Source organism: Vulpes vulpes, chromosome 5 (genome assembly GCF_048418805.1).
Source record: "Vulpes vulpes isolate BD-2025 chromosome 5, VulVul3, whole genome shotgun sequence".
Taxonomy (NCBI): domain Eukaryota; kingdom Metazoa; phylum Chordata; class Mammalia; order Carnivora; family Canidae; genus Vulpes; species Vulpes vulpes.
In genome coordinates, this window is record NC_132784.1 from 133,339,924 (window position 1) to 133,411,406 (window position 71,483).

A 71,483-nucleotide genomic window follows, 5' to 3' on the forward strand; every position below is an offset into this window, starting at 1 on the left:
TGAAATAGAGCCCTGAGTTGGGCTCCCCACTCAGGGGAGAGTCTGCTTGAGATTCTCTCTCTCACTCTCCCTCTGACTCTCCCCCTGTTCACGCTATCTCTCTTTCTCTCTCCCCCCAAAATAAATAAATAAATCTTAAAAAAAAAATAAGAGTGGAACCAGACCATTTTCTCACATTACACCATACACAAAAATAAACTCTAAAGTGGATTAGAGACCTAATATAGAACATAAAACCCTTAGAAGAAAAACCCAAGCGGAGATTTCTTTGATAACAGCTGTTGCAATATTTCTCTAGGTATGTCTCCTTAGATAAGGGAAAGAAAAACAAAAACAGACTATTGGGACTACACCAAAATAAAAAGCTTCTGCACAGTGAAGGAAACAATCAACAAAACAAAAAGGCAACCTGCTGAATGGAAGAAGATATTTGCAAATGACATATCAATAAGGGGTTGGAATCCAAAATATATAAAGAACTTATTTATAAAACACAACTCCAAAAAAACAAATAACCCTATTAAAGCGGGCAGAGGACCTAAACAGCCATTACTCCAAAGGATATATACAAGTGACCAACAGACACGTGAAAAGATTCTAAACATCATTCATCATCAGGGAAATACAAGTCAAAACCGCAATGAGGAATCACCTTATACCTGTCAAAGCAGCTAGAATCAAACAACAAAAAAGTACCAGGTGTTGGTGAGGATGTAGAGAAAGGGGGACCCTCTTGCGCTGTTGGTGGGAATATAAACTGGTGCAGCTACTCTGGAAGACAGTATGGAGGTTCTCCAAAAAGTCAAAAATTATTATTATAATACAGTAGTTCCACTACTGTGTATTTACCCAAAGAAAATGAAAACACTAATTTGAAAAGATATATGCTTGGTAACACACCTGAAGAGTTGACCACCTAGGCCCTCAATGGTGTTGGAGAGTTAACCTGGATACACTTAATTACTTGGTGTCACCTGGCCAAATGTGACAGGAATTTTTTTATGTTTATTGCTGTATTATTTATAATAGCCAAGATAAGGAAGCAAATTGGAGTCCAATAATAGATGAATGGATAAAGAAGACGTGGTACATATATGCAATGGAATATTACTCAGCCATAAAAAAGAATGAGATTTTTCCCTTTTGTAACAACATGGATGGATCTAGAGGTATTAGGCTAAGTGAAATAAGTCAATCATAAAAGGGCAAATACCATATGATTTCAATCATAGGTAGAATTTAAGAAACTGAACAAATGAGCAGAGAAAACAAGAAAGAAACACCAAAACAGACTCTTAAATACAGTAAACAAATTGCTGGTTGCCAGAAGGGAGGTGGGAGGGGGGTGAAATAGGTGGATGGGGATTAAGAGTGATCATGATGAGCACTGAGTAATGCATAGAATTTCATAGAATCTGGGGATCCCTGGGTGGCTCAGCAGTTTAGCGCCTGCCTTTGGCACAGGGCGTGATCCTGGAGCCCCAGGATCGAGTCCCACGTCAGGGTCCTGGCATGGAGCCTGCCTCTCCCTCTGCCTGTGTCTCTGCCTCTCTTTCTCTCTATGTCTATCATAAATAAATAAAATCTTTCTTTAAAAAAAGAATTTCATAGAATCTAATACTATATGTTAACTTTTTTTCAATTTAACAAAAGAAAGACTATTTCAATTCCCTGAACTTTGTAGAATTTAGTTTTTTTTTTCTTCTTACCACCTACAGCTGGATGTACCTCTACTGACTGATGTGACCAGAATTTTGAATCGAAGTGATCCAGTTAGATCACCTGCCACAGATCACGTATGCCCCTTACATATCGGTGGCTGTTGGCAGACAAGCATCTATCGTTTGTCTCTCAGAAGCTAAGAGGGTCTCCATCCTGTACCACAACCTACTACCCTTGTACAGACTCAAGGCCACCCTCACCTTACTTACTCTTCTTTGCCCATTATCCCTGGGTCTTGAGGCCCGGCCCTGCTAGTCTCCTGGAAGCAGATCTAGTAGAAAAAGGGAAGAAGAAGAAAGAGAGAAGACAATGAAAGAAAGAGAAGGGAACCCCCCTCCCCACGATCTGCCTTTCCTGACCCCCTTTCACTCAGGGCTGCCCTCTATAGTGGCCTGGAAGAGACAGGGAAGGGCAAGAGGAAGGCAAAAGAGAGAAGCACCCACGGAGGAGCACCCTCCCTGGGGCCCCAGTCTAGCCTCTCCGTCCACCTGTTCCTCACTTTTACCTGCGGAGCCCGCCCACCCCAGCCCAGGCCCCTCACCTGGAGCACAGACATGCAAGGACCTGCCTTCTGCAGGGGAAGTATTCTCTGCCTCCCAGGTCCGCTCTCCCAGCACAATCTACAGGTGACCTTTTGAAACACTGCTTCGTAAAGAGATACCATTTAAATTCCACCTTAAGTTCTGGTGCACATATATTTGTTCTTCATGCTAAGCAAAACTTTTTTCTATCATATATAAAATATAGCTGTTTTACTCTTTCAGTGTAATTATTTACACCTGAAGACAAGCTCCAACATTTTAACCATATCCCTTATTTTAAAAATCAACTCTTTCCTACCTACATTTTTATAATTACATTCGAATAATTTTCATTAGTGTTACTATTACAAATGTACAAATCACCATATATATGTTTATTACAGTGATCCTCATATATATGAAATTTACATGTAAGAAATGGCATATAATTTATTACATACAATATAGAAGTTATACATATGTAATATTAAACATCTCCAAAAAAGGCAAAAAGACCAGAAAGAAGGTATCAAAATGTTTTTTTTTTTTTTTTTTTGGTATCAAAATGTTAACCAAAGGACTAGAATTATGGGATATTTCAAAATTCTTTCTACTTTCTGTGGTTCCCAACTTTCTTCTCATAACACACTCTACTTTTATAATTGGAAAAATAAAAATACATGTGATTCTATATTTTTACATGGTGATGCCTATTCACTCTGAAATGTGGCTAAAGCAAGTAAAACAAGGGCACTTTCAGAGGCAATATTCCAAACTGGGATTTCCCAAAACAGGAATATCTACTGCAATGCTTTAAAATACGACAGGAATCTAGGAATTGTCAGAGGGGTGGAAACCCATAATTAAGAGTCTGTTGAGAAGTTATCTTCCCGGGGATTATCTGTGGTAGAAACAAACTCCAGCTAATTCTTACAAAAACTAACCCTTATCTAGATATATATATCTCAAGTAATAGGAAGTCACTTCTCTTGGTCAAGTGTTACATTCCTGGTGGACTTCCTAATCTAGAGACACACGTATATTTTCATCATTTATTTCTTTTTAAAATTTTTTTTAAGATTTTATCTATTCATGAGAGACACAGAGAGAGAGGCAGTGACACAGGCAGAGGAAGAAGCAGGTCCCCTGCAGGGAGCCCGACCTGGGACTCCATCCTGGGACCCTGGGATCAGGCCCTGGGCTGAAGGTGGTGCTAAACCGCTGAGCCACCCGGGCTGCCCTCTATATATTTTTTTTATTGAAGTCCGATGTGCCAGCCTACCGTATGCCAGTCAGTGCTCCTCCGGTCCTGGTGAAGTCCTTAACGAGGCGGCTCCACGCCTGGCCCAGCTCCTATGGGTGACCCAGACGGGAGGGAGCCTGAGCGGCCAGGGGACATGGGCCAGGTGTCCGGGTCACTTGCAGGTGAGAGTCTGCAGCTGCTGCGCCCGGTTCCTCGGACCCCTTACTAAAATATTGTGATAAGAAGGCTGCTCGTAGGCCGTCCCGGGATGTAGGCCGGGGGGATTTTCCCAGGTGCAAGACAGGCCTAGAAGAAACAGAAGTAGGAAACCTTTCAGCGGAGCCACAGGGCTGGTTAGAGCAGGGACCTGTCCGACCAAAGGGCCCAAAGGTTCCCATTATGTCTATGGAGAGAGACCACACCACCCCCCAACCGTTGAAACCCTGCAGAGGATCAGATGCACATGAGGGCCCGAGGATGTCAACAATAATCCTGCAGGGGAAAAGTGACCCCGACCCGCTCCCTCACATTTCCTGAGCACTAACCCAGATGGCTAATGCGTGAGCCACTGCACACTGCCTGGCTGCAGGCCCTTTTGACCTTCCTTTTTGTTTAGGTAAAGACGTCTTGAATCATCTCTGTAAGAAGGCGGCTTCTCCGACAGGACCTGCAGGATCTGGAACAGTCTCACAGGCCGAGACAGATGCACGGAATGGAAGAGATAATGGAAGTTCCAGCAAAGAAACCAAATGTTATTTGGGTAGGACAATGGTTCTTTTCTCAACTTAGACTTGTGACAAAACCCAGAGTCTGGGATTTTAGCTTCTTGTCTAATCTCTATTGACTAACAGTGTGCATTTTATGGAATTGTATTGCTTACTTTAAGACCGGACCACAGTATTTCTAAATCCCTAACGGCATCCTGAAATTCCAAGGAAAGAAAACTAATAAAACTTCTGGAAATAGGCAGCACAGGTTCTAGGGGAGGTGGTGGGCTCTGTCTTTGGAAAGGCTCTTGCTTTATCATTTCTTCGGGCCTCTTTATCCTGAAGATCCAAGGGAAACACACAGGTAGCGGTGGTGACCTCTTCCCCAAATCATTTTGTTCACATAATGCAAAGACCTGATCTAGAAAGAGAAAAGGTACATTTCTACAGAAACAAAACAAAGCGAAACATTTATGTGTGTGTGTGAAAAAATTAACCTGTTGCCCCTGAGATGCCTGAAGACAGGTTTTTGGAATGGACATGATTGATGCCCCAAATATATGCATTTTAGTTGGGGGCTGGGAGGAGGAGCACATCCATCCCTAGCTGATGTCTGTCCCGTTCCCCTCATTGGTGACAACTGCGCAGCACATGAGATGAACACATACGGGTGGACGTTAAACCGGGGGGTTGACAAAGACCTTCCAAAGTCTCGTTTTACGTATTTCTGTGAAGCTTCCATTTTTAAGCTTTCATAATCAGAACAAAAAGTTGGCTTTCCTTTGAGGTGCCCTATGCTCTGGGTATTGGAAGTAGGTTATTTTGATAATCTCGTGTCAAAGGACAGATTTGCCCTCGCAAGGGAAGCTAGCGGAGAACAGCGGCCGATAACCACTTATGCTAGGAGAGGCTCGGCCCTGTGTGGGGGTACAGAGAGGGTGCGACGGTGTGCACCACAGCTCTGCTCCCCAGCCCTGCTGGGACCACAGTTCACTCAGCAGGACAGCAGGAGAGCCACCCAGTGGGGACAGAGCCCAGCTAGGGAAGGAGCAAACTGGCTTTGCCAACAGGCGTTTGTTAATTAATTCATTAATGGGGTGGAAGGGGGGGCATTCACAGTCTCCCCAACTCTTGCCTGCTTCAGAGGGTCATGGGCCTGTGAGCCTCTGGTCCCCACTGCACGCCCTGATCCAGCACTGCACCCGCTCTCAGCACGCGCCCCTCTGGTCTGGGGGAAGGTCTACCCCACAGGACCAGTTCCCGGGGAAGGCAGCAAGAAGAGCACACAGGGAAAGGGGCTGGGGTGCTGAGATCGAGAAGGAATTGGGGCGTGGGTGTGGAGAAAGGGTAGAAGAGGAGGAAGAGGGTGCTGCATGCCAAATGAAAGAGTCTATCGTTTGGGGGTTGTGGTAAAACAGGAAGGATCTCGAGGAGATATTCAAAGTGCTTCTGGGGTTGAAACCCTGGACACCCTCAACGTCCCTGCTCATGACTCCTGCCCATTGGCCTGTGCTTCCTACAGGGTGGCGTGCCTCCAAGCCCAGGCCACCGGGCCACTCAGGTTAGAGGCGACGGGTCCAGTAGGGACCCAGGAAGGGCACAGGGCCCTGGCGCACAGAAGGGTGAGCCCAGATCCTGGGAGGGCCGCCTCGCTGCTGCAGATGCCCAAACACTCTGAGCCCTGGAGAAGGCCCAGACCCCGGAGGGGCCTGAGGAAGGGTACAAAGGCCGGGGAGATGATTAACTAGATCTGAGAAGAAATATCCAAGTGGAGAAGCAGTGGGGATGCAGGGTGAGCTCAGAAGATACACCTCATCCACTGCCCTCATTCCCCTGCCTGCTGGATGCACCCCCCAGGATACAAGTGGAGGTGTCCCCCCATGCCCCGCCAGTGAAGGTGGAGGGAAAGGTGGATGATCAACCAATGCCTGGGCTGATGAAGTCACAGACTTGGGGACCCAAACACAGTGTCAATTATCAGCTGCTGGGCGAGGTCACGCCTCTCCTCCACGTTGGGTGGCTTTAGTGCCTCCAGCCCAGCACCTGGGTTTGTCTGCTTCCTCCCAAATTTGGGGTTGAATTTTTTAACTTCCTTTATGGAACGCTTTAGTGAGGCTCATATTTTCAGAACAAATAGATTTCTGTTTGAGTCCTTAAAAAAACGTCATGCCTCTACCCTCTAGTTGACTTTGGACCGCCAGGCCTCTTAACTTTCTTTCCACCTCATTTTAGAACATTGCCACGAGCACCTCCTGCGCTGTCAGGTAGAGGCCACTGCTGGAGCCACCAGAAACAGGAGGCTGCCCTTAATTCTTAAAATAGTAGGCTCGGGCCTTGTACTTAGAAAGCCTGGGCTTCGGGGTCTGCTCACTGTTGGCCCAGTGAGTTGCCTCTCTGAGCATCAGTTTTGTCGTCTATATAAAAATGGATACAGATCACAATTCACAGAATTTTTGTCAGGAGGGAATGAGGCAGAGGAGTGTGTGGTACTGCGCCCGGCACATCCTGTTTTCTTCCCTGTTGCAGTTTTAGTTTGTTTTGCAAACCTAGTCCCCCTGCACCACCACCCCCGCGCCCCATCAGTCAGGCAACAAACTCTACATGAGGATTTTGGAATTCCAGGTAGTTTTAAAATATTGGGGTATGTGTTTAGACTTAGTTATCACACCCCTCATTGTGACCAATATTAAATTGCACGGTAACCGTCACTATCTCCTTTTCAATACTCACGTGTAAAATCAGATGGTCCTACTCAACAACCTGCTCTCAGTTCCTGGTGTGGCCTTAGTTTCACCGATTGTCTGTCCTAGGCCCGTAACAGCGTGACCTGTGACTCTCCACCCTGATGCCGACCTGCCTCGGGACCGTGTATGTAGACCACGGCTTCCTGAGCTGAGCCAGCGGATTTGATACAGGCGACATCTCTTTCTCGGGTTAAAGACGTGCACCAGCAAAAGAGGGAAGGTCTGAAGGTGGTAGAGCTACAGGGACAGTCATGGGAACTCTTCTTGTTGGCCATCAGTACCTCCCCGAGTAGCCACGCCCAGGAAAGTCTTAGGAAAGGGAGCCTGTGGGATGAGAGCATTGGCTTTCACGGCCATATTATTATTTCCGTCAGCATCATTTACAAGTAATTTTCCTTTCCCTTTCGAAAGGTTGGCGGAAATCAGGACTGTGGTACCATGGCCATTACCAGAGATCAAAAGCCAGAGGATGTGCGCCCAGTTTTCAACGTTGTGTAGGTTCCATAAATTATAGGGGAAAAAACGCGTCATTGGAAACTCGGTCCTGCTGTCTTTGAATTATACCCCCACCTGTCATGGGTCAGGTCCTACAAGAGGGGACAGGGTCCGAGAAGGAGATGTTCAACAACCAGGTGGAGGTCACCCAGAGGCAGAGCCGAAATGCCGAGATGGGACCATTTCTCAACAGGTGGGTGCTGGCTTTCCAGAAGCTTGGCCTCCCTCATCTAGGGTAGGATGGGTGCTCAGCCCCAGACAGCAGGACCCAGGAGGATGCCCTGCCCTCTGACCAGCCCCACCTCCTGTCCTCTTCCAAAACTGCCCGTCATGCCTGTGGTCCTCTCTCATACTCTTACCTCTATTACACCCTCCCACCCTTCCTTATGCAAAGGCACTGGAACTTCTAGATTTGTCTGTGGTGATGGGACTAGAGGAATGTGCACATTTGCTTACAAAGCATATTCATGTTTGATATTTCAAAATATTAAAGGACCAGAGTCTCTCTAAAGATGACTAATTTGCAGCGCCCAGGTGGCTCATTCAGTTAAATATCTGATTCTTGCCTTTGGCTTAGGTCATGATCTCAGGGTCCTAGGATCGAGTCCCACATTGGGCTCCATGCTCAGCGCAGAGTTTGCTTAACATTCTCCCTCTCCTTCTGCCCCTGCCACACCCCCACTCTCTCTCAAATAAATAAATAAAATCTTTAAAAAAAATAAAGATGACTAATTTGACTCCACAAGCTGTCACAGGCCTCAGGTTCGTCCTGCTACTCATTTTTCAAAACCTGGCCCAAATGCTGAAGCATCTTTGAAGAATCTTTCAGGCTCAACCATTCGGATTTGGATGGAATCAGTAAAAAGAGCGAGGGAGGTGCAACCTTTATTTCTCTTTACGGGCTTGTATTTTGCTATGTCAATTCTGAAGTTGAAAACTTTCTGTCATTCTATAGTCTTCAGTTTAGGAGTTCATTAATAAGAAGATATGCCAATAGGACTTTGTCTCTTCCCCAATGAAAAGTCTGTTCTCCGTGGGGCTGGCTTGCAACAGCCCCATTGATGGCAAAGCATAGATCACTCCAGCCACCTAAACCAGTGTCTGAATAGATTTGAACCAGGAAAAGCCAGAGTGGTGAGGGAAAGTAACTATGTTGGATTGATTGTTGAGTATTTCTTTTGATTTCTAGATGTAGGAAAAATTATTTCTCTTCCTAGGACACATTCAAATACAAGGGCTGATTTTATGGACAGACAGTGCCTTGACTTCCCACATAAAAGATCTATGAGGTACAAATTTGATAAATTCATTACTTTCCAAACCTGGTGATTTGACTGTTTGGGTCCACAGTTAGAGGCCAAGAACAATCCTTACAAAAGAGAGTGGAGGAGGGCTTACGTTAACAGGGCCATTGTGACACAGGCATGATTTTGAAGTGAAAGCAGATTTTTTTCCTGAAATGCCTTGTCATTGGCCCTTTTCTATTATTTAAAAACAGGATAAACTCAGCAGAATGGAGAAAACAATTTCATATAGAGCCACAGTCATTTGTTGTCCTTATAGCTGTTGTCACCGTGGTTACTCTTCAGTTATCTTAAACTTTGCCACCCAAGACTGCAAGTCCGATGCTTCCAGAAGAAAGAACTACTGCACCTAGCCAAGGCTCAATGGATGATTAGACTGCGGTTGCAGAGCCAGTTGGAAACAAAGCAACCACACAAGGCCCACCTGCCATCTCTACTGAGGAGACCAGTCGAGCTCCAATCCAGGCACCGAGTGCCGGCAGGGCTACTGAGTTGGGTGACAGCTGCCCAGGGTCCAGTGACAACACTGAGGAAACACCACCAATAGACCCGTGTGGGGATTCTTTCTCTGGTAAGCACATTCTGCTCCCTGACTTGACCCAGAGACACTTGGTTGACCTTCCCGTTCAAATTTTGCTTTGGTTTCCATTAGCCTCTTGCTGTTGGTTTTCTCTCTTCACTCACGCACCTTTTACAACCCCCACTCCACTTGGCTCCCATCCCCTCCCCCTTGATAAATGTGGAAACAAGAACAACCCCTCTGGGGTTGCTCTGCCTCCGTTCTCAGAAATTCAAACATGAATAGGATCTGTTAGCATCTCCCATTTGATTTTCTTGCAGCAGGATTTTCTTAAGGATTATAACCTTGTCCTACTGTCACATTTTTTTTTTCTTTTGAACCAGTGTTCTTTATTCTAGGAATTATGCAAGAAGAGTAAGTTCCCTTAGTTCGACACGCATTGTGCAAAATTGAAAGAGAAAGAAGCACAGCCGCGAATGCGCAGGCACCCTCTTAAGCAGGAGGAACTACATTTACTTTCTGGTCCCAACTCACACGTTACCCATTTGTTTTGCTTTTATAGACTGAGATCACAAGAATCTTCAACAGAAGAAAGGCCAAGAGGCCTAGAGTCTCACCAGATGGTGGTATTAATAATGGAGCAAATAGAAGGAATGACAAAGTCAGAGAATGACACGAAGAATATCAACATGGCGAGGTGCCTCCCTCCATCCCAAAGTAGCCTATTTTTAGCCTATTTGCCAAATATTTCCCTTTCCTTTGGATTGTTCAGGGTGAAACAGGGAACATGGAGTCACATATCACATCTAAAAATGCTCTGCTGGTGACACTGTGTGGTTCATTCTTTCTGTCATATGTGCCCTTGAATAATAAATTGATATGAAAATCACAGAATATTTAGTAGGAGCTTATTTGACTTGTATCACCACTTTGATTCAAAAAAGGATTTCAAGAGGTATATAAGATGAGAAGGACAAATGATAACCGAACCGAAGACAAGAACTTTAACTGGAACCAGAAGGGCAGCTCCTCCAAGGACTCTCTCCATGCTTCCTCTGGGTGGCATCGGTGCCCACAGCTGACAAGGGGCTGCATCCTCTTTCCCAGCCCTGCCTACCAGAGGGCTCATGTATGGCGGTGGGCAGAGGTAGAACCCAGAACTGGTCCAACAGGTAGCGAGCAGCACACGTGTAAATGAACAGTCTTAAAACTGGGGAACGCTGTTTGTGTATCTAGGCGTCTGAATCGTCTGCCACCTGCATTGAAAGTGTGCCCCCCCACATACAGTGTATCTTCCCACGAAGGCCCCATCCTCCCCTCCACTCCTCATCCCTGAACCCTCAAATACACAAAGACATCCAGAAAAGATCCCGAGCCAGTGTGCTCTTTAGCATAAAAAATGAAAATGACCCTCATTAAAACTGTTAGGAGCCCGTTTGGAGAGGTGTGTGGCCGCGGAGTGCCAGTCTAAGCCTCACAAGGTCTCCCACTGGCCATGTCTGATTGTCGCCAGAAGCACCACCAGGAGTCAAGGAAAGGGGAGTACAGATGACCCTTGGACATCGTGGGGGTTAGGGGACCCACCGCCTGTAACTAGCACAAAAATTAAGGGCAATTACATATAAAAGGTATAGGAAGTATGATCGTTAAGAACTGATGGCTGCTAGGCCTCAGATTCTGTTTTAAATACTGTGCATACAGTATTTTGGGACACTGGGGTGGCTCAGCGGTTCAGCGTCTACCTTCAGCCCAGGGCGTGATCCCCAGGGTCCTGGGATCGAGTCCCACGTCGGCCTCCCTGCATGGAGCCTGCTTCTCCCTCTGCCTGTGTCTCTGCCTCTCTCTGTGTCTCTCATGAATAAATAAAACCTTTAAAACCAAATAAATAAATACATGTTGTGCATACATTTTATTTTAACTCCTCATAATGATCCTGTAAAATAAATACTATTCTTATTTTACAGATAAAGAAACTAAAGTTTGGTGCAGTTAAGTCCTTTACCAGGGTTCACACAGAGCACAAAGAGGAATCCTCTCAGGGCCTGTGCATTCCCAAGGTCTGACCATTGCGTGGTGCTGCCCCCCAGCGGGAGGAGCTGGGGATTAGCAAACTGGAATTCTGGCTCTCACACAACTGTTTTCACCTCAGAGATGGGTTGGGAAATTGTGATCCCCAAAGTCCTTTTTTTTTCTAGCATTTCTAATTGCACCAGAGATAGGAAAACATGTTCACATAGCAAACTGACTCCTAAGTATCCTGACTTTAGGACCAAAATGATGGCCTGGATTTATTAATTCCATATTAAGGCTAATCAGTGTGTCTTGCATGTTAGTCCTGAGAATGTAATTATTGGGATGCACCTAAAGCTCCGTGAGAACCAGAACCAAGATGATCTCATTCACTTTTGCATTCCTGGCATGGAGGACAGTGTCCTTCAAACCAGAGGGGCCCCTCAAAGAGCAGTGCATCCTTAGAGATTAATGTAGGATCATGAAACCTTAAGCCACTTCTGTGCTCGCATTTTTTTTTTTTTTTTTTTTTTTGGTGGAAAAGAAAAACTGAAAACAATGGAGCTAGAATTGAAGTTAAAAATAATGTATTGAGTTCACTCTCTTTGTGTTGTAAGTGACTGAGTTGGGCCCAATGAGGACATTTTTGTCATTTATATTACTATTGTTAGTAACATTTTAACTATCAGCACCATCTTAACCTTCTAAGGGAGTCCTCCTGGCTGAGAATTCTATTTTCATCAACTGCAAAATATCCCAGGAAAAGAAGCCTCAAAAGCTCTTTGCTTTATCTTCTGAGCCAGAGATTTAAAAACCACAACTCTCTGCCTACCTGGATTGCTCCACACACACACACACACACACACCCCACTCAAAAATGATTTCACCCTTAATTCATAAATTATGGACAACTCTTTTCTTTAGAGAGATTTTTTTGAAGAAAATTTTGTAGAAAAGTTTTATTTTGCTTCTTTATTTCAAGGGAGAAAATTATGCAAAATATATACAAAGTGTGCATGTGCATAGCTGTGTATGTCTGTGTTGTGGGTGTGTGTTGTGTTTGCTCCAGAGTTCACTAGTAGATGCAGTTGTGCCTCAAAAAAAAAGGACAAAAATGCTCATTTTGAAATTAATTTCAGTTTGGATCTATAGTCATTTTGTACAACCCTTCTGTTTACATATCCTTAGTTGGAAGTGCAAAAAGAACTTCTTTCCTAAAATGAAATGTTTTGTTAGTAAAAGTGTTTGTCATGGAGCGTGGGTGGCTCAGTCAGTTGAGTGTCTGCCTCTGCCTCAGGTCCTGATCCCAGTGTCCTGGGATCAAGTCCCTCCTTGCCTTGGGGCTCCCTGCTCAGCGAGGAGTCTGCTTCTTCCTCTCCCTCTGGCCCTCCCCACAGTCATGCTCATGCACACATGCAAGAGCGCTCTTTCTCTCTCTCATTCTCAAATAAATAAATAATTTTTTTAAGTGTTTGTCTCCTGGGTTAATCCTAAAACCCAAGTTGGAATATCTTTTATAGTGGTATCTGTAATTGCTTTCTTCTTAGGATGGATGATCCAAGCAATCAGCCAAAAGTCTGGAAAGAGAAAAGAACAGATCACATCCAAAGAATTCCTTTCAAGATACAATGAGGTATGAAGATAATACTCCTAAAAAGTGCATGGAGCTCAGTAATGGAGAAAAACTGGAAGCATAATTCAGTTAGACCCAGTAGAAATGCTCTCAAAATAGTTTTCAACAGTTTAGCAGAATACAGACTTTAAACATCTATGAGAAGAACTCATTTATATTGGGCTGGTCCTCAAAATTATGTTGAGGTACATGTAAAATGCTATTTTATTAGCATAATATGGAAGCATAAAACAATTTTGTTCATGGAGCAATAATATAATTAAAAAGAGCTAAAAGTTTGATATTTATTTTCTTATTTTGGAAAATATTTTATAGGTTCTGACTTCATATGTAAGTTACATATATATCGAACACATGCACATTAAAATAAAACCGAATACCAGAAAGATGTATAGGGGAGTTTTTAAAAAATAATTTTGGATGGAGAAGGCCTTTCTCAACATGATACAAAATCCAGAAGCTGTAATGACAAAAACCAAAATATTTTTTTACATAAAAATTTAACTTATCTGTGTGACAAAAAACCACAACATTGAAAGACAACAAAAAAAAAAAAAAAAAAAAAAAAAATCAGGAAAAGATACCTGAAATGTATTTAACAGGAAAAGGTTTGAATCCTCATGACAGATTAAAAATGGCCACAAATTCTGAACAGGCTCCCCATCAAGGGCTGGGCCCTGCCTGTTTCCCTTCCCACTGGTGCTGCTTTAACTGCTAGAGTAGGGAAGATGCTCTACTGGTTCTGGGCCTACCTGGGCCTTAAGAGACCACAGGCTTTCACTTCCTTCCTCTTGGAACACACTCTCTCACGATCCCTAAGTTACAACAACAGAAAAAAAACAAATGACAAACTGGGAGATTTAGCAATACATAACATAGCACACCAATTTCCTTCTTACACAAAAAGCACCTACAAATCCATAAAGAAACAGAAAAACATAAGAAGAATACTAAAAAATATAAAGCAATTCAGAATGAGGGAAGTGTAAATGGCAAAAACCTATCAGCAACCTGACTCACAATGAAATACACGTTCTTTTAGATAATAAAATTCTTTTTATCATATTTATTAAAGTTTTCTAAAGTTTGTATGATGCTCAACATTGGTGAGTATGTGGGTTAAAGACACCTTTGCAAGCCATTTCTGCAACTGTAAATTGGTGAAACTTACTGGTGGGCAAGTTGGCAGTAAATTGCAAAATGGATAGGCATGTGTCATTCAATACTTTAATTCCATTGTTAGGAATTTATGTGTTGCGCACGGTTAGAGTGTCCAATTTTCCCAGGACAGCCAGGTTCAACAAGATAGCCATGTTGTCTTAGCATCTTCTTTTATTTTCAAATTTCTTAGTTTAGAAAACAAATTACATGACAATAGCCCTAGTGTTGGATTTTTTTTCACAACTATTTATAACAGCAAAGCACAACAAACTTCCTAAAAGTCTATCAATCGATTGTATAGAAGTTCATAAAAATTATGATATACCTGTTCAATGGGGGGGGGGGGCTATTAAGCAATTAGTGATAGCCATGTAGAGTCATCCTCAGTACATGTTCTCTAAACCATATGGGACAGAAAGGAGAGAAAAAAACAAAAAAAAACAAAAACAAAAACAAAACAAAACAAAACCACACACTTACAACCTACTTGCAGAGCATGACTAGAATGCAGAGAACATATATCCCACTTTAGAAGTGAATGGGGAAATACCTAAGACCAGCAGATTTGGTAGAAATTTCATGGAAAAGCAGAGGTGCAAGGGTCTTGGGGGAAATAGACCCAAGAGAAAAACAAAAAAAGTTTCATTCCCAGAAGCAGAGGGCAGCACCAGAAGTGGGAACCAGGAGAGCCCATCAGACCAGGGGGGTCTGAGGCCTGGGAATAGCAGAATCAGACTTAGAAAGGACTCCTTCCCTGAAGTGGGAGAACTGAGCAGGTGGGGTTAGGGAGAGAGCAAGGCTGTGATGGCTTGGAGAGAGAATCTGCTGATGAAGGAAGGAAGGAAGAAGCTGATGATAATGGCCCTCATAAAATGTGGTAACTTTCAAAAATTATAGGGTTCCAGAACGGACGTACCCACCCACCCGCAGACATCTGTGGCACAATATATTAAAGAAACTGCATCTACCTATATGACACTAGAAGAGATACCCTTTGAGTTGTGAATCCAGAAATAAACAAGCTAACGTTACACCTCAATGGACTAGAAAAAGAAGAACCAACAATGCCTAAAGTTAGTAGAAAGAAGGAAATAACAAAGGTCAGAACAGAAGTACACACTAAAAAGACAACACAGGGCTGCCTGGGTGGCTCAGTGGTTTGGTGCCTGCCTTCGGTTCATGATGTGACCCCGGGGTCCCGGGATCAAGTCCTCCCTACAGGGAGCCTGCTTCTCCCTCTGTCTGTGTCTCTGCCTCTCTCTCTGTGTGTCTCTCTCAAGAATAAGTAAATAAATCTCAAAAAAAAAAAAAAAAAAAAAGACAATGGAAAAGAATCATGAGACTAAGCTGGGTTTTTTTTTTTTTTTTAAAGATAAAGTAGATATGCCTTTAGCTAGAATTGCCACGAAAAAACAGACAGGATTCAAATAAATAAAATTAGAAATGAAAGAGGAGACATTAAAACTGCCACTACGGAATTGCTAGCATAAAGACTACAATAATAATTATAAACCAACAAATGGGACAACCTAAAAAAAAAATGAAGAAAATTTCTAGAAATGTATAACTTACCAAGACTGATTCATGATGAAATAAGGTGCTGAATTAGTAATAAAAAGCCTCCTAACAAAGGAAAGTCCAGAACCAGATGGCTTCACTGGTGACCTCCACCAATATTTAAAGAAGAATTAATACCGATCCTCATACTTTTCCAAAAAATTAAAGAGGAGGGAACACTTCCAAACCCATTTTATGAAGCCAGCATTATCCTGATACGGAAATGAGACAAAAACACTGCAAGGAAAGAAAATTACAAGCCAACCTCTATGATGAACATAGACACAAAAACCTTCAACAAAATACAGCCAACAAATTCAACAAGACCTTAAAGGGATCACACACCGTGATTCAGTGGGATTTATTCCAGGGATGCAAGGATAGTCTAACATCCATAAATCAATCCACGTGATATGCCACACTAACCAAATGAAGACTAAAAATCGTATGATTATCTCAGTAGATGCAGAACAGGCACTTGACAAATTCCAACATTCATTCATGATAAAAACTCTCAGAAAACGGAGTTTGGAGGGGATGCACCTCAACCTAATATAGACCAGTTATGGCAAGCGCCCAGGTAGCATCCTCCTCAAGGGTGAAAAGCTACAGACTTTGCCTCGGAGACCAAGAATCAAACCATGCTGAGACCACCTCACGCCTGCCGGAATGGCCACCATCAAGAAGACAAGAGATAACAAGTGTTGGCAAAGATGTGGAGGAAAAGGAACCCCTGGTGCACGGCTGGTAGGAATGCAAACGGGTGTTATCACTATGGAAAACCATATAGAAGTTCCTCAAAAAATAAAAAATAAAAATAGAACTGCCATATGATCCAACAATCTCACTTCTGGGTATTAATCAGAAAGAAAGAAACTCACCAAAGTATCTGCGCCCCGATGTTCACAGCTAGCAGCACTGTGTAGACGGCCAAGGCCCGGAAACAACCTGCGCGTCCATTTGGGGGAAATGAATCAAGGAAACGTGGCATATTTATATAGAAGGGAATATCGTTTAGTCATAGAAAAGAAGGCAACCTTGTCTGAACTTATTGTCAGAAATATTTCAACTGCACGTAACTGGAAAGCCAAAGTGGCTTAAATAAATGGGGGTTTTCGGACGTGGCAACAAATCCTGAAGGAAGCATGTGCCAGTCAGCACCGGAGTCTACAAGACCCCCTGGGCCTTTCCCTGGTCTCATCAAGTCACTTCCCTCAGAATGACAACACGGTGGCTCTCACCCTTCCTGTGAGCCAGCCTTGCCGTCCCCTCAGGGCCCAGGGAGAAGGCCCGAGGAGGAGACGGCGCTGAGGTCCACTGCTGTCTCAGCAGCAAGGAATTCGGGCACTTCTGGAGACAGGGCCGGCTGGGGCATGAGGGCCTCGGGCCTCTCCTGGACGGGCAGGCCGGGCAAGCGGGAGCCGGGACGGCCCGAGGGCCAGTCCGGGTCTACTGTGACCTCTGTGGAACCTTCCTACATGTCCTCTGCGTCAGCTTCTCCCATTTTCCATCATTCCACTTTTTTTGCTTGAATTCTGGGAAGTCTATTAAGATCTAGATTTCAATTCAGAATCTTTAGTTTTGTCTCTGAAGTAACTTTCTAAAAGTCTAGTTCTCAGCTTTTATTTTAGTGATAGTTTTTCATTTCCGGAAGCCCTGTTTGCCTGCATGCTCTGTTTATCTTATGTTTTCTAATCCTTTTTTTTTTTCTTTTAATGTGGAGACAGGAATGCCTTTTCCCTACTGTGATTTCCGTGACGGGGGGAGTGGGGAGGCTCCCTCGCTTACCAGCACACTCCTGTCCCTTTTCTGCTGTCATTTAGGTGATCATGAAATGTGAGAGGACTGCCTGGCACGGATGGCTCTTCTCTGTCCCCTTTCCTCTCGGGAACAAGCTTCTCTCATGGGCGAGGTGTTCTCTGCAGGGGACAAGCTCTCCTGTCACCTGCCCAGCACGACCTGTGACTGGGTAGACAGCATCTACCTGACTCTGGGGCTCTGCTCTTTCCGTAAAGGTGAACTACATCCTCCAACTTAGCTGTATGGACTGTCTTGCTGCAAGTGGTATTTTAGCCTCCATCTGCCATTCTGGATTCTTTTTTTTTCCAGAACATACATGTGGAATGTATCAAAGACCCCAATACCGAAGAACTCACTGGTTTCTTCTTATGTTTATACCAGGTCTCACTCGAAGCTCATCCAAGCAAGGTTTCATTTTTCCACTGGACTCTGTGAGGCTTGGGAAACTAAAGTGTCCCCAAGTCCAGAACGACGCCATGCATGTTTCCATCAGGCGTCTGAGGGATAGTAACTTGCCTGGGACAATTTTTATACTAATTTCACATCACTGGGTCTTCCCCAGGAAGCTACTGACAGAATTAGGACTCTAAACCCATGCACAGCATGGGCTAGGCTTGATTTTTCTTATGCCACTCAGGGCCATGAGAGTCAAATTTCTTTGCTGTCTCCCTGGGCAATGCTTGCAAGATCTTCTTTCATGAGAGCCGCAGATTTTCAAAGGTTCTGGCTTCACGCAGGGGTCTTGGGATTACTTCGGCTCAAGTGAGCCTTATGTCTCTGATTCTATCCCAGCATGGAGGTTAATCCTCAAGCCCCCCCAGTGTTAAGGTCGGGGACTCATCTCTGCCTTTCATCCTCTGGGAAACAAAACTCCCACAGGGTGAGGTGTTCTCCGCCTGGGTTCCCTCTTAACTGGGATGCTTGTGCCTATCTTCTTAAACCGAGATTTTGCTGCAGCTTTCCTCTTTTAGGATACCATGTCAAGGTTTGAGTATCAGAGTTATGCTTATGTTCCATAAAATGAATCTGAAAACATTCCCAATACAGCAATGATCTGAGATGACCAGCCTATTACACAAACGGGCTCCAGTCTTCCACGGAGGCTCTGATCTCAAGCAGGAGTGGGCCACAGTTCTCCTTCTAGGACACAGGCGGGGCGGTAAGAACACAGCCACCATGTTGAATACTGCCCACCCTAATGGTGTGGTGCTCCACATTACTTTTTAAAGCAAGGCATTAATTGATATTTAAAAATAAGCAAAAACTTATCTAATGAAGCTAACTGGACCTGGACATTTCTTAGAGGTGGTTACTTAATAACTTTGACATTTTTTTCCAATGGCTATTGGTTATTTACATTTTCTTTCTTCCATTCTAATTCCTATTTTATTGAGATTTCCGTATCTTCTCCCCAGCTATTTTATGCCCTTCTTGATCTTTTATGTCTCTTACTTTATGCTTCCTGGCTTTTATTCTTCCTTGAGAACTCCTATGATTTGTCTTTCCCTATATAGACTGCATTTATTCTCCAAATTCACTCCTCATTTGAAAGCGAGATCAGCTTGGTTTAACTTGTACCATCAGTCACATTTCCTGTTTGACACCTCAAATTACATTGCACTATTTTTCAGAGGCAAAAATTATAAAGTTGTTAACTCCCTTTTAAATAAGATGAGGATTTTTTTTAACACGCTTTTACTTTCACCCACCACTTCCAACTCTTGGTCCTAACCATTGCTTTTACGTTACACATCTTCACATTTCATAATCTTTTGGACTTTTGCTTTGCTTTATAGCCATATGATTCATATGATTCCTTAAACTTGACAGTTTTAAACTGGTATTTGACAACATTCTTTTATTATCTTTATATATACAAATTTTGGTCAGTGACAGGTCTAGGGTATGTGTGGGTCAAGTGCATGTGTGTTTCTAGAGAGGGTACTAATCCTGTCTTTATATTCCAGGATTCAAGGTCCCACCAGGTGTCCATATCTATCCCTTGCATTATTGATTATATTGTTAGGAACTGTAATCACTGAATGTCTAGAAAAGGAAAATGTTCATGGGAGAACCACAGCCATGGCCACTTCAGAAATGTTTCCTCAAAGAGCACTGTGGTTGCACACATTCTAGTTGGCAAAGATTCAAGTCCTTTGATATTAATTCATAGTGGAAAGGGATAGAAATCTACCTTCTGTTACTCCTTGAAAGCTCAGCCTTTTGTACTGTGCCTGGTGCATGACAACACTCAATAAACTAATTACACTTCAATTGTTCAACTCCATTTCAGACTAACAATTCCTTAGAGCAATGACCAATTATTCATCTTCTTTTAGATCAAACTATTATAATGCTCAGTACCAAGCACCTTAGTACCTTAATAGCTGCTCCAAGAGGTCCAAGCCCAATTTTAACAGTGTAAAATTTCCGTTGCAATACAAGTTATACTAAATTGGAATCCCAATCACAGCCTTTTCCCCCAGGATTTGTGTTCTGAGCTAGTAATGCAATCTCTCCCAAGAGAAACATCCCCAAGTGTACTTTTTCATTTCATTTCAGCGCTCATGGACATTCTATAATCAATTCGACCCCTTCCTCGACCCTCCTCACCCAACACTGTGGCTGGAAACTGAGTTCCCTTCTCACAAAATAGCAAAGTTGGCACCAAAGAGGTCAGGCTGTGGCAGTGTGTTCTGTGGCAGTGTGTTCTATACTTGGCTTTGCATTAATACTTAAGCTCTAGGACTAAATGTCCCAATTTTTAAAAACGGTCAATACATATCTACTTTGCTAATCTATTTTGTTTTGTTGCAAATAAAGCACCTAGGGCAATGTGGACTTAAAAAAAATTTATTTTTAATTACAACTCGTGTCATGCAACAGGCATGGAATCTCCCCTACCACCATTTCACAAGAGTGAAGTAATGCAGTTGTCACTTGCACTTGCAAAACAAAGAGTAAAGGCAGTATTCATAAGTCAAATACTTGCAGTATGGGAACTATTTGTACTTAAATGTAAAATTTGAATTTCTAAAATTATTTTTATGACTTTTACAATTTATTCAAATTAATTAATTTTACATTAAATGTCCCAGTTTTATAGTAGTGGGGCTATCTTTTCACAAAGGTGTATCCATAGATTCATGGGACTCACAAGACCAGTATTCACTTTATTTTCTTCTGTTATTGTACTCTTTGCAAATGCACCAAGTGTATGCCTGACACATAACAATCAAGGAAGTTTTTCATTAATAGCCAAAACCTTATAATCTAAAACTAATTATCAACTATTACTTCCCAGCCTCGACCAACTGATGAACCAATATAACGAAAAACAAGCTTCAGTTTTCTCCAGATATTTAATGCGAGACCCGGTGTAGCCCTATTCCAAGAAATGCTGATTACCACTAGGGGGTTGTTGCCCTTACTGAGTCAAATAAAAGTACTGCAATACAGCTAAAAGCTTTATATAGATGTATTTCTGTTCTTAATTGCTATAATGTAGACACTTTGATAAATAAGCTTGCCTCTTGTGCTTTCTCTACTTTAGATTATATATTTTAGAGATGACACACAATCCACTCCACTGGTTTAAGAGCTTTAAGTATTATTTTTACTATAGACCTTTTCTTCCTCCCCATTTAAGACGGGAAGACCCAGCCTTTGGTATAAATAACTTATTTCCATGACAATAGTTAAAGGCTATCATTAGTGTTCATTGTCAGTTGTGTAGTCTTTTGGTAAGGGGGTGGCTAGAGCCTCTTTGCTCTCAGTAAGTGCTCTGGGCTGATGGATAAACACACTAAATTTAACACCCTGGTTGTTGGCAGCTCTGACAAAACCACTATTGGCAGTCATTGTGATGGCTTTTAGAGTGTCTCCTGTCCCAAAAATGGTTAATGAGCGGCTATTGATTTTTGAACTGGCCACTAGTCTCAAGGCACGCTCAGAATTTGAACTGGCCACTAGTCTCAAGGCACGCTCAGAAGGCTGGTCTGGCACCACATTAATCTGCTTAATTAGCATAGTGGCCCTCTCTCTCTCCCCGGGTCCTCCTAAGGTATCTAGAATAGACTGAAAGTCCTTGACAGCAGATTCACAAGCAAACAACTCCTTGTCCTTCATAAATGCCTCCAGCTGCGGCAAAACCTGCTCTTTCCTCTCTTGCTCTGCTTGTTCAGTAAGCACTTTCTCTTTGAAGATAAAGTGGCAGCCTCCATAGCTAAGGGCAGATACATATGTGATTAAAGTAGTAATGTCCAGATTGACTCTTTTGCACACATCGACCTTAATTTCCGTTGGAAATGCAACACTTGCTAGAATATTTTCTCGGTCCACTCTGGTCACCTGCAAAAGTTCTGGGCCTTCGTCATCTGACTCGCTCTCACTGGGCTGGAGCTCCTCAGGGTGATCTAACAGAGAGTTAACCGCTACTATGTCTCCTCTCACAGATATGCCCATTTCTTTGAGCTTCTCTGCCATGGGGCTGGAGACACTGTTGTAAAATGCAAAGATGATGTGAGGGTTGCTATACTGCACCGGCTGCTGGTGGCTGGCCTGGAGGAAGTCTTCAGCCTGTTCAATGACACTTTTGTCGCCATACTGGCCCCTGCCCAGCCAAATGTTGTGGAGAGCTTCCGCCTTCCGGCCAATGGCCTTCACCCACGTATGACCACCATTTGCGACGACATCCACGACGAGGGTCTGCTTCTCTCCCAAGGAATCTGTGTAGCCGAAGACGTGAAGGACACTAACAACTTCTTCCAAGTTTTCTGCTGATTCCACAATGGCTCGTAGGTGTGTTAGATTGGTGCTCTGTAAATGGGATTCCTTAATAGCTACTTTCCCAGCTTCCACTTTCTGTAAGAATTTCAATTCTGCCTTCAATTTACTGCACAGCTTTGCACCACCTTCGATGCCGCCTTTTCTTGATCTAGAAAGTGACTCTGCTCTCTTGATCAGTTCCTTGGCTATGGCGATTCGTTCACAGAGCATGGAGTGTGCAGACATGCTGACAGCATTATTCCTTTCCTATGAGAAGAAAAGAAACAAGGGAAATCGAAACAGTCCCAACAATTAGGGCAATGAACTCTTCACTGAAGATTATAAAACTTCCATCTAGCAACGGGTCTGAGTCTATGAACCTAGACTTCTGCACGACGGCTTTTGGAGTGACTCCCTCCTCTGACAACAGGACAGGGTAACTCTTCTACTCCTGAACTCTTTTTTTTCCGGTATGCGGGGTTCTGACACACTTTTTAGAGCTTTATTTCTTCCCTTTGAAAGTCCTGTTCAACGCGTTCCAGTCCGAATAAACCGCGGGAGTTTATGTCATAGGCAATCTACGACACGAGGGCTTCCCTCAGCAGCAGCTTTACTGTTTGCTGGTAGAGCAATTTTACTAAGAAGGCTTGGAAAGTGAAGAGAACGTGATTACATTACAACATGCACACGGCTAGCTGGTCAGCAAACTGTCCAAACCAGAAGCGGGGACCGCGGAGACCAGTCCAAGCCCTCCCGACCGTGTCCTCCTGCGGGAGCGTGTCTCCTGGCCCGACACTCGGTACCCCGGTACCCCCCGCCCCAGGGAACCCGCTCCACGTCCACCCGGGACGCCAGCAAGACGGAAGGCCCCGCCCCCCTCGGCTCCTGCCCCCGGGCAGGAAGAGCCCGAGGACTGGCTGCAGCCCACGGGCCAGAGCCAACGCCAGCGAGAGGACACCCGGAGGAGGTCGGCGGGGGCCTTCCTGGAGGGGGGGAGGGAGGAGGAGGAGGACGGGGAGGGAGGAGGGGGGAGGAGGGGGGAGGAGGGAGGGGGGAGGAGGAAGGGAGAGGATGGGGGAGAGGACGGGAAGGGGAGGACGAGGGGAGGGGAGCAGGACAGGGGGAGGGGAGGGGACAGGAGGGGGAGGAGGGAGAACGGGGGAGGGGAGGGAGGAGGGGGAGGGGGAGCAGGACAGGAGGGGGTAGAGGAGGGGACAGGGGTAGAGGAGGGGACAGGGGGAGGGGAGGGGGAAGGAGGAAGGACTGGGGGAGAGGGAGGACAAGGTGAGGGGGAGGGGGACGGGGGGGGGGGGGGGGGGGGGAGAGGAAGACAGGGGGAGGGCCCCCTCGCGGTCCCCCCACGTCCCCCCTCGCGACCCCCCGTCCCCCCCCCTCGCCCAGCCCCCCCTACCTCCTGGCCCCCCCCACAAGTACCCCCCTCGCGGCCCCCGCCCGGCCCCCTCCCGCCCAGCCTCCCCCTCCCCCCCCGTCCCGGCCCCCCCACCCCCTTCGCCCCCTCGCGGCCCCCCCCGCCCCGGCCCCCCTCGCGGCCCCCGCCCGGCCCCCTCCCGCCCAGCCTCCCCCCCAGCCTCCCCCCCCGGCCCCCCCCTCGCGGCCCCCCCCACAAGTTCCCCCTCGCGGCACCCCCGCCCCGGCCCCCCTCGCGGCCCCCCCCTCGCGGCCCCCCCCCCGCCCCGGCCCCCCTCGCGGCCCCCGCCCAGCCTCCCCCCCCCCACCCCTCGCCCCCTCGCGGCCCCCGCCCGGCCAGGCCGGCCCACCCCCGCCGGGCCTCGGAAGGGGCGCCGCGGCCCGCTCCCTCGCCCCCTCCGTCCGCCTCCCCGGCTCCTCCCGGGCTCCTCACCGGCAGCGCCGGGACCGCGAGCGCGAGCAGGCAGGCACGAGGCACGTGCGCGCGAGGCCGGGACCCGCCGGGAAGCCCCGCCGGGAGACCCCACCCCGCTCCGGCCGCCGCGCCGCTCAGCCCGCGCGAACGCCGCCGCCGCCGCCGCCGCGGGAGCCTCCTGCGTCACGTGGCCCGGCGCCGGGTGACGCCGAATCCGCGAGTCCCCGGCGGCTGCGTGGCCTCCCGAGCGTGGCTGACGCTAACGCGGCCGCCATGTTTGTTGAGGGCAGGCGGCTCCGCCCCCTCCGGCCGCGGGCAGAGGCTGCGGCTCCGCGGCCGCCCCGCCGGGGGAGGAGCGCAGCCGAAGCTCGCGGGCTGCGGGGCGGGCTGACCCCGCGCCCTCGGGGCACAGGTCGTGCGGTTTGGCGGACCCCGTCCCGGGTGCGCCCGGCCACCTACTTCCGCTGCCGAGCGTACACCCCTGCCGAATGGCAGGCAGGGGTCGGTCCTGCAAAAATGTTGAAACGGGCAGAAAGCTCGTCTGAGGTCTCCGGGCGGTTGGGTGCTAGAGCGGGGACTCCGGATTCCAAGCCAGCACTTCCTCCTGCTCAATTCTGGGCTCTTCCCACAAAGTGGGAGGAGACCAGACCTGCGCTGCCTTTCTGATAAGGACAAGGGAAGAGAGAAGCTTGTATTAGCCTAGTGGGCTGATTGTAAAAACTGAAAGGGCCTGCAAATTAACAATCCTGCGTGCCCCTGCTTCCAAACCTTACTTGACCGCCTTAGGAAAGGAAACGGAAGAAACTCACAAAAACAAGAAATGACTGCACGTGAGCTGTCAACGCATTTTTGTTAGACAAAGAGCAATAGTAACACTTACTTACTGGACAGTTATCGTATGGCAGGCGTTATTCTAAGTGCTTTTCACATAGGGACTTATTTAATCCTCTTCACAAAGTAAAAGGTAGATCTATTTTAAAGCTAAGTCCACCAAACTCCAGGCAGCGTCTCTGTAAATGGAGGAGCTCGCACCACCATGGAGTGAAGTATCTGCAGCAAGTGACTCACAAAGCAAAACCCAGAAAGGCTTTAGAACTGCAGGTGCCTAGAAGGTAGATGGGGGGCAAGCAGTGAGGCAGGAGTGAAAATGGGCACTGCTTACAGGTCTGCAAGAACAAACACCTGGGTCCTTCCCTCAGGTCCAGTGCAGCTGGGCGGTTAGCCATCCTTCCCCTGCCAGAAGCCTGGAGTTTACCATGCTGGAGGCAGGGAGTCAGAGGGGCTCTGGACACATTAATAATGACAGTTTTCTGTGCCCCTCCTGGAAACTCCTCTCCCCAGACCTGATTTTTCTCTGGAGAACTGAGCAAATGAAAGACCAGAGAGAAATGGCTTATAGCAGCATCCCCACAGTAAGTAGGTTTGGGGCTCACAAACATGGCACTTCCAAACGTTTTTCTGTTTGGAATTTGAAGTAAACCAGAAAGCAGAACAAAATGGTTCTTACAAGTATTCCATAACTAGCATCCTCGGATAAAAGGTATATCATTCATGAAACATGAGGACTTTAAGAGGAGGTAACAGTGTAAGAAAGTTTTTCAAAATTAAAAATGATATCCCCAATTTTAATGTATCAATAAGAGTAGAAAAGGGTGGGTAAGACTGCACTAGAATGTACAATAAAGACAGGTGAAAACTAGAGCGAAAAAGGAAATTTCTCAAACACTAGGAAATTTACCAAAACAAAGAGCTTGGTTTCTACAGTGGACAAGCCTACTGTATGCTCAGCACAATGTTAAGAAACCCATAAGATGACACGTCACCGAAATTTCAGAATGCTGCAGATAAAAGGTCCTAAGAACTTCAGAGGGGGAAAATAAGTTATAAAGAACTTGGCACAAATACACAACTGCATTAGGTTTCTCATCAGCAACACTGGAATCTAGGAGTAATGCCTGCAAAACGTGGAGATCATTTCTAACCTAGAATTTTTAAACCCAGCCAATTAGGAGAGAATATAGTTTCAAACCAGCAACTAGCCTGGATTAAAGAGAATGAGGGTTCCAAGAGAGAAATTTCTGGAGGCGTTTGGAGGGGAGGGGGGTGCTAGAGGATTAGGGAGAGAACAGTTAGGATCACTTGATGTGATATACTGAGGAAAACAGTATGCAAAAGATTTTACAGTCCTGTTGGGGAAATCTGAGATTTGGTGACTGCTACACAGAATACAAAAAAGTGAGGCAATTATCACCTCCAGGAAAATTATTCAGGAAGTGTAATCACAGTGTACTTACCTAGCCATAATAAAAACTTCTAAACTCAACATTGTGATCTAATTAAAGTGAGGCAGAGAGAAAGCGGGGGGTAGGAAGTTGTGAGTTCTAAATTCTCATCTTGCAGAATATAAAGTTTACGTATTGGCTAACCTTCAGGAATCCAAAGAGAACCGGATTAAGCCTATTTAAAATATGGAGCAAAATACCTGCTGGAATACATAAAAAGTTAAAAGTCATGAAATCCAGGGGCATGGCCTTTAATGAGGTGTTAGAATTATCCAACTTTTTCAAATATGCTCATGCTTAGGAAGCTATCATTCACTTGGGTGTTGAAAAAGAGGTGAGGTTAAGGACTGAGGTGGTGCTTTGGGTCCATAAACATGACTGAACAGATGAAAACTCCTTTGATCCTTATCACCCACAGCCCAGTGAACCAGCACTCAATAATTATAAAGATCAGTATTATTCCCCTTCCTTATTCCCCCTTTCCAGCTCCCTCCTGCCCCCTACATGTGAATTTTAAACATATTCCATGTTTCATACCTAAATAATTATTTTGCAAACTTAAAATTCGCAGTTTATGAGGAACTAGGAAAGGACAGAACAAATGGGGGCAAAATTCTTAAGAGTGGAAAGATACAAAACAAATGAACAGAGAGAGGCTATGAACATTAGAAACACTGTGATACTTAAGCAGACTGAAGCAGCCCAACTGCACAAGCCAGAATGACTGAGGAGTTGAACATGCAGGGATGCAGGGGGATCACAAGACCAAAGAACGGAGTTCCCCAAGAACTGGGATAGAAAGGAAGGGCTTAAATTTAGAGTCAATGAAAAGAATCAACTGAGAAAAAGGTAGAAGTGTTCTAGGCAGCTTCAATTGAATGAGGCTTTGCATTTAATGGGGCAAGAGCCAGAGAACAGAACATGGACATAGATCTGCTTCAGTGAATTCTTCCTCCCTTTATTCTGTGGACTTCTTCTGTTAGTCCCCAGTAGGAAATCTACATGTCCTTAACGTGCCTGCCTTTTCTTTCCCTTTCTCTGACTTGTAGAATTTTGGCACTCTTCTGGTTTTTGAATAGAGATTTAAAAACAAATTCAAAGGCAGCTCAACCTTACAGAGTACTTGGCCATGAGCCCTACAGGCCTTTCATTTGCATCATCAATTTTGTCCTTAGAAAACCCTGAGATAATTACTTTGTATGGTCATTCAGCCAGTAAGTGGAAGAGTTAAGACCTGACCCAAAAGCCATTCCTTTTTACTACTATGTTCTCTTTCTAGTGTGCCGGAGCCTTAATAGACCAAGAGCCTATAGGAGAGATGAGATAGGGCCTTCAAGAAAAACATTTTGACATCAAAGATCAAATTGCCATCTCCCATAATAATGCTGCTGTCACCTGTACTAAGTAAGATAAGGAGGTTTCGTGATAGTAGGGAGAATTGGGAATCCTGACCAAAATCCTGCAAGGTAATTAAGACTTTTCTCCTACACTCAGCTAAATCTTAAAACTTTTTGAGCCACATTCAAATCATGGAACTGCCTACTTTATGTTTGTTGGTAAGAAATGATGATATTCATAAACTCTGTTCTGTGGACCAGACTTATGACTTATCCTAAAATGCCTTTAAAAAAAAAATTAAGCAGTATGTCTTCACGTATAATGAAAACAGAGTTCACATTATTTGCCTGCTTGTATGGGCCTTAATTTGCAGTAAAGGTTCTGATTACACTGTGATTACATGAATGAGGGAGAGCCTTAAGCCATAGTTTTGATGTTTAAGTATTAGGATTTTATTTCCAGCACTTAACGTTCATCCTTGGGTGTAAGACGTCTAGTAGAATCTGAGGGGCTCTTTTTAAATATTTACCTACTTGTGATGGAGAAACCAACGGGAACCAATACACCATTTTTTATTTACTTACATCACGGATCTCCCATAGGAAACCCTTCAGCCTAGCACCCTTCACAGCTCTAGTACAGTGTTAGTGTCCTGGGGTTTCACTGATCCACATCTAACGATGCCTACAAAACACCTATGCTATCTAACTTATCTCATGAATCCTAGAGCTTCTCTCAGCTCTAAATGCAATGATGTTTACTAAAATCAGCATTCTGCTTTACTGACAGACAATATCTGACAGTAAAGAATGTAACAAGACTTGACTGAACCAAAATTGCATGAAGAATGAGTTCACCATTCTGCTCTGCAGTGTAGTTTCCAGAAGTCAACTGTGATAAAAAGCAGGAAATCACTATTTTAAAATTTTACTAACTCCTAAAAAGCTAGAAGTTGGATTTAACAGTTTATTATGATTTATAAGTATCATTTTAAAAACATCAGTCCATTAAACCATGTAGAAATAAGTATGCAAAAAGTCTGCAAAACAAAACATACTTTAAACATGTTTAAGTAGAGGGATTATCTGAAATTCCAGATTTTTCAGTCACTTGGTTATTATGCTATGGCAGCCAAGTAATCCTTAACTTCAGTCGGAGTGAGCCTTCTGAATCCAGCTTCATTGCAGATTCCAACCTCTATGTTGTCTTCTGTCATTTGCCCTTCAAAGCTTTCCTATTGAAGAGAGAGGGCAAAAGGTCAGTTTTCCAAGCACTTCATTATAAACTCATTTTAAGTCCCATTGTTAGAAACTGTGCTAACCTTTAGAGTTAATATGGCTGTATGAATGGCATCTTCAAGTTCCAGGTCTTCATTATATCTAAAGAATTTTTTTGAAAAAACAAAAACAAAACAAAAACAAAAAAAACAGAAAAACAATGATTTATGGCACAATTTACATTTTTTTATGATTATTTCAACCTGACAGCAGCAGCATAAGAATTTTTAAAAATCTAAAACACTCCTAAAAATAAGCTACAGATTAATTCTTTTAGTCCATTCACTGCAATTAGCTGTCCCCAAATAAGAAACTGACAATTATTTGACATGCATTCCTATCATGAAGCTTGTAACCATAACAGGAGTATAAATATTTTAATATAATCAGAATGTGGTGGCAATATGGTAATTGTTTTAAATAAAGAAATCAGACCTTTGCTAAAATTTCTTATATTTTTTTCTTAGAAATGTTTAAAGACTCACTATTAAGGCGCTTTAAAAAAGATTTTAGAATTATTTAAATTTACCAATTAACCCCAGGTTTAAGATTTTTAGTAATTTTTTTTCCTTAAAGGTTTTATTCATTTACTTGAGAGAAAGAGACAGAGATACTGAGATAAAGCATAAGTAGGGAAGAGAGGAAGAAGCAGGCTCCCCACTTAGCAGGAAGCCTGCCATGGGGCTCAATCCCAGGACCCTGAGATTATGACCTGAGCCGAAGGCAAATGCTTAACCAACTGAGCCCCCAACGTGCCCCAATTTTTAGTAATCTCAACATTATGTGAAAAATGTACTGAGAAGGTTGATCTGTGGGTCACAGGCAATTACAAACTTCTGCCATTCGAAATGTAGACATGTTTGGGCTACTAATGCTGAGTCTGAATACAGCTGGAAGGAAGAGCAATTTGTTGTGCTAGGGTAGTGACAGCAGAGTTTTACATAATTCCTCACTATTTCTCAAGCACATACATCATATATTTAATCTACCATGAATACCAGGTATTTGGCTTCACAATTATTTTCTATAATTGCTATACTGTAAACTGTTATCACTTAACTCACTTAAACTTTCCTCCCAAATTCTTTACTCCAAATCTTTTTAGATTATAGGAGGGGAAACAAAGTCAAAATAGAAACAACATTTAGGAAACAACTGTAAGAATGAAGAAAAATTCTTAAGAAATATATAATATTACCACTTAATATATTGAAGACCAGGGAGCCAGGGTGGAGAGAAGTTTTTGTTTATTTAAAACCACACTATACAAATGAATGTTTGAATATAAAGTAATAAAACAAATCTGTTTATCAGATTCATGATATTAATTATTTAAAGAGAATTGAGAACCATAAAGTAAGCTTGCTCAATCTAGTTACCGTAAGCCTACCTTTTCTCAAGGAAAGTCTTCCCATTCACATAGTTCTTTCCCATTGCTGTGGCTTTCCAGGCAAAGTAAGCTCCCTAATCAGGAAGAGAAGATAACCATAAAACCATATTTTAAATCCTTAATCTAATTATAGCACCCTGCCATTTCTTTTTTTGTTCTATAAATTTGTCTCTGACTTCTAAGTTCACAGAATATTTAGTGGAATGCAATGGATAATGTCAGAAAATAGGCTATTTTTAGAAAAGGAAAGTAACAAAGAGACATGAAGAAACTTCTGGAGATTATGGAGGATCTTCAGTTATTTTGATTGTATTCAGGTATTTACACCTATCAAAACTCATCAAATTGTACACTCTGTATATGTGTAATTTATGGTACAATTTATGTGAAAAAGTCAGTTAAAGGAACAGGTTAACCTAAGGCAAATAAGCAAAAGTATTATTTCAGCTTACTAGGATGGTTGAAGGACTCTAATAAAAGTCTGACGAAAAATGGTGAGCAAGTCTTTATTATTGCTGGATAAATTAAAAAGAGGGCATTTCGTTAAAAATATTTCATAGTTTTGATATTTTGTAATCTAACGTTAAATGCAAGCAGCAATTTATTTTATATAATATGGCCTAATCTACTGAAAAAATACATATACGCAAACATACAAGAAAAATACTGAAAGAAATATATCAAACATACTTTAAAAGAAATAACTGCCTTTTAGATAGAACAGAGGGAAAGGGCAAAAAAATGAAACCCGGACCCCAGGGATGGTGCCTTCTGTTACCCCACTGGAAAGGAAGGGAAGAGGGTTTGTCATTTAGCTTCAGCAGCTCAGAAATGGGGTAACAGACACTGTTACCTCCCAAAATGCTTCTCTCATTTAAGTAACAAACAACCAAAATATTTTTCTTTTCTTTTCCAGGCTACAAGGTTAGAGTGTAAGACTGACTCAGAGTGAATTTGCAGTTATTTCATGATCCACAAATTCTAAAAATTCCATTCCTAATCATGAAATTTTTTCTTCCAGTTTTCCTCATAGCAAATAGGATACTTGTGGAGCAGTAGTAGCATCTACGAACACCTTCTAACTCAGATACCTATCTTTTGCCTTAGAGGAGACAGACTCACCCACTTTGCAAAACATTGGCTTCAAGAGTTACATCTGTGTGTGTGTGCAGGAAGAGACACTGAAGTCAGCCCCAGGATTAAACAGATGGCAAGGAGTACAGCACTGTCCTCCAGACACAAAGCTTTCACCACATTTGTCAAAGTAACAAAATTCCACCGATTTAAAAAGATTTGATAACTATTTCAACAAATTATTCAAGTATGTGAAGTTAATGGATAAGAGAAGGCACCAGAACTGAGGGCAGAACTAGTGTACCCTTTTCATCAGAAGACTGAATTACCAACATTTTAAATACGGAAATGAATATGCACTACTCCATAGTTCTAAAGTCCCAATGAATAAGAAAAAAGGACGTACTGCTAAATTTTAAACTTTGTGGTCGTTTTTATTAGATGTGCAGAGTATTTTAACAAATCCCACCAATATGTCTGATGATACTTACAGATGGATCTGACTGAAATAAATACGGTCGCCCCTCATTCCAACCACAAATTAGTAGGGAAACTCCAAATGGACGAACACCACTAAAGAAAAGAAAACATGAAATTATGGTGTGAAGTCAACCTAAGGATTTACTAATCCTCTTAAGTATTAATAAAGCAAATCATCAGGTAAAATGAATTAGACTTGTAAGTTCCTTAAAAAGTATTTCATACCTTTCTGAACAAATCAATTCAAAATGAATTCTCTTTATGGTGCTAAGGAACATTAGTCAAATCATTTTGGTAAATGGAGGAACACAAATATTGGGGTTAGTTAAGTATGAAGTTAACATTCTGTGTCTTAACAGAATGACAACTTTCAACAAATGCAGCATTTCCACTAGCTTTATGTATCAGCAGCTCCCTTTATCCTACCTCATCCACATGTAGCCCAGATTCCAGAAAATTAAATGAATATAGAGGTGTCAGAGAGCTACTGCTTTCTTCATGTGCTTATAATCATTCTGGTTGGAAAGATAAATTTGGAAGCAGGAATAACTGCCTGCCCATAATGAAGTGTTTCAATCCCTGGCAAAAGGACTTTATCTAGAAGCTGCTTTCTGCTATTGTGTTGACAGCAAGAAACCACTCTACTTTTTTCATTAAGAAAATATTCTAGATCCAACTGAGATTAGATATATTCATCAGAGTGATTTTCTTTACTTATTAAATAGAGCTAAGTCCTCTTTTTAAATATATTCACTCTTCTAAAACGGTTTCTTTTCTCTAATTCATGACACATTTCAAATAACAAAATCAACTTACCCTGACTGAGTGTATTCTTGCATCACTGAAGCTACTCTCTGTACCAGCTGAGCTGTGGGAATGGGTTCTTGGTAAACGAGATAGTATTGCTGAGCAAGTTTTCGAGCTCTGTGCACGAGCACTCTAACAGACAAGGAAGAAATACGATTTCATTAAAACCTCTATACTTGGTTACCTAATGACTCTTCTCTTATAGGCATATACCTGCAGCACAAGTCTTACATGTATCTATGTAATGGGAACAATCAGCTCAAAGCTAGTCTTGCTCTGACATCTGATTCCAGTTAACAAGAAAACATCACAGCAACACAGAGGAGCTGAGCCATAGGAAATGGGACAGGGATAAGGCAAAAGGATGAAAACTAAGGACAACGGGTACCAGTCAGCTCAGTAGAATAGATTTAGTGTACACAATGGAAACTTTCCCTTCCTCCATGGCTTCTACCCCGTTTCCCAAGGGTAGTCATCCTGTCTTGCTATCTCAGTCAAGCCAAAACAAATGCCCATATGATGGTGCACATATGTATGTGTAAACACACACACACACACACACACACCCCTGGATGTCCCACAACCCACAACCTGGGACGTATGTTTATCACTCTGCTTCAATCCTTTCCACAGTCTGCACTTCAAAAGAGTACCCTTCAGATATTAAGGAACGGCCAGAAACTATTCATAAGTTTAAAAATTTTATTAAAAAATATTACTACTCTACAAAGTAATCAACTACATTAGCAAGACAAATAGGATGTACCTTTACCCACTCCTGTACTGCGGACATGACCCATGCACATTACCCGTCTCTGTAAGATCCCCGTCCTCTCAGTGTATTCCATCAGTACGCTGTGGTATCCCTTCCACACAACAGCAACAGCATCTACTGTAGTGAAGCCTGACCGCATTCAAGCAATTTTTCTGACTCATTAAAGTGAAAATTTGGTTCTACCTGTGTTGTTTCCAAAAAATCAGGAATGAAGTGATAATACTCCTTTTACTTGTTAAATGACAAACATAAAAAGCTGCCAATCTCTTTCAACTTGCTGGTGCCCTGACATAAAGGCCCTGATGTTTCGTTTCAGTGGCCTTTGTAAATTCTGTTCCTTTGCTAAGAACAAAAATAAATATAATGGGGTTACTTCTGAATGGTAATGCTTTCTTTTGCTCCTGTTAACTTTTTTAAAAATATAGTTTATTATAACTTGTGTTGCTTTTGTTTTTAAAATGCATTAGCGCACAGCACAGCCTTTGGATGATAGAAGAGGGGTTGTGATCACTAAACAGAGGTTAAGAGAAGTATTGATCTCCTCTTTTATCACAGTGCAGCACTGAGTTATCCTTAAAGCAACCCTTAGTGTATTCCTTGCAGACAAGCTAAATTCGGTTGCTAATGATGCTGTTGGTAAACAAAGTACAAAAATAAAGAGTTGGGAGATTAAAGGAAAAACATCCCTGATTTTTCTCCTCAAAGTATAAATGACAAACAGTTCATAAAGTGGTGAAAAAAAAATAGTATAAAAGTACCTGTAATCTGGGCCCATGCCACTATACACCAGGCCTATGTGCTTGGTAATTGGTTCCACTTTGTGGACACTTCGCTCATCATACAGAATGGATTTCTGTTTCTTCTCAGTTGCTAATACCACACCATTTGCGGCTTAAAAAAAAAAAAAAGTGCTAAATGTTTAATCACTTAAAGACCCTGCTTCCACAGTTTTCTAATTATGGATGCAATTCACCCAAACCACTTTATTTCCTCTTATTTATAAAACCTAAGAAATGGTAAATCCACTTTCCCCTTACTGGTCATCTATATTGTGCTAAGGAATCCTTGTAGCTAAATGCATTACCTAACATCTCTTAAAGTATTCCAGGACACCCAGGAGTCCATATGTTTTAAAAGACTTCTGCCTACTTGGCTATTGTTCTTATAATCTGAAATTTAATGATACAGACTTCAAAAGGGTATCTTTAGATTAAGTTTTATAATTAACATTTTCTGTTATATAAAGGATAAAAACTGCCAGAGAATAATGATGTATATATCAGTGGAAATACAAAAGAATATTCAGTTCTCTCAATATTCAGAAAGACTGTTTGTGGGTTATTATAACTAAGAGATAAAGGAGCTATGTTTATTTTGAAAAAAAAAAAAATTAATCATCCTCTTAGACTTATTACTTATTACTTAGGCTTCTTAGGCTTATTACTTTCTTTAAACTTTAAAATACTATAAATCAACAGAAAGAACTGTTAAAAATTATGCTCCCCCAGCTATTTATTTGTATTAATTACTCATTAATTCCAAAAGAACTTTAGGATAACTGTTAACAGGCATCTGAAATAAATGAAGCATTTAATTACCTTTAATTCCAACTGAAGGGGCTCCTCCAGCTACAGCAGCCAGTGCATATTCAATCTGGACAAGTTTACCAGATGGGCTTAAAAAGAAACAAAGGCATTTGCTAAATCCACATATTTTCAAATATGTATGATAGAAATATTTCTTAGAGCAGATACAGAGGTCAAATCCATTAACCAGATACCAAGGAATAGCTGGGCTTTCACATATTGTGGCTGTACAGAAATGGAGTTTACCAGGCAGTTTGAACACATCTTTGAAAGTGAACACATCTTTCCTTTTTTCCCCCTTCTTCTCTGCTTCTTAAGGCAGCAGTATCATTACTGTTGCCTTTTACCACTTCACAACCTGTGACTTCAGGCAAGTTATTTAACCCCACTGTGTCTCAGTTTTCACATCCATAAAATGGGGATAGTATAGTACTATCAAAAAATTGTTGTGAAGATGAAATAAAGTGATGCCTTTTGTTCCTGGCACAAAATTAGCAGTCAGTAAATACTAAATGGTAATGTTATTAAGACACGTGCCTGTTAAATACCAAACAACAGCATATGTTTCATATGGGTGGAGTTACACGTTTTAGAAAGTAGGCAAGGCCGGAGAGGTAAGACCCAGTTATCACCCAGGACAAAACATTTTCTACAGAAAGCTATTTCTAGAAGCTATGAGCTGGCGATACTTAACATAGCTGATTGCATGGATTTCATAGCCAAATACTAGCCCTAAAATGGCTTTTGAAATCATACTTTGTTTCACCAGTTGTTGAATTAAAATCAAACGTCACAGACTTAACTTTACAGATAAAGTTTTTGAGTGAAAGTAATTTGTCTAAAGTGACATAGCTTGCTTCATAGCTCCGTGTACTAGTGAAAATATAACCTTGAGTTTCAGAAGGTCATTCATTTCATCTTCATAAAATTATTGGAAACTCTGTCACTCAAGCCTCAACTCTGTTCCAGACACACAGACCACTCTCAGAATTCAAAAACCCCTTTGACAGGTTAACACCTCTGTCTGTAATGCAATTCACTCTTGTCAGGTGAGCTCTCTCCTGGTCATCCTTCACTCTTGCACAGAAACGTCACGTTCTTAGAGAAGCCGTCCTGACCATCCAGAATAGACTGATTTCCATACTTGTTCTCTGGCTAAGACTCATCCAGCTTCCATTATTCTCCACAGAGCGTGAGGAACAGTGATTGGTCAGTCCTCTAGCATATAACCTAGTGCCAGCAGTCACAATCATCTGGCTGACAGAGACACAACTAGACCTACTTATGGAATAAGCCTAGGTGTGGCAGTCTAACGAGTCTTAAATGACAAAATTTGTTAACTTGAGTGAAATAACATCAATAGGTCTCTAAATTTAAATTTTTAAAATTAAGCTGTACATGTTTTCCTGTTGTTAGTCACTATTTCAACAATTATATCGTGACTCACTGGGTCCATGCAGCTTTCAATTATTGTTCAACATCTAGCTCAAATACTCCTGGGGAACATTTTAAGGGCTCAGGTAAGCTTCAATATACCTCCTCTGTTCACACAACCACCTGCACACACATCTACCACTGCATCTTCCTATGACAGCTCACCAGTCTGTGAGCTCACAGAGCAATCAACCATCTTTGTAGTTACACCAGCAGCTCATTCAAGTACCAGCATCTCTATCTGGGATACTTGATACAGCCTTCTAACTAGTTTTCCTCTATTCCACCCCCAATTCACTCCCCCCAGCCAAAGCTACATTGTACCATATAACCTTTCACTTAAATCCTGTAATAACTTCCTGGTTCACTTAAAATACAAACTTCCTATTCTGGCCTACCGGCTCTGCAAGAGTGACCCTACCCGCACTGACTCCTTGCTCACTATACTGCAGCACAGTGGCCTTATTATCAATTCCTGTAGTTCAACCCCTTTCCCAGCTTCAGGATTTTTACATAATCCTTTTCTCTGTCCACTAAGTCTTCAAATAGTTGGCTCCCCCACCCCCACCTTCTGGTCTCAAAATTCACCTCTAAGCACTGGTTTTTCCTGACTATCCAATCTACAGTTATATTTCTTCTTTTTACTCTCTTTTAATAAAAATTCCTGAGTAAGAGAAAAACTTTTTTTTCAGAATGAATTAGTAGACACCAATTTGTTCACTCATTCATTGTTAATATCCTCAACTGAACGTAATCCATAACAACACTTTTTCATCCTAGAATATAATATAGCCGCCTAACTTCCATTAATAGTTTAGTTCTGATCACCAACAGGCTAGAAACAAAATTTTTGAATCTAAAACAGACTGAACCAGGGCAGCCCCGGTGGGGCGGCGATTTAGCGCCACCTGCAGCCCGGGGTGTGATCCTGGAGACGCAGGATGGAGTCCAGCGTGGGGCTCCCTGCGTCCATCCTGCTTCTCTCTCTGTCTGTGTCTCTGCCGCTCTCTCTCTGTGTCTCTATGAATAAATAAAATCTTTAAATATATATATACATAAATGAAACAGACTGAACCATTATGTTAAAAAAATAAATTTAATACATTATTACAGATGGATTCAGTCCCTGATGCTATTTTATGTGTCCGCTTGCTTCACTTATTCTAAGGAAAGGATTTACGCTTTCTTCAAGATAAAGAACCACGTTTGCTTTTTCCACAAGTATGAAGTGATTATTTAGCAACTCTTATTCTTTACCATTGTGTATCATTACAGACAAAGGTTAAAAAAACAAAAAAAAACCCTCATTTATTATTGAAAACTGCCAAGTGTAAAGAGAGTATTTTAAGAAGACACATGCGGTGATAATAGTCTATTAATCTTGTCATTGGAAAGAACTCAGGGGGGCAGCCCGGAGGGGCTCAGAGGTTGAGCATCTGCCTTTAGCCCAGGGCATGACTGCGGGGTCCCAGGATCCAGTCCCACGTCAGGCTCCCTGCACGGAGCCTGCTTCTCCCTCTGCCTGTGTCTCTGCCTCTCTCTCTCATGAATTAATGAATGAATGAATAAATATCTTAAAAAAAAAAAAAAAAAGAAAACTCAGTTTCAATAAATAAATAAATATCTTAAAAAAAAAGAAAAGAAAGAAAACTCAGTTTCAACGTGAACTCAGCTGCTCATCTAGGACCTTGGACGAGCCATGTAATAATGCGTTCGACCTGTGGGTTAGTTCACCCGTAATTCGCTGAAATAAGGTTCACATCCCACAGGGTAGTAGAAGAGATGGGCAGCAGGTTAAGTTGCACCCGCACGGCAAGAACTCAACAAGTCAGATCCCGCTTAGCCTTCGGCTGTCAGAGAGAAGAACTACCCGTCAACCCAACAGGAGACTTCGGATGCGAAAGGAAAGCGGTCCAACTGAAGCGTCACCAGGTCGATGGGTTTCCTTACATTGGGAACAGGAGTCCATCTCAACTGTGCAGTTCGAAAAAAACATACTTGTCGGCCCACTGTTCTGAAATAAGGAAAAGCCTGCGACCTTCGGTAAAGTGAACATACCCCTCCCCGCCCCCCCCCCAAGGCCAAGCGGCCCAGGGGTCGGGCCCGGACACCAGGGGCGACGGGATGAGCGCGCTCGTCTTCAGTCCTTAAACTTCTACCGGCGGGGGGGAGGGGAGGGGGAGCCCGAAGCGGGAAGAGGCTTCGAAGCGCCAGAGGCTGGGGCTCACCCCAAACTGCAACGAGGGGGGTCCCCGAATGGAAAGAGGGGCCCAGGGCGCTTGGCCAAGGTCCCGAGCTCCATCCAGAAGCCCCCCGCCAGGCCTACTCGGCTTAGGGAGGCGATCCTGAGTTCCCAACGGGACCCGCGGAGGCAGCGGCCCCCGCAAAGTGCCTTATTCTCTGCTCCCCGGGGCGAGAGTAAACCCTCGGTGTTGGCCTTCCCCGCCGCGGCCCCAAGGTCTCCCCGGCTTCCCGGCGCCGCTGCTCCCAGGCCGCGGGCGGGCCACGCAAATGACTTTGCAAAGTCGCATTTCCGTGCCTATTTCCTACTGCAATGCCCCCGGGAAGCATCATGCCCGAGGCGAGAACGGAGAAACACCGGGCAAGGGGGGAGCTCCTACAACCCCGGACCCACGGAGGACCCGGGGGCTCCTTCCATACCTGAATGTAGTCAGCGAAAAGCTGTAACCGCGCTCCGCCATCTTTGCCTGGAGTGCCAGAGCACAGCCGCACACATGCGCACTGGAGCCGCTGGCTTCCCATTTCCCCGCCCCGCTCCTCCCGTTCTCTCTCTCTGATTGGAGGAGAGTCAAGAGCCGCTCCAGGGGCATGCTGGGAGTTGTAGTTCCAGCCGTCAAGTTGGCCGGACTCTGCGCCTGTGCGCATGCTCGAGGCTGGGAGCGGGGGGCGGCCCCAGCAGCCCGGTGGGCGTGGCCTCCGGGCGGGAAAGATGGCGTCGGCCGTGCTGGTGCTTGTGGTCCCGCCGAGGCCGGCGGCCCGGGGACTGCTCAGGAACGGTTGGGAGCTGCTACTGCGGACGCTTCAGCAGAGCCGGCCAGGCCTTCCCGGGCCTCCGTGGGGTACGTAAGGGAGGCCGCGGAGGGGGAGGAACGGGAGGAGGGGCCCCGGGCAGCCTGGCGGACGCGGCGTCTAACCGCGGGTAGGGGACGTCCCCAGGCCGGACTCCCTACCTGAGACTACAAACAGCTGGTTTGGCCCCGCTTTAGCCCTAAAAGCAGGAAGAGCCCTCGGCGTGGCCCAGTGCACGCACAGAGCGTAGCTGAAACAGGGCGCCTGGGTGGCTCGGTCCGGCCAGCGTCTGCCTCGGGCTCCGGGCGTGGGGTCGCGCCCCCGGGGTCGCGGGGTCGTGGTGGGGTCGGGCCCCGCCGCGGGCTCGCTCGCTCTCCCCATCTCCCCATCTCCCCATCTCATGCAAATAAAGTCTTACATTAAAACACAGAGAGAGCATGTAACCCGAGCCTGTCAGTTCAGAGTATAGGGTCTCCGCGCACTCTCTGGTTTTTTTAAGAAATATTTTTATTTAAGTTTTTTTTTTTTTTTTTTAAGATTTTATTTATTTATTCAAGAGAGACACAGACACAGGCAGAGGGAGAAGCAGGCTCCATGCGGGGAGCCCGACGTGGGACTTGATCCCGGGACTCCAGGATCGCTCCCTGGGCCGAAGGTGGCCAAACTGCTGAGCCACCGGGGCTGCCCCACCTCCTGAAGCAGTTTGGCCTCCTTAGTGGTTATCGGGGCTCTCTGCAGTTTGCATCCTGCCGGTCCCCGCGTTTCCCCCCTAAGCTGATTTTTAGGTTACGAGCCTCTTGTTGTAAGGTGTTAATGACCACGTCATTGTCCTTGGTGACCTGTCCGTGTGTCACTTAACACCATTGACTTTGATGTTAAAGTTGTCATTACTTTGGCATTTGCATTCTACCCTTATTTATTTCTTTTTTAAGATTTTGTTTATTTATTCTTGAGAGACACAGAGGGAGAGACAGAGAGAGGCAGAGACACAGGCAGAGGGAGAAGCAGGCTCCATGCAGGGAGGCCGATGCGGGACTCGATCCCGGGACCTCGGGTCACGACCTGGGCTGAAGGCGGCGCTAAACCGCTGAGCCACCTGGGCTGCCCCCCATTCTACCTTTCTTTTTTTTTTTTTTTTAATTATTTTTTTAATTATTATTTTTTAATTTTTAAAAAATTTTTAATTTTTTAAAATTATTTATTCATGAGAGAGAGAGAGGCAGAGACACAGGCAGAGGGAGAAGCAGGCTCCACGCAGGGAGCCTGATGTGGGACTCGATCCAGGGACCCCAGGATCACACCCCGGCTGAAGGCAGGGCCAAACCACTGAGCCACCCATCCAGAGATCCCCTTTACCCTTATTTCCAAGGTATCCTGAACATAACACCCAGGGAGTGTGAATGGAGAGCCCATGATATGCCAAAGTGCTTCCTTGGAAATCTCCACACCACCCTGTTAGGAAGCACCACTTTTGGGCGGAAGGATGAGGCTCATGAAGGTCCCCAAGGTCACACAGGCCAGCCGGATGGGGCCTGTGCTGTTAACCACTTAGCTATGCTTAGCAGTTATTTTTACAGGTGAATTGGAAAGGAATACCGGTTGCTAACTGTTAGCTTTGTGGATCTTTAAGAGTTCCTAAAGGATTCCAGGTCTGAGGAAGAACAAGGAAAGGATAAAAGGTCTTTGATTTTATAGACAATTTAGGAAAAAAACTGAAACTGATAAGTCATATAAGTAAGTATTATGCAGAGTGGTGAGCCAGTCCCTTTCTTCAGGGAACCGACGGTAATAGAATAATGATATTCTATTATTCTAAATGGAACATTATTCTTAATAGAATTATTATCCTTAATAGAATAATATTCTATTCTTCATAAGAAGAGCTAAGTGACTTAAAGGGCCTACCCGGCTGTATGACAAAGGAACCAGCTCAGTTGGAATATAATAAAAAGGGGCCAAGAGGCAGTTGTCTGAGACCAGGATGGAAATACATTTTGGAAATCTCAAGCTTAGATTTCCTTATAAGGTAAATAGGAACTGCCTACCGAGTAGAATGTGGACAGTTTGAGTGGTTTATTCATGTTTACTACTAAACCCCTGGGGTCGTATTTCAGAAGGTAAGAAACTTGGTAAAATTTCAGAGATTCATTTCAGCCAGTGCCCCTAAGAAAAAACTCAATTCATGTTGTTTAATATTGCTTTCTGTATGAGTTTTAGTGTATGTTAGTAGCTGAGGCTTCTGTTAAATGTCTGTTGAGTGTAATGTTATGAATTTTACATATGTCTGTTGCTGTATCACTGTTGATTGTTAAGGAGAATGATAGATGTCATAGAGTCATTTAGAAACTAGAAATCCATCCTATATTTCCATGTTATGTTTTTGTAGGACCCGCATTAGCAGTCCAAGGTCCGGCTGTATTTACAGAACCGGCACATGACACCAGTGGAAGTAAGGAGATTTCCAGCCTTTTGGATAGTATCTTCTGGATGGCAGCTCCAAAGAACAGGCGCAGCATTGAAGTTAACCGCTGTAGGAGAAGAAACCCACAGAAGCTTATTAAAGTTAAGGTAATACATTGATTTTTGTGGGTGTGCTTTCTCTCTTATCCATCACTGCATCTCTTTGTACTTACGTAGCCTATGAGTAAATCATTCTTAGAGCTTCTATGTGTACTTTCCTCTGGCCTAAATAAGATAGAGCATTTTCATTGTGTATGTTTATATGCCTGCTGTCCTATAGCCTAAATATTAGGACCACAGTCAAGGAGAGAGTTTGGCGTCTGGACAGAGGACTAGGTTGTGAATAAACCCATGTGACATTTGTTATGAGCTGGTGTTTTAGAGTCATATATATGGGTAAACATCTTAATAATGGCAGAGCCTAAAATTGTTATTATTTTTAAGATTTTTATTTATTTATTCATGAGAGACACAGAGAGAGAGAGGCAGAGACACAGGTAGAGGGAGAAGCAAGCTCCATGCAAGGAGCCTGATGCAAGACTTGATCCTGGGACTCCAGGATCACGCCCTGAGCTGCCCTGAGCTGAAGGCAGACACTCAACCACTTAGCCACCCAGGCATCCTTAGAGCCTAAAATTAAAGTCAGAACAGCGGTAGGTATTATGGATCTCAAGTTTTACTAACCGTTGCATATGTATTATGTTCTTCACTGTGACAAAATACTGTGAAAGAAAATCCTTAGGTAGGTTTTAATAAAAATAGCTAACATCATTTAAGTGCCTGTGACGTGTCTAAGCGCTTATGTGAATTACCTCACCAGATCCTCAAAACAGCCTTCCAAAGTACATATAGCTTTGCTGATTTTTAGGATGAAGAAACTATGGCAAAAAGAATTTGGCTGTAGTCACAAACAACTAAGTGGCAGAGCCAGGATGTGAAGCTAGGCAGTCTGATTCTTGAACTTCACATTTTTTTTTTCTCTTAGAACTTTCTGGTGTGTTCCTGTCCTCAGACAATTCCAGATTTCCACACCCATTCTCCCTCTCTCCCTGCCCCATGGATATACTCTTCATTGATCTAATAAACATAAATTATAGTGTTTATTACCTTTCATTTGTTAACTATGGCTTTCACAGCCATGATTTGAGTTGCTTTTTGCCCCATGACACTCCGCAGCAGCAGCACAGTGTAGATGAAGCTCAAGAACAGAGAACTGACTTCATAAACTTCCAGCATTTCAGTATTAAACCTCACCCTTAGAACTTAAGCCAAAAAGTACTACTGAGTCACATTTGGAACTCGACTTAAAGTCTGGAACTGAAAAGTTTGTCATTAAGATAATATTATATGCAATTTGGTTGAGAGAATTTATGATTTTAGGAATGAGAGCTTATACCAATCTGTTTCATGATTCCCCTCACTGCATTTATTCTGAGGGAAAAGAACGGTACCCTGTGGATTCATTTTCTTCACTGAATTGTTTCTGGCCGCACATAGTATATTAATGCTAGTGCTTTAATGAGGAGGAGAGCACTAACTGTGGGTATGGCTCCCATACTTCCAGTTAGACCTGGGGTCGAAATTGGGGAGGCATGTCATTTGTGAGATTTTTTTCCTCCTTTCAGAAAATGAAATTCTTTTTTGTCATTGCCTCACAAAGGTTTGTATGTTAATCTTAAGAAGTGTTTGGACTTTCTTTGATGTTCCTATTTACAATTTTTTCTTTTCTACTTTAAATCTACTTTTAGAACATACTGAAAAGATTTCTTTAAAGGTTGCAATTGTCTTATTAAAGTTGGGTAGATGTGTGTAAAAACTCATTCTCAAATTGTAGCACATTAAAGGGAGTTTTACATTAAGGAGTAATCGGTATTCATTCATAAAAAGAAAAAAGACCCCATATACCAACTATTAACGCATATATTATACTACACCATAGGCTTCATACAGGAATTTAAGTTACAGTGATGAATTAGGGGCAGCCAACTGTAATGTTTGTCACCTTGTTTTCCCCAGGGGTAGATTGAAGGAAAAAGGGAGTTCCCTTTCCCTGGTCTCTTGCTAATTTGCTAGCTGTATGGATTGTCCCATTGTGTTGAAGGACTCCCTATTAGATGTTTAGTATTTGAAGGTGGGGAAATGGAGTATCATTTTACATAATATGATTGCTGTATTTAAGTAAGAATGTACCAGGTTCATAGTTGGTAGAGCTGAGTTCTATCCCACTTTTTCTATTAATTCAAACTCGTTTGTCCTCAGTTCCCTTATTAAAGTGACATTGAGGGGCACCTGGGTGGCTCAGTTGGTTGGATGTGCAACTCTTGATCTCATCTCAGGTCTTGATGTCAGCACCATGAGTTCAAACCCCATGTTGGGCTCTGCACTGGGCCTGGAACCTGCTTAAAAATAAAGTAAGGTTGAACTAGATGGCATATGACCTTATGCAACATGAGCAGCCCAAGAAAGTTCAAGTGTAAGCATGATTCTTGTGCATGGTCACATGTGCATTATTTTGCTTGTTAAAATATGTTTTTGTTGTTTTTTGTTTTTTTAAAGAACAATATTGACGTTTGTCCTGAATGTGGTCACCTGAAACTGAAACATGTCCTTTGCGGCTTTTGCTATGAGAAGGTGTGCAAGGAGACTACAGAAATCAGAAGACAGATAGGGAAACAAGAAGGGGGCCCTTTCAAGGCTCCTCCCGTGGAGACTGTGGTGCTGTACACAGGAGAGGCACCGTCTATACAAGATCAGGGTAAGAGAATCATTGAACGAGACAGGAAGCGACCATCCTGGTTCACCCAGAATTAAGACCAAAGAGGTTTGAAGAGGATAACTTCATATAAAACATTTGTCCTGAAAGGGGGGAAAATTTTTTATTCTCATGTTGGTTTTGTGCTTGTTTTTAAATCATCAGTCTAGTTTAAAACATTCTCTCGAAGCAGTTAGTTTCGTTTGGGTAATTTGAAGAATAAACCAGGAGTAAACTCTGAAAATAATGGTTTATACAGAGACACAACAGATTAATATGTTTCTGTTATACCGAATATAAAATTTCCAGTACAAAAAAATAAATGATTTAAAATTCATAGCAAGAATTACGTGTTTTGGTTCTGATTTTGTCTGCCAGTGATTTTTCTTACACAAAAATACACAGATACTTTCATTTAAGTAACACCTAGAAATAGGTTATTATTTGAATTATAGTTTTCTCTTTTTTTTTTTTTAAGATGCTGGTTGTGGCAGTAAGAGGACGGTTGTGTTCTGTTCAGTTTTGTTTTAGCAAGTTAAAATTGCCTTTGGTAGAATTCGCTTTATATGGGCTGTATTACTGTTAATTTACTTAGAAATAGCTCTTCACATTTTACACTAAATCAAAATGACATTCAGAATTCATTAGATGGCTCATGGGATTTGTATTTTATAGTTTGGGAAGAGGTTTTTAAAAGGAAATGTGAGTAAATTCACTAGTATACAGAACATGTATTATGAATGTTGTGTGTTTCACTTTTCTTCTGGTGTATCCTTTTAGTTTGTTTTTTATTTTATTATTTTTATAATTTACTGTAAAGCGATGCCCTTTTTAACTTAATGTAATTCATTTAAAATTTCCCTCTCTCTACCCCATTCTTGTATTTATCTGGAAGTGGAAGTTTGCTATTTTATGTTTCCTGCCTCATTGGGGGTGGGGGGGAGGTGAGAGAAGTTATTAAAGCACACTGAGAGGCGCCACTGGGTGGCGCAGTCAGTTAAGCATCAGACTCTTGGTTTTGACTCCGGTCATGATCTCAGGGTTCTGAGATGAGCCCTGCTCTGTGCTCAGTGGGGCATCCTTAAGAGCCCCTCCTGCCCCTTTCCCCATTTGTGCGCATGCTGGCTCTCTTGAATCTTTAAAACACACACACACACACACACACACACACACACACACACACACACACACTGAGTTTTGTAAGTAAGGGACTTACGGTTAAATGGAAAATCAGTAGGTAAAATAATATAAAGCCTAAAGATATATTTAAATAAAACACATGCCACAATAGCCTGAATAGTTACTGGAAATAAACAATGAATTCAATTAAATTTTCTTTTCCTTGAAAGAACCTTCATGGATAATTCTTCATAAGGTTAGACACATCTTCCAGAAATATACAACTATCTTGCTACTAGAAACTGAGGGCCATTTCTCCCATGGGACTTCATAATGACGATTCCATGGTGGAGTAATCCATGTTAGTATTCCTAGAAGTAAAATGAATCCATTTCGTGAGGTACAGTATAGACCAATACTGTGTTGAAGTACAATTTAGTAAAAGCAAATCCTTAAAACTTCCAAAGTATTGGAATCCCACTAAATAACTCTTCCAAAGTTTGGCTCTATGTAAGCATCAAATTGGGATCCTAGAGGGACTGGTTACCTGGTGTTCATACTAAGGCAATCCTCCACAGATAATTATTTCTTAAACTCTGACAAGCTTTAGCAGTACAGTGTGTCAAACTTAAATATACTTCAGGTCGAATCCATGATTCATGAAAGCTGAGGCCAGCTCAGTACACCCCTGAATCTTCCAGGCCTACTCCGCATCTCGGCTGACTGGTTAGCAGATCGTTGCACAGGACGCCCCTCGCTAACACATTGTCCTTTGAGTTAGCGGCCTGTTCTACATGCAGGTAGACCTAGTGAGCATATGTGGATATGCTTTTGTTTGGACAGATAAACGTTCTATGAAGTGCATCCCCAAATTAGATAGCAAAACGGGATGTCTAGTTTCTCCTAGGAAACCATGTCCTAAAAGGGAGTGTTTGTCATTTTGTTGAAGACGTTGTCCCCTTAAAAGTTCTCTTTGAAATACATTTTATTATTTCATACTACCAGGTTTTACTATCAGGAAAGAAACAGCATGATGAATTTGAATTAAATCATGTATACTGATGTGTTAATTTTTCTGAACATTGGAAATGATCCTCCTCCCTGTCTGCCCCCTGCCCTCAAGATGTGGAGACATTTTACCAGGCACTTTGGAGAACAAGTCTCCACAGCATTCAAGTCATGTTATGGTTGGGAGATGCTGGCGAGGAGCAGCATGTCCCCTCCGAGTGTAATGGTACTCCCCTCCATCTTCCTGGCTCCTCTTTACCCAGGTCCTACCAGATTACCAGTTTCTAAAACTCTGGTGTCTGACTTCATACCATCTCCTTGCCAGTGTCCTCATTCAAACCCCATCATCTCTCTCCTGAGCTGTTGGTTACCATATACTTTCTAATTATTAGTTTCCACTCCTCTCCTATTTCTAATTTTCTTTAATGCCTTTTAAATTGCAAAAGTGATGCCATTATAGTTAATGAAGCAATGCAAAGTACATAAGAAAAGTTACACATCCTTTCTCTGCCACCACACCTGACACCACACTACCTGATATATATGCTTCTATACGTCACACTGCCACGAGGTACTTTGAAGCAAGGTACTTTGTGCCACTCCCCTGGTCTGAATCAGGTTCTTCATTAAACCTTCACATCCCTTCACAGTCTGCCCAAGCCTTATGCCTGCCCCCTTCCTCAGTGCAGTGTGCACCCCGTCCCTCGAATGTTGCAATCAACCCTCCAGAGCTGTCTGTTGACCACCACCTCAGCAGACTTCACCCCTCTCTCGCTGCCTCCACTTGGCTTCACTGTCTTCCACCTCAGGGTCCTTTGAACTCCCTTACTGTTCCTCCCCTTTTCCTGAGCCTTCGGAGTGCCCAAGGCTCCATCCTTGATGATCTCATCCAGTCTTATGCCCTAAGTAACACTCTCTGCTGACACCTTCCAATGTCATGTTTCTGGCATGGGCCTCTCCCCTGCACTGCAGGCTCATGTTCCACTGCCCACTTGGCATCTCCAGTCCAATGTCTAGCAGATATCTTAAACTCCATATCTCCACTCAGAATACCTTCTCTCCTAGGCCTACTTCTGCTCCCTAGACCCTTCCATCCCAGTTGATGGCAACTCTGTTCTAGTTGTTCAGTTCCAAAACCTATGCCAGTCGTCCTTAACTTCGCTGTCTCTTTGTCTCTTCCTCTCTCACATTCAATCCAAGCAAGTCCACAAATCCCACTGTTTCTGTATTTAAGAATGTACTTAAAATCTGACCACTCACCACTATTTGCACTGCTGCCACCCCAATCAGAGCCATCATTATCTTGTCTAGAATATCAAGGTCTCCCACTAACTGGTGTCCTCGCTGCCACCTTGGTCTCCTATATAGTCTGTCCCCAACACACAGCAGCCAGAATCCTTTCAAAACAGGTCAAGTCATGACTCCTGTCTCTTCAAATTCCTTTGCTTAGAACCTTAAATGAAACATTCAGATATGTGAGGACATTTACATTATGTAATATATTTTTTGTGGGTAAACTGAGTTTTGATAAACAGGTATACTATGGATGACTCCCCATTTAAAGAAATTGTGATAAATTTTTTTTAATGTTTCATTTATTTATTCATGAGAGATACAGAGAGGCAGAGACACAGGCAGAGGGAGAAGCAGGCTCCATGCAGGGAGCCCGATGTGGGACTCAGTCCCAGGACCCCGGGATTTCCTTTGGCCCTGAGCCAGAGGAAGACGCTTAACCAGTGAGCCATCCAGGCGTCCCACGTGATAAATCTTTTTAAAAATAGGAATCGCTTTTTCATAATTCGTGAGATATGACTTATAAGTTCAAGATTTCTTTTATGAAGTACAAGAACAGGGGACTTTCAGACATCCCTGGCGTAGGGATCACTTTACTCCTTTTACAGAACTCTTCCAGCCCCTAAGCTCCCATATGCAGTTATGTTTCAGGGACAGGATTAGTCTCTCAGAATTTATAAATCTGTGCTCAGGAACTCTACTATCGATGATGAGTGTTTCTTTCCCTGGCACACACACAAAAATAGATGTCCTGCCTTTACTGCAGCTCGCAAGGAGCAGTGTCATCCTGTGGCCTATATCGCGTGAACCATTTCAGCTTGTGCCTCTAATGGAGTGAAGTCTCTTCCAGATGCAGCCTTCACTCGTCTCTACAGCAGAGGGCAACAAAGAGCCTGTTCTGGTGCCAGGGGCTATTTTTACTATATTGGAAATGCTTCCTGCAGTAGCCATGCCCTTGGATCACCCTGCTCCTCTCCTGTCCCCTTGACCTCCTGTGCCTTCCCCTTCTCCATGTTTGTGAGTGTTAGGGATACCGATTGGAGCCAGGACAGGAGGAAAGCAAGGAGGCCAATATGATCTCGTCTCCTGGACCTGGTTACTGAAGCTGAGAACCAGCTTGAGGGTTTCAGCCTGGAAACCAAACCTACAACTTACCAGGCATCCCAAGCCGCCTCACTAGGGGGCAGCAGGTGAACTGCATTGCGTCTTCTCCAGAGAACTACTAGCCCATCAGGTCCTGCATTGCAGGAGACATTTCATCTGTTTCTACCAAAGCCACATATTTAAAGCCATGGAAATGAATGAGATTATCTCTTGAGCACGTACTCAAGAGAGACGAGAGAACCCTAAGCTAAGGAGGAAATCAGCAGATTGTCCAGCCACAATAGACTCTAAGAGAGGAGAGCATGTCAAGAAGAGTTGTCCCTTCTGTCAAATGCAGCGGCCGTGATGAGGCTAGAAGAGGCCCCAGGATCATGACAAATCTCACTTGTGACCTGACAAAACCCATAGCATTTGAGGATTGACGGCAGGAGCCAGATTGAAGTGGATTGAAGCATGGGTGCACTGAGGAGGGAAACAGTGTTCCTGGATAGTTCTTTCCAAAAGCTTTCCTCTGCAAGGCAGCAGAGAAATGAAGTCAAAGCTAGAGGAGGAGAGGGCACAAAGGGGCCAGTGTATGCACACACGTAAACCTAGAGCTCAAACGTGTGCTTATGCTCATGGGAATCACCCAGTAAAAGAAGAGACTGCTGACCAAATGAAGAACAGACAGAGGTCTACTTCTGTATTCAGAGTTTGCACAAGATAAAAACCCTAAAACTTAATGAATTTAGCATAGTCTTTCCACACAGCAACACGATATTTTTCTGTACTTACTCCAATCTTATTTCCTAGTCTTAATGAAGGTTCTTTGGTTTTCCTCACCTAGTCCTGCACGTTCATTGGAAGGGCCACCCCAATGGCCTTGACTCAAACTGTTGGCAGTGGAGAAGAGATTGTGTTCCAACAGTTAGCCAGAGTGCTTCCACCTCCCTCAGACATGGATTGTTCACTGAAGTGGGACCAGAAGCTGGAAGAAATCTGAGAGGACCGATTCATTTTCATACTTTTCTGGAATATGCCTAGAAGCCTAGGTCTCTGAATCCTCACCACAGCTCGATCTGTACTTTTGCTTTTCCTGCCACTAGATTTAGGTAAAGCAAATAATTCCATTCAGTCCAGTATATTGATGATTTAATGGCTGGTGTTATAAGTCAGGTATCATTTGGGAGGCTTAATGGTTGTTTTTGCTGATACTGTTTTCCAGAACATGAAGGCCAGGGACATCTAATTGTACACTTTGAGTTAGCATAGACGTGATATGGCTTATAAAAATGAGCAATAGAAATGGCACAAATTCTCAAAGCTTTTAAAAAATTTAATTTCCAGTTAACTTCTTCATCCAAAAAAATATTAGTCTTTATATTAAGCTCAAAATCACTTTTCTCCAATATGAGTGATGTTTATTGAATCTGTCAGACATTTTGCATTTGTTATAAATACCCTTAAAAATAACACTGTAGAGCAGATACTACTGATTACACCTGAGTATGTACAATGGGTGAGCACAGTGCTGAGTGTTTCTTATAGATTACTAATTAAATTTTTAAAGCATATATTGTTGTAAAAATTTAATGTTTGTTCTGTGATACTTCCTTTATCTTTTGGCCTTTATCTGATTCAGGAAGCCAGAACATTTTCTTTACTTTCTCAAGGAAGGAAAAGCAGAGAGAGAGAGAGAGAGAGACTTCAAAATCTTGGCCTTTCAGGGAGAAAGCAAAGAATAAATCAGGGAAAATGATTGGGGAAGGCACATATTTACTTAATAGATTGGTTGCCCTCTCCAGGGACCAGATGAAAAAGCCCTGGGCCAGAGAGGAGGAGGACAAGTGTCTGAGAAAGTTTTCTCTGCCCTGCCCATCCCACTCAGTCCCCAAACTCTACCCCTGGAAGGAGTACTGGGGTTTGTTTTTTGGATATAGCCTCAAAGAGGCAGAATACTTCAGGAAAGAAGTGACTGTGGTGTTTTTAGGCAGGCAGGGCCTTTTGCAGTAACTTGGAGCGGTGAAGAACCACAGAATGTCCTGACAGGGTCTTGCAGACAGGAACCAAGGATGACTCTCCAGGTTGCATGTATGTATGTGATGGGACAGAGTGGGATCTGGTAACCTTGAATTGGTGGTTGTGTCTGTCACCCAGTAGAATGGGGCCTCACAATAGAAATTAAGCACACAAGCAAAGCCTTGCCATTGTCAGACCAGTCGAGAGACTAAGGTTTGAGATTCAACCGATTCTAAATCCTAAATCCTAGGGGCTTTATCATTAAAGCCTTGGAATTTATGGATCTCGAACATGTCGCAAACCTGCCCACGGCCCGGAGCTTCTGGAGGGAAGCTGGTATCTCAAGCCAGCCTGGGCTCTCCCATGTGTCTCATTGCCTCCTTAGTGTTGGCACATGCTAATCTTAAAGCTGTACTTTTTAATTCTATAGAACAAATGTTGGCTGGTCTCCCAGATGGCATATGGATATTTATAGTAGAATAGGTTGTTAGAGCTTGAAAGAAAATGATTTAATATAGTAGCTTCATTTTGGAGCTCAGGGTATTTAATCCTAGACTTAACCAAGATCAAAAAGTTAGTGAATGTTGGAGGTGGGTCTAGGACTATCTACTAAGACCACAATACCAGCATACTTGACTTCTTAAAATGTTAATTCTTTAACAATAAAAATACAAAGATGCATTGAAAATTGAGATAATCACCCATTCTCATTGTAACTTCTGGAAGTAACAATAACTTTTCTCAGCGTTAGTACCAATTTATACAAAGAGTAGTAAGTATAATAGACCTTGTGAATGTCTCTTAATAGTAGGATTACCATGTCATTTGTCATCTAAACCAAGTTGCTTTTGAAAGTGAAATGGAGGGATATATAAATCATTATACTACGAGAAAAGGGACTGTCGTGGACAGTCCCATACACAGGGACTATCCTGGACCAACCCTACTTATTCTGCTACCTTCCAAATACCCATTGCACCCAGACCCTGTGATGGAGCAGCCATTCAGTTCACATCCTTGCCAGGGCTGGGCTCTGATTACCTTAAGAGCTTAAAGATTACCTCCTCATTCTTAAAGGTGCAATTGGTTCAGGAATGCCTGTCAGATCATGGCAATCTTCTGGTACAGAGATTCTGCATGTCACCGTCTGAGGAGTGAGGATAGGTTCCCAGAAGACTTCTGGAAACAAGTGCTGGCTCTTTGGGATACCTTGCAAGGGAGATCTTCCTCTCCTACGTTGGGGATGTGAGGCCTAGAATGCTACAGCTCGTGCTTTCCTCTGTCACTCCATGTCACCATGTCTTTGTCTGTCACCCCTCGCCCTATGCCCATCTGTTTCTCAAATTCTGTGTCTATCTCTTTAATTATATATCTATCAAAAAAAATGTTCATAGTTTTCTTAATGTCTAAGAAATAATTATAAACTAGTAGTCTTGTATTCAATTCATAGTGACTGTCTAAAGATTACCACTAAAACAGACAAAACTACAAAAATAAATTTGGGTTTTGAATAAAAACTAATTGAAGAATTCAATTTGCTTGATAAAATATAGATCTTAACATTTTTACTGGAGAAAGGTGGACTTGGGAAAAAGAATGACAAAACCAACACACACATGGGGGTAGAAGCTATAATTTGTAAAATTTGATAGAAGCAAATAAAGCCTAATGAATCAAATATTTTTTTCTAAAATATTCATGGAAAATAGTTCACCTCTGTGAAAATTATTTTAGTAACTTAAAATAAATATTTGAATAACTGGAAATGGTTTGAGTATGGTTGGTAGCTGTTATCCAATATGGTAGGAATGAGCCACATGTGTCTATTTAAACATAAATAAATAATGACTAAAAATAAAATTGAGTTAACAGTTCACTTTCTCAGTTGCCATAGCCACTTTCCAAGTCCTCAGTAGCTGCGTGTGGCTAGAGGCTGCCATATTAAGTAGTACAGACGTAGAGTACTTCCATTATCTAGAAAGTTCTATTGGACAGCACCGCTTGATAGAATTTGGTCAAGGAATTAAGTGGTCTTAATGGAGTTTACTCTGAACACTACCGAGTATCTTCAAAATGTTCTTAGTGTCAAAATATTGAGGTCAAAACATCTTGTACCCATTTCTCCATTTTATATATAAGACTGATAATTAGTTAAATGAATGGTTAACTCACAATTTCCCAAGCTTATATGCAAAGCCATCTCATTGTTAACATCACCAATCCTGAGTATATTTTATAGATGTGTTTCTGTTTTATTATGTATTCTCTAAAAGAAGCAATTTCTGTACTTATTCATAAATTTTACCATCTTTTGTCCAATTTTTTTTAGGTTCTAATATTTTTTTATAAATTTATTTTTTATTGGTGTTCAATTTGCCAACATATAGAATAACACCCAGTGCTCATCCCATCAAGTGCCCCCCTCAGTGCCCTGTCACCCAGTCACCCCCACCCCCTGCCCACCTCCCCTTCCACCACCCCTCACTCATTTCCCAGAGTTAGGAGTCTCTCATGTTCTGTCTCCCTCCCTGATACTTCCCACTCATTTTTTTCTCCTTTCCCCTTTATTCCCTTTCACTATTTTTTATATTCCCCAAATGAATGAGACCATATAATGTTTGTCCTTCTCCGATTGACTTACTTCACTCAGCATAATACCCTCCAGTTCCATCCATGTGGAAGCAAATGGTGGGTATTTGTCGTTTCTAATGGCTGAGTAATATTCCATTGTATACATAGACCACATCTTCTTTATCCATCATCTTTCGATGGACACCGAGGCTCCTTCCACAGTTTGGCTATTGTGGACATTGCTGCTAGAAACATCGGGGTGCAGGTGTCCCAGTGTTTCACTGCATCTGTATCTTTGGGGTAAATCCCCAGCACTGCAATTGCTGGGTCGTAGGGCAGATCTATTTTTAACTCTTTGAGGAACCTCCACACAGTTTTCCAGAGTTATTTGCCCAATTTATTAATCAAAGTTTTGCCTTCATTATTTTGTAAATACCTGTCCATAGTAAAATGAGCCAAAAAAGCAAAGTGAAATAAGTCAAATCTGAATATGTTTTTAATCTCTTGTCACAGACTAGAAGTAATGTGTACTTTCTGTGACAATTCAGCTTCAGAAGTTTTCTCCTTGTATTTTTAATATTTAAAAATGTCTTGTGATGATATGCAATTTTTCACCTGAATGTTCAGGAGACTACTATTTTTATTTTTAAAAAGTTTTTCAAGCATAAATAAAAATTAAAAAGGAATATAACAACTTCCCCATATGCCAATAAGTATCGAGATTTTTGATACTTCATTTTTCCTTTTTTGAATTAACTTTTTTCTTAAAGTATTTCAAGCAAATCCCAGACATTTTTTCATTTTATCCTTACAAATAGGGATACTTTTATTGATTACAGTGTTATCACACTTAACAAACTCATTTCTTGTTATCCTCAAATACCCAATCCAAATGAAAATTTATCCACTTAAAACTATTGTTTTAGAGGTATCTGGGTGGCTCAGTCGGTTAAGTGTCCAACTCTTAATTTCAGCTCTGGTCTTGATCTCAGGATCGTGAGTTCAAGCCCCACGTTGGGATCCATCCTGGGCATGGAGCCTACTTAAATAGAATAAATTGGGCAGCCTGGGTGGCTCAGTGGTTTAGCGCCGCCTTCAGCCCAGGGCGTGATCCTGGAGACCCGGGATAGAGTCCCACATCGGGCTCCCTGCGTGGAGCCTGCTTCTCCCTCTGCCTGTGTCTCTGCCTCTCTCTCTCTGTCTCTCATAAATAAATAAATAAATAAATAAATAAATAAATAAATAAAATAAACAATTAAAAATATATCATTTTATAGGTGGGTTGTTTGAGTTAGGAAGCAAACAAACACACATACTACATTTAATCATTAGGTCTCTTACATATTGCTAATCTGGTGTGGTCCCCACCCCCTTCTTAGTCATGCCTTCTTTCTGTGGAATGCTTCACATTTTGAATTTTTATGTTTACTTCCTTGTCTTTTTTTTTTTTTAATTTTTTATTTATTTATGATAGTCGCACAGAGAGAGAGAGAGAGAGAGGCAGAGACACAGGCAGAGGGAGAAGCAGGCTCCATGCACCGGGAGCCCGACGTGGGATTCGATCCCGGGTCTCCAGGATTGCGCCCTGGGCCAAAGGCAGGCGCCAAACTGCTGCGCCACCCAGGGATCCTACTTCCTTGTCTTATTTAGCTTGTTGGGCTGTCCCCCTTTGTGTAAACAGGAAGTTGGCCTTAATGCTTGATTGGATGCAGATTCAATTGTATTTGGCACGATTAATACATAGGTAGTTCTGTGTCCTTGACATATTACATCAGAAGGCACATAATGTGTGTTTGACCCACTCTCAGTGATGTGAAGTCTGACCAGTGGGTGCAGGTGGCAACAGTCTGATTCTACTGTCAAATTCCCCTCAATGCAACTTTTTTTTTTTTATTTTTTTTTTTAAATTTATTTATGATAGTCACACACAGAGAGAGAGAGAGGCAGAGAGACAGACAGAGGGAGAAGCAGGCTCCATGCACCGGGAGCCCGACGTGAGACTCGATCCCGGGTCTCCAGGATCGCGCCGTGGGCCAAAGGCAGGCGCCAAACCGCTGCGCCACCCAGGGATCCCTCAATGCAACTTTTCATCTAAAGGTTTCATCTAGCCCCTCTCTTCCTTGGTGCCACCTGCGGATGTGGCAGCCATCGATTGCTGGGCATCATGGCTGCCCTCAGACCTCTGTTGAAGCCCAAGATCATTAAAAAGAGGACCAAGAAGTTCATCCGGCACCAGTCAGACCGATATGTCAAAATTAAGTGCAACTGGTGGAAACCCAGAGGCATTGACAGGGTATGCAGAAGATTCAAGGGCCAGATCTTGATGCCCAACACTGGTTACAGGAGCAACAAGAAAACATAGCACATGCTGCCCAGTGGCTTCTGGAAGTTCCTAGTCCACAAGGTCAAGGAACTTGAAGTGCTGCTGATGTGCAACAAATCTTATTGTGCAGAGATTGCTCACAATGTATCCTCCAAGAACCACAAAGCAGTTGTGGAAAGAGCAGCTCAGCTGGCCATCAGAGTCACCAATCCCAATGCCAGGCTGTGTAGTGAAGAAAATGAATAGACAGCTTATGTGCGTGTCATATTTGTGTTAATAAAACCATAAAACTACGAAAAAAATAAATTTAAAAAAAGAAAGTTTTCATCTATTGGTGGAGCTTTGCCTGAATCAATTATTCCATTAAGACTTGCAAAATGATGGGTTTCTAACTAACATGTACTCATTTTTAGTAGTTGGAATTATCCTGTAAAAACCAAACAAACTTTCCCTTATTGATGGGATCAATATTTGTCACACAGGAAAAGCAGGATAGATATGGAATTTCTTCCCTTTATTGGCCAATTTTTAGAACAGGGAGTTGGTACCCTAGTTATCAAAAATGGTGACCGGTCTTAAATCATTTCTTGAATATCATTGTAACTACACAAGGTTTTACATGTTCAATACATGCTTCATTTATTTTTTTTTAAAGATTTTATTATTATTATTATTTTTTATGATAGTCACACAGAGAGAGAGAGAGAGAGGCAGAGACATAGGCAGAGGGAGAAGCAGGCTCCATGCACCGGGAACCTGATGTGGGATTCGATCCCGGGTCTCCAGGATCGCGCCCTGGGCCAAAGGCAGGCACCAAACCGCTGCGCCACCCAGGGATCCCCACGTGCTTCATTTAATATTTGGCTGTTGCATCCTTTCTCGTTCAAGAATTTTTAAACATAAGGACAATTTGGAAGAATTGTACAGTGAATATCTATATACCCATCTACTAGATTCAACCATTAACATTTCAGTATACTTGTTTTTTTACATGTATGCATCTATCCATGCTGTATTGATCTATTAATCCTTGCTATTTTTCTGGTGAATCTCAAAGTAAGTTACAGACATCAGTACACTTTCCCTTAAATACTTCATTGTGGATATTATTAACTAGATTTCAATATTTATAGTTTTTTTCTGATGCTCTTTAGACACTACTTCATAATATTTTAGATACTAGTGCTTAGGTCAGGTAACTTCTGCTGCAACTGTCCCAAAACCTCATGGTGGAAACTAACCAATTTTTTAGCTCATGATTCTGTGGCTTTTCTGGGACCATTCATCTTGTCTCTGCTGAGCTCTCTCATACATCTGTCATAAACAATGCAGGTAACTAGACCTAAGATAGCCTTATTCACATGCAGGGCCAGGTTTGTGACCTGTTCAGGTGCACAGAGTCCCATGCTCTGAAGGGCCTCATACTTGTCCCCAGGGCTCTACTATTGCTGTTTTTTTTTTTTTTAACTTAAATTTTAGGTAGTTAGCATACAGTGCAATATTGGTTTCTGGAGTACAATCTGGTGATTCATCACTTACATACAACACCCAGTGCTCATCATAACAAGTGCTTTCCTTAAAATGTACTAGTTTTAAACAAAGGGTCCTGCATTTTCACTTTGTACTAATGCTGAAATTTATGTAGCTGTGTCTTGCTCACATTGCAAGCCTTTGGTGGGCAGTAGGCCAGGACACCAGGGGCAAATAGGCTATAATTATTTCATCCAGTCAGTTTGCAGGGGCTTTTTCATATGTTGGTGGTCACAGAGTTTCCAAGAACAACATTAGAGTAAGTCTCAAGGAGAGCATACTTTCAAGTCTTTGCTTACATTATATTTACTAATGTCCTATTGGCCAAAGCAAGTCATATGGCCAAGTCTAGACCAAGAGGGAAACCCTCCTCAAGCATATGAATACCAGGGGAATAGTTGTGACCATTATATTTAGAAGGTTCTGATCTGTTTGCTTGGGGTCGCTGATTACTCCTAGGTTGTCACAGCCTTCAGGATTTTTAAATGGAAAAAAACTAAGAAATGCATTGTTTTTAAAAGGAAAAAATAATAATGACTTCATACTGTTATTTTCATTTTAAATGCAGTGTTACAGCACTTTTATTTCTTTGATTTTACACTTTGCAGCTTTGTTGCAGAATGCTGAGAATCTTAGCTCCTAACAGTATTAACATAAGTATTTATTTGCTTTAATTTACAATTTAGAAAAACGTATTCCAAAGCCATAACACTGGTACTAAGAACAGTAAAGTTACTGAATAAAGTTGGAGATTTCTTCATAGCTAGAGTATCTGGATGGCTCAAACAGTAAAGCATGTGACTCTTGATCTCAGAGTTGTAAGTTCCAGCCCCATGTAGGGTGACATTACGTAAAAACAAAATCTTTAAAAAAAGGATTTCTTCATAGCTTATTTGCCTTTATAATATATTTCACTAACGATGTGCAATCAAAATATTTGCTCTAAAGTTATTTGAAATTATTTTGCTCTTCATATGATTATGTCACTGATTTGAAATACAATTGAATCATTTGATATAATTTGCTTCCATATTTAGGGAATGCTTTTTATTCTTTCTGATTTATTTTGATATTTAATGAAATATTCATAGATTTTTTTCATGCAGTAGTAAGAAAGAGTACTGAGAGATCACATGCATATATTTCCCTAGTTTCCCCCAGCAGTAACATTTGTAAAACTATAATATAATATCACACTCAGAATATCAGCATTGTTCAAATCCACTGATCTTGTTCAGCTTTTGTGTGTGTCCAGCCCTAAATAATTTTGTGACTGTCAAGATACTAAACAGTTCCATCACCACAAGAACCCCTGTTTTGATTCACTTCCATGATTCAAAAGTGAGAACTCTATGTTAAGGCCTAGTCAAAGGAGTCTGGCTTCTCTCTTCTTTTCCATTATCAGTAATTTTTTTAAAATACATTTTTTTTGTGGTACTCTTCCATTGTTTCTTTCTGAAAATATCAGCAAATATACATATCGATTCATATTCTTCCCCCCTTCCTTCATATAAGGATACATAAGAAATAGAGTTTTCTCACCACTCATCTTTTCTGTTTAATTGCTATCTACCAGGGTAGGCTGGGGTCTGTCTGTGTGTGATTTGCATACAACACCGAGACCTCAGTGGTTTGAAACCCAAGTCCACTCCTCATCTCAGAATGAATCTCAGGTGTCTGAGGCTTTGCTGCTATCATTGTGTTCCCTCTTGCCCAGCTCTACCTGGTGGGTTGCAGAGGGAAGGGAATGTGGCAAAGCCTGCTCTGGTTTTCAACGGACTCACCACACTTCACTCATGTTTCATTGGGTGCAGAAAATGTGCCCATAGCTATTTTCAGAGAAGTGCAACTTTATTATATGCTTGAGAAGAGAAAAAGTCAACACACCTGTGAACAGCCATAATAACCATCAGAGCCCACTTTTCTTGGCAGTAAATATTTGGTTCAAATTCTTTCCTGCATACAAATACACTTGTCTAACCTGAAGATGGTAACCTATTCCTGCCATTAACTCCAGGCTCTTTGGGTGATTGGTAGTCACCTCTACACTGAGGGTCAGGGGTGTGTCTCTACTGGATCCAAATGTGGCTGTTCTTATTTTGTTTATATTTTATTTTATTTGAAATTTTGTTGCTGAGGTATAACAATATTTCTAGCACCTTGTTCCAGCATGAAGGTTTCTTTGTGCCCTTTTCCCAACACAGATATAGCTACTATTCTGATTTTTATCAATATATGTTCGTGAGTTTCATATAGATAGAATCACACAGTATATAATCTTTTACCTATGGCTCCTTTCACTCAACATCACATCCGTGAGATGTTGTTATGTAGTAAGTGTTCATTCCTGTATATTGTTGAATACTATTCTATTGTAAAAATGCTACAATTTATTTATTCATTCTATTATTGATGGACATTTTGACTGTTTCTTATTTTGGGTTATAATGGATAAAGATGCTGCACCCTTCTTTGGGTTGTTATATGCCCTCTTGGGTTTTTTATCTAGGAGTGAAATTGCTGGGTTACGGGATAGAAATATGTTTTATTTTTAATAATTCATATCATATTTTTTCTTTTTTTATTGGAGTTCAATTTGCCAACATATAGCATAACACCCAGTGCTCATCCCGTCAAGTGCCCCCTCAGTGAATTCATATCATATTTATATTTACCTATTAAATAGTCCTCTAAAATGATTGTATCTGTTCACATTTGATATGCTTCCTGGATCCAGAGACTTACAAGCCAAAAAGACAAGTTATCTGACCATTTATCCACCACAAACACTCATACAATGGAGTAAGATTGTCATGGTGGACATTCCCATTTGGAAAGTGTACCAATGGGAGGAGCATAGCAATCTTGGTAGCAACTGTGAAATCCCACCGGGCAGCAGTCATGAGGACCCTCTAACTAGGGGCTGATGTTTGAAGACTGCTTTCTGCAGAGGCTCCCAGGCCATTGTTTTTATGACTCTTGGGCTTTAACCTCAGGAAGGTCCTTCTCTATCCATTATCTTCTTTGACCAAATGTGACCTGCTGTTTTACCACTGCATAGCATGGATCACCATCCTTCCAGCTTTCACTAAGTTTCCAAATCCTCTACTGCTGAGCCTTAAACGATATCCCAACCCACTATTGTTTTTAGCCACAGCACCCTACCTCCGGTTACAAGTTCACATATCTGCTAAGATACTGTGTTAAGCTACAGCGACAACTAACATAAAGCTCAGTGACTTATGCAACAAAGGTCTGTGTCTCAATCATGTTACATGCCCTTTGCCATATAGGGTTCAGCTAGGAGCCTTATTTTGTGTCACTATCATCCTGACTTTGGGACCTAAGCTAAAGGAGCAACTACCATCTGGAACACTGTGTGGGCTCAGCAGAAGGAAAAGGAAAAAGGTCCAGTCACACACTGCCTCACAACAACGCCGCACAGAGGTGAGGCACAGTGCTTCTCTATTCACACTGAACTGGCAAAAGCAAAATCCAAGTGGGCATGGAAGTGCATTCCTGTCACCGCCTGGAGAGAGAGAATACCTAAATGACTACTACAGCCATGTGTCCTGGAAGTATTTCCACAGCAGGAGAGAGAGATCATCCTTATACCATTAAAGCCCTGCAAGGCACACAGTTCTGCACTGTGTGGATGTGCCACAGTTCATCCAACAAATGTCACAGTGGTAGACGTTGGGTGTTTATATTGCTGTCATGATGAACAACCTTGTGTACAGATCATTTGCATTTGAAATTTTGCTAGTGTATCTATTTTTTAACTTTCCTGTGTTACAATGTTTTGTTTTCCTTTGAACTAGCATTTTTAGTCTAATCTGATATTTTTGCATTTTGATAGTGTTGATTGCTGACTTGCACTTACAGTCAAATTAGTAAATTTTCTATGCTTCTGATGCCTATTAAAGTGTATTAAAACATTGTTCCCTCCCTTTTATTCTTTGCCTTATAGTTTGTTTTCTGATAATGGGCTATGTTTTCATTATTTTCTCTTTTGAAGTAACAGATATTAGAAATCACACTTTAAACCATTAGTTTAATACCATTTGCTCTTAAGAGTACCAAGTAAATAATAAACTATATCAGGATAATAAAATAAATTTTGCTTATTCTTTAAATATAAAGATACCTTTAATTCTATATTTCATTTCTAACTTACAGGTCTAGGTTATTATTGTAATGTCCCCTTCTTTATATCAATGCCCCATCTCCCCAATTTTTTTGCCTTTGCATTCAATTTGTTAACCACACCTACAATGGTCATTTTTACTTAAAAGTAAAACACTCCCAGTAGGCTATAACATCTTCCTTCCTGATTTTTTTGGTTTAAAGTGATCACTGCAGTGTATTTTACAGGACTGTTGGTTTTCTTTTTTTTTTTTTTTTAATTTTTATTTATTTATGATAGTCACACAGGAAGAGAGAGAGAGAGGCAGAGACACAGGCAGAGGGAGAAGCAGGCTCCATGCACCGGGAGCCCGACGTGGGATTCGATCCCGGGTCTCCAGGATCGCGCCCTGGGCCAAAGGCAGGCGCCAAACCGCTGCGCCACCCAGGGATCCCTGTTGGTTTTCTTTTGCTTTATTTCTTCAAGAAGGGGTCAGGCACGTTATACTAAGCTTCAGTCATATCACTTTTTCTCTTATGACCTCCTAAAGTCTTCTGGTTTCTATATTCTTTCCCCTTCTAGGTCCATATCCTCTAGCACTGTTTCCTTTTAACCTTCATCCTTTCCCCTCCATTGGGCAGTCTCTTCTATGTCCAGGACTCTAGCTATTTCCTACCTCTGACAAGGACTCTAATACCTCTATCTCTAACCAGAGGCACCCTCCCAAAAACTACATGTGTATTTTCCAAGACCTTCCAGATGTCCTTCCCAGGATAGTTGAGGATAATACAAATGTAAAATTCCACTCTTCTCTAAATCTGCCCTTGGTCTTGTTTTACTATCATTTTGGTCACCACCATTCTTTAGGTCTCTCAAGATAAAATCGCTGAAAAATCCTTTAAAATCCTTCGGATCTTTCATTATATCTGTTCTACTTCTAAATCCCATCAATTCACTCCTTGGTGTCTCTCAAACCCACTGGCTCCTTTCTGTGCCCCCAGTTGACACCCTATTGGATCCCTCTTTACCTTCCCCTGGACCCAGCAATAATCTGCTTGGTTTCCCTTCCTCCAACACTTTTTCTCTGATCTAATTTTTAATATCTAGAGCTCCAACTAAGACATTCATGGGTAAAAACTTTCCAGTCTGACATTCAAGGGTTCCACATTCTAGTGCCCACCTGCATTTGAAATATATATTTTAAAAGCCACCTTGACCAGGAAGCCTTTCTTGACACCATTCCTCAGCAGATGTGTTTCCTACACACAAACTACCCTATCATTTTTAATGTATTTTATTTTATTTTAGAATAGTTTTTGATTTCCAGGAAAATTGCAAAATTAGTGGAGAGTTCCCAAATGCCCTCATGCAGTTTCCTCTATTACTAGCAATTTACATTAGTGTAATGCATTGGTCACAATCAATAAACCAATATTGATATTAAGTATAAAGTCTGTACTTTACTCAGATTTCCTTACTTTTTTACCTGATGTTCTTTTCTGTTCCAGGATCCTAGTTAGGAAACCACATTACATTTAGTCATCATGTTTCCCTAGATTCTGTGATGGTTAATTTAATGGTCAAACATTATTCTGGGTGTTTTTGTTTGGTTGGTTTTATTTTTTCCTTTTCTGCTTGTTTTTGGTGCTGAAACCCCAGAGAAAACCAACTGGGTGTTTCTGTAAGGGTGTTTTTAGAGGAGAATAACATTTAAGTCAGTAGACTGAGTAAAGCAAATGGCCCTTACAATGTGGTGGGTCTCAGTCAATCAGTTGAAGGCTTTGCTATACCAAAAAGGTGACCCTCCCCCAAGTAACACAGAATTTCTTCTGTCTGATGACATTTGAGTTGGAACATCAGTTCTTCCTGGTTCTATAGCAGCCTGTCATGCCAGCCTTGAACTGGGACATATATTGGCTCTGCAGATCATAGACTTGCCAGCCTTCATAATCGCAAGAACCAATTCTTTATAATTAATTCATATATATTTATATATGTGTGTGTACATATATATACACACACATATGTATACACACATACACATATATATATACACACACATTGTGTGTGTGTGTGTATGTGTGTGTGTAGGCTTAGTTTCTTCAGACTAAATCTATAGACTGTAATAAAATACCTCAGAGTGGACTGGGTGTCTTCTAAACAACAGAAATTTATTTTTTACAGTTCTGGATGCTGGGAAGTCAGAGATCAATACATCAGCATGGTCATGTGATCATGTTCTGGCAAGGGCCTTTCTGGGTCACAGCCAGGTACTTTTTGCTGTGTGCTTACATGGTGGAGGGAGCAAGAGATCTTTGCAGAATCTTTTTTTTGAAGAACACTAATCTCATTCATGCAGCCTCAATCCTTATGACCTAAGCACCTCCCAAAGATAATACCATCCCAAAGATAATACCATCATCTTTGGGGGTTAGGATTTCAACATGAGAATTTGGGGAGGATACGAAAATTTATTTATTTATTAAATATTTTATTTTACTTTATTTTAGGGAGAGAGAGAGTATGAGCAGAGGGGAGGGGTAGAGGGAGAAGCGACTCCCTGCTGAGCAGGGAGCCTGACGTAGGACTCAATCTCAGGACCCTGACTGAGATCATGACCTGAGCTGAAGGCAGACACTTAATTGAGTGAGCCACTCAGGCACCCAGATACAAATATTTAGACCATAGTATCTTGGTTCGGTTTTTGTGAAGAATTCTGGCTAATACAGACCCCTCTTGACTGTGATAGTTCCTAAGATTTTCCTTCTTTCTGATGACATTGGAGTAGAATGCCCCCAGACTGGCTTTGTCTACTGTTTTCCTCATGGTTGGACTGGGATTACAGGTCTTTTGAGGAAGACTGCTGAGATCAAGTGCCTTTATCACATAAACGGTACATGTTTTTGTCACAATAGTGTTACCCTCGATCACCTACCTAGCTGAAGTAACTTTTGCCAAGTTCCTCCACTGTCACTCTACATTCTTCCCTATTTCCATACTCTTCTATTTGGTAGCAATTCCTAAGCACACCCACACTCAAGTGATGGCGATTATATACTGTCTCCTTGAGGGGAGGTACCTACGTGAGCTATTTGGAATTCTTCTGTATATGAGGTTTGTCTCTTCTTCCCATTATTTACTTATTCAAGCATTTATTTGGGTCTGTATGGACTCATGTATATTGATTTTATACTTTGGGTTACAATTCAGTACTGTATTATTTATTTGGTTGCTCAAATTGTTCCAGTGTTGGCCATTGGGAACTTCTTCAGGTTGGCTTCTTACTCTGTTATTTTTGAAAAGTACCATGTTGCATTTTATCTTATCTATATACCAGACCAAGCCTCATTATTAATTATTCACTGTATTCATCTTTGCTTTCTGCAGACCTAATGACCAAGGCATGTATGTATGTATTCATTCACTCATTTATTCATTCATACAACTATCTCCCACCAGGTGTTGCATTCTGTTAGTCGGGACTCTGCAGTGATGAGCCCTAGTCTCACAGAGCTTACTGTCTCATGAAGAATAAACACACAGAGAGAAAAACAGATTATTATAAATTGTAGGGTTGCCTAGGTGGCTCAGTCAGTTAAATGGCCAACTGTTGATTTCAGCTAAAGTCGTGATTACAGGGTTGTGAGATCGAACTCCATGTCAGGCTCCACACTCAGTGCAGAGTCTGCTTGAGATTCTCTCCTCCCACAGTCCCTCCCCTGCTTGTGTCCTCTATCTCTCTAAAATAAATAAATAAATATTTTAAAAAGGAAAGAAATTTTAATTAGTGCTGTGTAAGGAAACCAACAGGGTGTGATGAGAGAAAATTGTGAGGGAGCCTGCTTTTGGAAAAAACTTCCCTATGGGCATAGGAGGTAAGCTGAGATTTGAAAGGTGAGTGAGAGGTGGGCCAGCAGGAGAATATTTCATGCAGAAGGCAGATAGGAGTTTCCCAATGAAAAAAGGAACTTACCGTGTAAATGCTTAATATTTTCCAAACTGAATTGTCCTTATGTAAGCTTTATTTTAAAAGGTACCATCCACTGTCTTTTTAAGCAGTAGATAAGAATCTTGGTCACGATCTATGTTAGGATGATTAATCCCAGTCACCAATACAATCCATAATGTGTCCATCATATTAAGATATGATTCATTTTCACAAATGAAAGGGTTATATCTCATGCACATCACAGCCTAACAAAGAGTTCAGTCAGTCAGGTATCCAGAGTGATTCCTCAGGAGCCTCTTCTCCAAGTGGTGAGCCATTCTGGCCCTTGTGTGGCTCCAGATTCCAAAATCTTCACTTCCAGCCATGGAACAGAAGGAAATGGGAGGATCTCATAGGTTTTTGGAGGCAGAGAACATGGTTACATCATTTTCATCTGCATTCCACTGGCTAGAAGTCATAGGATCCCATTTCTTTTGTAGGTGTATAAACACTATATTAACAGAAAAGTCCTACAGTTTTATTTCTTCTTGCGCATACCTATGGTGCAGCCACAGCAGTCTGTGATCTTTGTGTGCTGGCCTTTGACACAAAGTCTGTGGTTGTAAAGGTAAAATATGGACAATTAAGAAACTTACTGCAATATGAGGATACAATATGGGCAGTGGTATAGCCCTCATCGGCCCAAATCTTCAGTCAACCCAGGTCTTCAAAGAGCTTGTGCAAACCATTGGCCTGACCTGACTGTACTTTCTATCAATCACCTACTATCTGTTTAAGAACCAGTCTTGGATCTTGTACTGGTATGGAACCTGCAGAATGGTGATCTTATGTTCCACTCCATCCTAACTGAGCTCTCCTGAAGTGTTGGTGAGGTTGATATCTTCTTTCCTCAACACCGCAGGAGCATATCTGGCCCCATACCTTCAACTGCAATGATGGCAAAAGCTATTTTCCACCACCCATCCGTGTTGGTGTTGAGTGCTCACAAATTCCCTAGAGCTTCTCAGAGATCACCAGAGATAGGGTAGTGGTACCAGCAGCAGCATGTAGGCCTCCCATGGAAAAGAAAAACACTGCCTAGGAAGTACAGTAGTTTTGTACCAGGAGAAAAAGGAAATGGATGGGCCGACCAGCAGCACTGTCTCTGCCACATGTTTCACAGGGCAATATATGCAGAGAATCTAGAGGAACACTACTGTAAAAATACTTTTGAAATGATTAGAGTAGATGCCTCATTTCAAGCTGTTATGTTTTTTCCGTTTAAAGATGGAAGACATGGCACCTAGGTGGCTCAGGTCATGACCCCAGGGTCCTGGAATCAAACCCCACATTGGGCTCCCTGCTCAGCAGAGAGCCTGCTTCTCCCTCTGCCACTCCGCCTGCTTGTGCTATCTCTCACTCTCAAATAAATAAATAAATAAATAAATAAATACATACATACATACATACCTACATACATAAAATCTTAAAAAAAAAAACATGGAAGAAAACTATTTTCCTTTCATCCTAAATGTTTTCCCTGCAAATTTCTCTGTCACTGGGGAGGCCTCCAAACCACTGGTCATTTCTCACCAAACTTCCCACAGTGCTATTCACACTTTTCCTCGAGGTAGTGTTTAACAAGACACAGGTTTAGCTATTGCTTTTGAAGGTACAGTGAATCATCCCCCTTAGCAAATATAGAATGCACTATGCCCTCTGCAACTATCCTACCTAATGTCTGCTGCAGAGCCAGAAGCAGAAAGGCCAAAGAATGTGAGTACTTCATTGTGAACACCCATCATTATTTATCCCAAGCCTAATGGTGGGAGTCAGATACAGAAAACAGCTCTGCCATTTATGTCTGGGAAAGATTAGTGGCTTGAGAATTGAAAGAATGAATCTGACATTGGTTCCTCTACCTTGGATGACCTTGGGCAAATCATCAATACTAAAAGTTTATTAAGCACCTACTATGATGGGATGCTTGGGTGGCTCAGAAGTTGAGCATCTGCTTTTGGCTCAGGGCATGATCCTGGAGTCCCGGGATCGAGTCCCACATCAGGCTCCCTGCATGGAGCCTGCTTCTCCCTCTATGTCTCTCTGCCTCTCTCTCTCTCTCTCTCTCTCTCTCATGAATAAATAAATAAATAATTTTTTTATTTATTTTTTTAATTTTTAAAAAAAATTTTATTTATTTATGATAGTCACACAGAGAGAGAGAGAGAGAGAGGCAGAGACATAGGCAGAGGGAGAAGCAGGCTCCATGCACCAGGGCCCCGACGTGGGATTCGATCCCAGGTCTCCAGGATCGTGCCCTGGGCCAAAGGCAGGCGCTAAACTGCTGCACCACCTAGGGATCCCTAAATAATTTTTTTTTAAAAGCACCTACTATGAGCCAAGTACATAAGAATAGAGGTTGTAAAAGCAAATTATGGACAATTAAAGAACTTACTGCACTGCAATATGGGACATGTTTTCCCATTCCCTTGATGTGTCTACCTTGGCCCACAGCAGAAGGAACTTCTCTCCCCTCAGTCTGTAGCCACTGCCAACTTCAGTATCTGGATGTTTTTCCTGCTGTCCTCAAGAGTCGAATTGATACTTCACAGGAGCCTACTGTTGACTTTCAAATTAAGATCTCACATGGATGAGGGCATCTAGACCATAGGTCTGTGCTTTAGTTGTAAAGAAGGCCAGGAAAGGGAGGATCCAGATTTTTAAATTTTCCAACTACTAGAAGGGCATTTAGAATATGCCAGGCAGAAAAGGTGGCACATAAGATTTCCAAATGGCACTAAAGAACCCCTTGCTCCTTTATGGAGGATATGCTTTTGTTTTAATATGATTGTGAAATGACTCCCAGCTGTGATCTGCTGAGCAAAGACAGAAACATAGATGAAGGACGGTTTGCTTGATCCTGGGTTTGGCATATTGGGATAGTTGCAGCAGAAGAACAAGGCTACTAGGTGGCAAGTGGCCAAGAAAGTGGTAGATGAAGTAATGATGTTCTCAGTGAATTGGAAGACTACGTGGTAACAAGAGCCAGAACTGTTTCCTGGAATTTAAGATCTCAGGCATTGTGCAGTTCTGGGTAATCATCTAGTATAGGAATATAGATAAGATACCCCGCAGTTGCACTTATGTTGGGAAGAGTTCTAGGGCCCTACCTCACTCAGGGGACAGAATGATATGACATCTTAAAGGTCTCAAGCTGTAGGAATTTTGGCAATAGTGCCACATGGTTGTCATCCCCAATGTATGGTATGGTCACAGGAATGGTGGCTACTGAGGAATGGTAGTGGAGACAACACAGAGTTCAGAGAACAAATGAATGCTGAAGTTTTCCAGTGATAGTAGGCCTTGGGCTGGAAGATTCGGGGGCCTAAGTTCTCAGTAAATGAGAGAGAGTGGCAAGGAATCTGCAGCACAGAGATAGGGTTATATGACAAGACCTCAAAGGTGGAGGAAGTTAAGCCTATGGAGGAAGAGGAAGTAACAATGTAGAGATGGGAGGATGTGCCCAGGCATGGACATGGAGAGAATATTCTTTGAAGAAGATGAAGACAAAGGAAAATTTATTGGAATGAAATGAAGGATTCAGAAAATGATGGGTCAAATGAAGGTCATAATTAGCAAGAATTATGGAAGAAGACAGCATAGCGAATGAAAAGTTAGATAAGAGAGGTTTGCATTGTGGGCCACTGAGGGCCAAAGGCAGGCGGGATTCTGAGCAGGTGCAGGTGGAGCACACATCTTCTCTCAGAAAAGGTGTTAAGGGTTTATCCCTGTGGAGCTGGCATTTGAGGTTGTCTATGGTAGTAAGGAGCCTCACCTCCCCCGCTTAGATAGCAAGGGCAAGAATGATCCTAATCTTGGAGGATCACTGTGAAACTGTGTGGGATGGTGCTGAGGAGTGTCTATCACATCACACAAATCTCTGAAAATGCTGGTCATGAGACCACATTTCCTAGTTCTGTAGCACAGGATACAATTAAGAAGCAATTTCCATCATCTTTTCCTGAATGCCTCTCAGCTATTTCATTTTCCCTTACAGCAAGATCCTTAGAGCAGCTTACATTCTGCTATGACAACAGACTCACCCTTTTGTGCTCTTGTGACCCGCTCTGTGCTCCACAGACACCCCAGTGGTTCTATTTGTCATGGCTGCTGTACCCAGAAGGGCCCCTGGAGGCCTCATTTCAGTCACCATCCACATCATCCTTCTTGTTCACTTGTCAGAAATCCTTCTTCTGTAGAACTGGTTTCTCTTGCACTCCAAAGTTTGCCTCCCAGGGTAAATATACTTCTTGCTGTTTAGATTATAAAGCAGGACAGATCTTTAGTTTTCTGGCATCACCTTCCGGTACAGCTCCTTTACTTGACTTGTTCAGCTTCTTTCAATCACCTTTTCCTTGAGAACCAGACCCAAATCCCTCAGTGGCTTGGTCCAGAGACACCTAAGGTCCAGAGACAACCTAAGGTTCTGCATACGAAGCTCTCTATTCCCGGGACAAAATCAGGCAAATGCAAAGGGAAGTAAGCATTCGGATGAGAGGGGGCAATCAGAGGAAAGTCTTGTATGGACAGTTTTCATGAGGAAGGGAGTCCACAACAAAAGGAATATAGTAGAGGGCTAGAAACTTCTCAAGACAGCACCTCATTAGAGAGTGAGGGTTACAGTGTCAGGCTCGGAGAAACTTGATGTTCTTTTTAATGTGCAACTGACCAGATCACTGATGATTGGACTGACAATAACTAGAGCCACCTGAGAGTAGGTGTAAAATCATGCCACACCATAGTGAGGACACTGCAAAGTCTCCATACAGCCTCAAAAATGTCCCCTTTGCAGTCAACCCCTCCCCCAACACTTAAGCCCTGACAGCCACTGATCATTTCTCTATGCCTCTAGTTTGCCTTTTCCAGAAAGCCATATAAATGGAATCATACAATATGTAGTTTTTTGAATCTAGGCTTCTCTCACTTCACAATATGCACTGAAGTTTCATCCATGCTGTTGAGTGTATCGCTAGTTCTTCCCTTCTGTGGCTGATTATGATCCCATTGCACGGATACACTGAATTGTTTATCTATCCTCCAGCTGAGGGACAAGGGGGAAAGTCATGGCAGTCATTTTGGCAAACAGTCTTTCAGACATGTTAACTGACTCAACAGTTCTGTACCTTTTGTACAAAAAAATTCAAACCAATGTAGAGAGAATAATGCAATGATTCCCCATATCTTCACTTAGCTTCAACAATCATTAAGATTTGTTTCACCAAACCTGTTTTGCCCTTTTTCTTTCTTTGCTTAAGTATTTTAAAGCAAATTGCAGGCATGCATAGTAAAGGATATATAGGGATTACTCAGTTTGTATTTCCAAAAGTTATGGATGTTTTTCAAATAGCATCAATGGACAAACAATTTTTTTTTTTCTGCAAAGGACCAGAAGGTAACCTCTTTGACTTTGTGAGCACTATGTCCTTTATCATAATTACTCAACCTCTACTGCTATGGAAAGGAAGTAGCCTTACATGATACGTACATGAAGGCACGTGGCTGTGTTCTACTAAACTTTATTCATGAAAATAAGCATCTGGCCATAGTTTGCCAAACCCAATCTAATATCCAGTCCATAATCAAATTTCCCAGATTGCCTCAAAAATGTCTTTTTACTATTAAACAATTCTGACATCAATTCTGATGGGGATTTTCCCACACCACCAAGCAATTCTGGAACACCAGCTGGGTGTCTACAGTTCAACTCAATT

General features: G+C 42.3%; 3 protein-coding genes and 1 pseudogene across 5 annotated transcripts; 2 read left to right on the top strand and 2 right to left on the bottom strand.

Annotated features, from left to right (window-relative positions):
• Window positions 1–20,254: 20,254 nt before the first annotated feature.
• Window positions 20,255–24,208, bottom strand: C5H7orf25 (chromosome 5 C7orf25 homolog). Of its 3 annotated transcripts, XM_072760063.1 has the most exons (3): window positions 24,046–24,208; window positions 21,397–22,451; window positions 20,255–21,360 (listed from the first exon to the last, which is right to left on the bottom strand). In XM_072760063.1, the coding sequence occupies exons 2-3, from the start codon at window positions 22,428–22,430 to the stop codon at window positions 21,129–21,131; spliced, it is 1,266 nt and encodes a 421-aa protein (XP_072616164.1). In that variant the 5' UTR covers window positions 22,431–22,451; window positions 24,046–24,208; the 3' UTR covers window positions 20,255–21,128. The 3 variants fall into 3 exon arrangements, with proteins under 3 accessions (XP_072616164.1, XP_072616163.1, XP_072616165.1); XM_072760062.1 differs by having other exon boundaries at window positions 20,255–22,830; XM_072760064.1 differs by having other exon boundaries at window positions 20,255–22,451; window positions 24,046–24,203.
• Window positions 24,209–28,599: 4,391 nt separating this feature from the next.
• Window positions 28,600–39,247, bottom strand: PSMA2 (proteasome 20S subunit alpha 2). Its single transcript, XM_026006654.2, has 8 exons — window positions 39,132–39,247; window positions 35,049–35,125; window positions 34,209–34,341; window positions 32,685–32,807; window positions 31,880–31,961; window positions 30,315–30,388; window positions 28,969–29,026; window positions 28,600–28,881 (listed from the first exon to the last, which is right to left on the bottom strand). Exons 1-8 carry the CDS (start codon window positions 39,170–39,172, stop codon window positions 28,765–28,767), a joined length of 705 nt encoding a protein of 234 aa, XP_025862439.2. The 5' UTR covers window positions 39,173–39,247; the 3' UTR covers window positions 28,600–28,764.
• A 133-nt stretch (window positions 39,248–39,380) lies between these two features.
• Window positions 39,381–45,058, top strand: MRPL32 (mitochondrial ribosomal protein L32). Its single transcript, XM_026006655.2, has 3 exons — window positions 39,381–39,550; window positions 41,887–42,068; window positions 44,517–45,058. The coding sequence occupies exons 1-3, from the start codon at window positions 39,421–39,423 to the stop codon at window positions 44,769–44,771; spliced, it is 567 nt and encodes a 188-aa protein (XP_025862440.2). The 5' UTR covers window positions 39,381–39,420; the 3' UTR covers window positions 44,772–45,058.
• Window positions 45,059–55,773: 10,715 nt separating this feature from the next.
• Window positions 55,774–61,672, top strand: LOC140599113 (large ribosomal subunit protein eL32-like; annotated as a pseudogene).
• The last annotated feature ends 9,811 nt before the right edge of the window (window positions 61,673–71,483 follow it).

What these genes read in the sequence shown, in the direction of transcription:
- C5H7orf25 (XM_072760062.1), bottom strand. Translation starts at nt 22,430, where the DNA reads ATGTCTGCACACTCCATGCTCTGTGAACGAATCGCCATAGCCAAGGAA.
- PSMA2 (XM_026006654.2), bottom strand. Translation starts at nt 39,172, where the DNA reads ATGGCGGAGCGCGGTTACAGCTTTTCGCTGACTACATTCAG. An exon ending in CCCTTCAGTTGGAATTAAAG is followed by an intron (nt 34,342 to 35,048) that starts GTAATTAAATGC and finishes TTTTTTTTTAAG; the next exon opens with CCGCAAATGGTGTGGTATTA. An exon ending in GGCATGGGCCCAGATTACAG is followed by an intron (nt 32,808 to 34,208) that starts GTACTTTTATAC and finishes CTTGTCTGTTAG; the next exon opens with AGTGCTCGTGCACAGAGCTC.
- MRPL32 (XM_026006655.2), top strand. Translation starts at nt 39,421, where the DNA reads ATGGCGTCGGCCGTGCTGGTGCTTGTGGTCCCGCCGAGGCCGGCGGCC. An exon ending in CCTTCCCGGGCCTCCGTGGG is followed by an intron (nt 39,551 to 41,886) that starts GTACGTAAGGGA and finishes ATGTTTTTGTAG; the next exon opens with GACCCGCATTAGCAGTCCAA. An exon ending in AGAAGCTTATTAAAGTTAAG is followed by an intron (nt 42,069 to 44,516) that starts GTAATACATTGA and finishes GTTTTTTTAAAG; the next exon opens with AACAATATTGACGTTTGTCC.